The sequence below is a fragment of the Copadichromis virginalis genome, linkage group LG12, assembly GCF_057382275.1.
Source record: "Copadichromis virginalis isolate Kocher_CV1m ecotype Utaka linkage group LG12, C_Virginalis_male_GT1.1, whole genome shotgun sequence".
NCBI classification, from domain to species: Eukaryota; Metazoa; Chordata; class Actinopteri; order Cichliformes; family Cichlidae; genus Copadichromis; species Copadichromis virginalis.
Genome location: NC_140629.1, coordinates 10,947,429 through 11,008,376, shown reverse-complemented (window position 1 = coordinate 11,008,376; position 60,948 = coordinate 10,947,429). Strand labels below are relative to the sequence as shown.

Here is a 60,948-nt window from a genome sequence, read left to right as displayed (position 1 = left end):
AGCTATCTTCACTGCAGAGATGGAGAAAGATGTAAGAAAAGAAAGGAGAAGGCAGGTATAGACTGCTAGGTGAAACTTGATAAACTGCACATTTAAAGATTATATGTGACGTCATTATTTTTAATCACATATTGGATCTGTATATGATGTGTTTTGATCAAATGTGTGTTTTTATTTTGTGAAACATCTTGCAAAACAAACTGAGTGTAGTAGTTTTGTGTTATTCAAGTGTTGCATGACAATTCTCTGTATCTTTTGCAGGATAAGCAGTTTGGCTTGGACACAGTAACATATAAAAATATTTCTGGTGAACACCTTCAAAATATTGTCAAATTACATGAATTGTTAAATATGGTTCTTTTTTTCATTTCTTTGTGTGTGTGTGTGTGTGTGTGTGTGTGTGTGTGTGTGTGTGTGTGTGCGCGCGCGCGCGCGCGCGCGTGCTTTCAGTATTTTTCCTTGGTGTAACGGATCATGTGTGTTGCTCACAGTATACACGTGTGCTACACTACCGTTTCTGAATATGGCCATATGATTCCGAGCTTTTCTAACAAACTGACTTGTTATCGCCCCATGAGGCCACTAGGGGGCAACAAACACTTGCCAATCATAAACTGACTACAAGAAATCAAGGGACCATACCCTTACTTCCTGTGGTGACCTTAAAATAAACGTCTAAACTTTTGCGTAGGCACAACCTAAACATAACGTGACTCCCCAATCCTTACTCCTCACCAGCCCCAAGAAAAGAGCAACAGCACAATACCATTTAAGATGCTAGAATCAGTTTCTTTGCTCTGGAAGTAGGCAATGCCAAAACATAAAAAAAAAAACTTCTGTTGAGCTTCCACAACAGAAATTTTAAAAAAGACAGTTCTCTAATCTAGGCTCCCTATCAATGAACAAGAGGAACCAAAGGTAAACAAAAAAAAACAAACAAAAAACGACTCACTTCTGCTGAAATGTGCTGTGCTGTGGTGAAATATTCACAGTTCACTACTTAACAAAGATTATTTACAAAATCCTCTCAACAAACATTTCAGGAGTAAATATAAATAAATACATATTGGGTGATATCTTTTTCAGCTGTACTATTGTGCAGTTGATGGTAGCTTTTTGAGAAGTAACAGAGTGAATCCTCCTGCAGGAGCACTGCTCCAGCCCACACAGCACTGGCATCCACCTCGAGTTTAAGATGGCACATGAAATCTGGAGCAGCGAGGAGAGGAGCGCTGCAAAGGAGAGCGTTAGTATCATCAACAAATTACTTAACAAGTGTCAAGTGTGGAAAAATTACTTTTGCAAACAGATCTACAGCATATACAGTAATTGAACATTTGAATTCTTCTAATGTCTTGATGCATTCTCAATCATCCAGGTAAGTAAATCTCCAAAAGTTGATTCTGTTCATTTGGACGTAGCGTTTTCAGTGGGAGAAACGTTTCGTCACTCATCCAAGTAACTTCTTCAGTCTCAGCTGACTGCAGGTTTCCTCACTGAAGGAAACCAGTCCATTGTTCCTTCAGTGGGCTGGTTTCAGTCATTATGCAAATGTACTGTTTTTAAGATTGGGGAAACATGTAGTCGGCTGTGACTGAAGAAGTCACTTGGATAAGTGACGAAACGTTTCTCCCACTGAAAACGTTACGTTCAAATGAACAGAATCAACTTTTGGAGAATTCTTCTAACCAGTACCGGGCACTGTGAACAGCTAACAAATATGAGAAAACATCACGAATAAAGGGTTTTCTTAACTTTTTTTATTTTAAAAACTTGCTTGCTATAAAATCAACATGTGACGCATATGTGTAATACTGCAGATATTAACTGTATGTTTGAAGTGGCACGATGTCCATATTTTTAGGGAATATTTGGGTGGTTAAGGCAGTGCATGTTATTACTGATTTAATAATCAATTACTAAATCAATTAGTAATCAATTATGCTGCAGAATTTTTTTCATTCTACTTTTGAAGGCACATTTTTGTTGTTTCCATAGAAAAATTAGGAATGAAAACTGATTGTAAAATGAATAAATTGACTCATAAATAACAATCTATAAAATATAAAGCTTTGCTTTTTTGTAGTGTCACAATAATTCCATTCCTGGTGGAATTCATTTCTATTTTATTTATATAAAATTGAACTAAAGTAGCTGGGTATCCTGCAGAGAGGTTTGCGGGGGCCACCCTCAGCTCAAAGGAAAACGGCACCTCATTTCCTAATGCATTTACCTCCATCCCAGAACTGTGTTTCTTTTTCTTTCTTGTAACTCTCTCTCAGCACAGGAACCATAGGATTCACAGGAGGACACTCTGCACCCTGAGTTTTTCCAGCTTTACTCTTTTATATTTTTAATAAACCAAACATCTTCTAAGTGGTCTGGTCTTTGTTAGTGGAACAAAAATGGAAATGTGTTGCTTGAATATAATTAATTTACATATTTGTTGTTGTTTTATAATAACAAGTGTCCTATAATTCTTACGGGTGAGTATTTTAATGCAACATTAAACCTGTCAGTGTGTTCTAGACAATTTCACCACATGCAAGATAGGTATTGCTGAAAACACGATGAAGAAAAACAGGTATGTAAAGATAATTATTTGTTTTTATAAATTTTTTAAAACAATACAATATTAAAACCGGACTCATTTTGATTATTATGCAATATAAAAACACATTTAAAGGAGCAGCATGCTCTGACTATAGCTCTCCCCACATCACATCTGCTGGATAACAACACTGAAGACCTGACAAACCATCTTCTTGGTAGAAGGCTTGTACAGCTTTCATTGTGGGGTTTTTTTTTTAACCATGACTAGGTGATGGTTACGCTGCGTTTAAATGTTTGATGGACTCACACGTTTTTATTAGCAAAGCCTTAGCACGGTCCCATTCGCTCATAGCCTTGCTGTCCCATTTTGGGTAAATGAGAAAACTAAAAACGGAAAAATGGTATTACTGCTTTAGTTGTTGTACATGTAGTACATTAAGCTTGCCCGCTGTTTAACCCGTGATCTTTTGCAGCCTGCGCTTTCCATGGTCAGCTTCCTGTTTGATGCTTGGCCCAAATATGCCACCATGTCACTGGTGAGGACATGGAATATGGATTATGCGGTTTCACAACCAGGGTTTAGCAAAAACGTGTTCGTTTTCACATACGTCAGGAGAGAAAATACCCATGATCCACTCAAACTTATGCCCAAGTCACCTTTATTTCACACAGAGCTTTTTTATTAAGCTGTAGATTGCGTTTCAGGAAGAGTAGCTCCAGGAAATTTTTTAATGATGCTAGTAAATTTTATGACAGTTAATGCGTGTGGTGTTATTAAGAGCAAGGCAATAATTGGACCTTTAGGCCAGCAATTATTGGAAATTTCCATACCTAAGCGGGCGCATACTGAGGTGTAAAATGGGACAAAAAATAATAAACTTATATTTGCCACATTATTTTTACAAAGTACCCTATCAATACAAAAAATTCATGAATGGAAACCGGTTATAATTTTCGGGGAGGCTGAGACACTTGATAATTTACAACTTATTGTCTGCGGCGTGAAAAAGGGACTATCCAATCAACGAGCGATCGAGTGCCCCGTGGGCATTTTTCCTGGGCTCCCATTGGCTCACTGGTACGTCGATCTGAGGAACGGCTCGCGCTAGGTTGCAGCGCAGGTGAAGTGTTGACGGTGGTTCATAGGGCAACAAACAGCAGTGTACGCCGCCGGGAGACATCAATGCTGGAGTACACGTCCATTCAGGGAACGGTCTGAGGAAGACCATTACTGGGGCTTACATGGAGAGCTGAGGCTGAACATGACGTTAACGTCCTTAATGATGTACATATCTCTGCTTTTACTATTTATTTTGTATGTATATAGTGGGTTTTCTGAAGCTGCGCCCCGCATCAGTACCTACGATGCGTCGTCTATCTCCGGGAAAAGCGGCTCAGCCTCCGATGCCTGGGATACCTTCCGCAACGACATGCTTCGCAGTTTACCAGAGAGCTGGTTCACTCTCTCGCCTTCAGCCGGACTCGCACCGTTGCCGACTATTGTTTCAGCCGATCCTTCCACCACCACCACGGCCATCTCCAAAACGCCAACCACGGACCCGACACCCACCCCCACCAGCACAATTCACGCCCCTGATGTTGGAATAATCCCATACACTAAAGAACAAACAACACCGTTTTCCAGGCTAACCGGCGTGCGCAAGCGGTCCGCCGACGCGCGAACATCCCTCTTCACTCCGGAGAAAATGCTGCAGACCTTGGTGTCCATGGTTTCCCAGCGCACGGCCAACGATGCCTGGGCTGCGGATAATATCGACACATCTGTTACCTCAGTGGAGAGCAGCCAGGGTGAGTCCTGTGAAGCAGGAACCTTTGCAGATTTAACGTTTGTGTTGCGCAGTCACATCAGTAGGCTCGGATGGTGGCTCCGTGGGTTTGCCCATTGTTGCAATCTGGTTAATTCGGTGGATGCGTCAGACGCCTCAGAGTGCATAGTGTGCCCCTTTGAAAATAAGCAAGAGCCTAGATGCTTCCCCTGCACAGCTCCGTTCTAACATAGGGTTTCATTTTTTAATTATTATTATTTTAGGACGAGTGTGACATATATTACGTTGTTGGGGTTGGGTGTGGGGGGCTTGAGGGGGTGTGTAATCCTGTTGTTGTTCACTCAGTTTCTCCAATTCACAGAGAATTCATCCAAGCCTTGATTCTGTATAGTCAGAGCAGCCATGTTTGCAGCTGACAGGGAATACGCTGCTCATATAGCTGCTTCATCTTCTCCATTGTTGTTTGCTTGGCATATTCAGAACAAGGCCATCCAAGCAAAATGGCTAGGCAGGCCAAGCCATGAATGAGCAATGACAGTGGGGGAGTCTGCCCCCTCCTCCTCCTCCTCCTCTCACACCTCACACACATCTCAGCATCCATGGTGTTGTTCTCCAGTCTGCCACAAATACCGCACAAATGTCCAAAATTCACCTTCAGCAGATGGTGTGTCTTCGTGCTTTGGCTTTCTTTTGCCCTTATCCTGTTGTAACCACATAAAAATGGTTTTTATGTGTTCTTGTTCAACACTGTCTATTCCCTTTTTGTCTGTAAAAGCTTCATCCCCTATCTCCCCGGGCCACACTGTGTTCTGCTTGTAGCTTTATAGAGCACTACACACACCAACACGTACACACACAGTTGCACACCTGAACCTAAGTGTAAAATTCAGGCTACTGTATTTGAATGATATTGGCTTCCCCACACCAGGGGGTCCAATCTAGTCACGTTTTTTTTACAGTGACCCCTTTGTTCTCCTCACTGTGTCCTACCTGACTGTCAGCATTAATCCTAGTGATGGTGGCGGATTAAGAAAGCTGGTTGTGGTGTACTGCAGCCATAAATGGCTATTGAGAAATCTCCAGATTTGACTGGTTTGGGAGGAAAGAAGTAAAGCTTGGGTTCTGGTTGAACTCCTGGTAGATGGGCCATTAAAGATGCACAAATGTTCAGTGGAACATTGTTAAAGAACATCTTCCATTTTGACTGTTTCGAGTTTGATTTTGGCTTAACCTTATAACAGAAGTAGCGTTATGCTAAAATATACATAAGAGGCCTAATTTGAGAGGCAACATGTTTTAGTTTCTGAAAGTGGCATATATCTAAAATACAAACTAACTCTGCTGCCAAGTGGATCACCGTTGACCTGGTGGATGCTCAGAGGTTATTTCTTGGTGCTGGATCACAACTGTATTCCAGAAATGAACACAAGCACAATATTCCCCAGCTCTGACCTGTTATGTTATGGAAATGGAATCCCTCAAGGTGTTCATCTGTGTTGTCAGGTACCTGCATGTTAGCAGGGGATCCTGTGGGAGCTTAGAGGCCACATAAACACCCTGGAGTCTTTGTCTTGTTCGTCAAGCCAAGAGGCTGCCACCATCAGGAAGTGCTTTTTCAACAGGGGGTGGAGGCATGGGGGTCTGCTTGGTCTGCAACAGTGTTTACGCGAGTGGCCCTTTACAAAGTAACATCCACATCAGCATTATCCATTTCACATGTAAGTAGTTTTACTGTTATAGTTAGCTGTGAGTATCTATAAGTCTATAACATGGCACATAAACAAGAAAAAATTCTATTGATACTGATTAAACGTTATCAAAAAAACAGTTTTCGAGTTTATTTTTCTTTTCATAATATGTAAGTAATAAATATGTAAGTCTGTTTGGGCCATAAGCATTCTGGTTGGACAAAATAAGCTTTTGAATTGGTTTACCTTATTTTCTGTCATATGCACACTGTCACAATGGTGGATGCTCACATTAAAAAGGAATGATTGTTCAAATAATGAGGTTAATGTACCTACAAGTAATCCCTATCAGCTAAAAGCTCAGGCTACAGCTCTAAACACTGAGTTTCAGGCTGTTTTTTGTGCTCTTGGTTATATAGAGGTAATATCCCTAATATGGTCAGCTCTCGCTATGAGCACAAAAGTGAACAGACAGTCGCTAGTAAAGCAGAATGAAACAAACAGCTTTGTCTCTGTCAAAAGGCGAACTGAGGAGGTGAGCCAGGGCCTAGTATATGTTAACTAAGAATGGTTTTCTTGCTCTAGTAGAGTTCAAGGATTGAAGTATGGAGCTAGAAATAAATGAGTGAGCAACAAAGTTAAAATGTTGAACTTTGGCTGGGATCACAGAAGCCCCACCCACCTGCTGTTCAGACCTTCTGTTCATAATTGACAGCCAATAAGAAAAAAAAGTTAGCCCAAAGAGGAAAAACAGGTTCTGCACGCGAGCAGATAAATAAAGATTTTTGAACTGCGATTCATGCAAATATACTCTACCAGAGTGCAGGAAGTGTTCAGTCAAAATGCAGCATATTTACCAAACTGCTTCCTGGATCCTTTTTCATGTTAGTGAGGCATTTAGTCATTTCTCCTTTTAAGTCATTTGATCCACTTTGTTACGTGAACCGTGAGGTCAAAATGAAACACATGGCCACGTGTCAGGTCATAAATGGAAACTTCAGCTGGCCTTGTTTAGATTTGTAACTTCAAAACCCCCCAAACTCTCTATTCTTGTAGCGTGAAGGCCACTCACACGACATCATCACATCATTCGGGATAACGCCTCGCTCGGCTACCTCAGTAGATTCTCTTCCAGGGCAGAGGCCCCATAGACCAATACCATGTGGTGTTTTTCCACAGCTTTACTTTGCAAAGTCTCCCAGTGCTTCATGGAAGATAATGCGTTTTGACTCTCCAAACAAATCTCAAAGCACAATGATTGTTTTCACCATAGCAAGCTCTAAATTAGGCAGGACGGGAGGCAGTTGTTTTGTTTTTCTTTTTCTTTTTTCATGGCGAGCAGTCTGCCACTGTCTGTTCCTGAATACCAGCAGCCATGCTGTCACAACCCTTTACAGCAAGTTAAATAGGAGAAAGATGAACTCTTGCTTCGGTTCCTCCTCACCTTCTCTTCCTCGCTGCACGCAGTTCCAGTGCAATCTAAATCAAACTTGCTGCCGCGGCCTCACAGAATCATCTCACACCTAGCGGAAGCTGGGTTTTAAGAATGAACTTTGTGCGTGTGTTAGGGGTGATGCATTCACTGGATCGCACACATTTTCAGGCGTGATCAGAACTGACAGTTCCTATGCGGACATTGCTGTAGCAAAGGCCCAGACTGTATATTCAACAAGCTTGCGTAACCACAGGCCTTTATTAGTTACATAAAACTCCAAGCAGCAGTGGCAGACGAGTATAATCTGAGTAGGACGCCTGAGCGGGAATGCATTAAAATTTAGCTGTCCTTTCCTCTCTTAATGTTAGTTGAGATATTGTGTGCACACCACATATAAAAACATGCTGTTCTGCTCTCTTATTTGTCTGTTTTCTTTGTCTCACTGCTGAGCACAGAATGGAGACACACAGTCGAGCCTTCAGTTGCCACACCTAGCCTGAGATCAGATGAATAATAGATTGGCACTCTGTGGATTCATCCACATGTCTGTCATTACATCCTCCATATGCAGCACAGTTGCACACTTATCTCTAGACTGTGTAGAGTCTCCATGAGATGGGAATCTTGTTTTTTGTTTTTTTGAAGCATAAGTGAATTGTGCTTTCAACAAAACAGAAACCAGCCAAAGAAAGACAAGGTTTCATTTGAAAAATCTGGATGAGCAAAGTGTAACTTTGTGCACTTCTTTAGCACAACACAGTGGGCAGCTCCTAGACACAGATGATATTAGTGGACTGTGGTTCGATTGTGCAGCTTAAAGTGAACGATGGTGGAAGCCAGGGCAGCACCTAGTGTCTTCATTTCTGGGCATGCTCACATTTGGTCCATTTTCAAATTAAATTTCTCTTCCACTACCAGTTCCAAAGTTTCCAGATTCAGTAAATGTGTAAGGCAGGTGTCTGTGTAATGTTGGGCTAAACTGGTTTATGACAAATGCTAGCATAAAGACTTCGCTCTTTACAAACACAGTGCATCACGCCGATTCCATTAGCTGTGGAATGCTGCAATGACAGTGACAGCATGATCAGCTATAAAAAGGCTTAAAACATTAGGTCAAATGTTTGAACTGAGATGAGTGAAATTCTGGGTTTTCTGTTCCAGGAAAAACTGAATCAGTCACCATGGTAACAGACTCTGTAAACTTCAAAGTCTCAATTTCTTCCTCACTCTTCCCCTCTTGCTGCACCTGATCCACCTGTGTGATGCCACATTTCCTCATTCATAAAGTTGCTGTAAAAGCATAATTCATTTTACAAACACTTAGATGTTAGTGTGCTTTTTTAATTAACATGAGTGCTATGACATTCACTCAGTTGTCAGTATATAAGGACAGAGTTATTATCTACTCGGAATATTAAATAAATTTTAGTCTCCATCCTGCTAACTCTGACTCTGTAGGCAGTAATGGAGCTATCAGAGTGACAGCCTGTTTTTGTCCACTGCAAACATCTATTGAGCCTTACTGTAGCAATCACTATTTAAAGAAAAGGGTCTTTAGACAGAGAAGACTGATCAATGATGAATAACTTGTCATATAGTAAATGGTAATAGTCATAAAAAATGCCTGTCACAGCTGGGATCTTTGAGATAAGGCTCTATAAAACAACATTTTGAAAGGTACATGGTCTGAAATTCAGTCTGAACATGTCTCAGTGGGTTTTTACAAACACTTGCATGGGTTAGGCCAAGTGCAAGTGGCGTCCTCACATTGACATCCAAAATGGATATGGATCACGGATTCTGACTGAGTCAGGCCCGGATCTTTGGTTCTCATCATTTCTTAGCTCCTCTGATTAGATCCATTCATAATGGCTTACTCCCTGGCACAATCTGTGCTCCTTATTTAAAATGGCTGATCCCCCAAGACTGTATTGAAGTAAAATCATGTTTAGCTTTACTAATAGTACTTTTCCAAGTCTTTATTCAATGCAAGCTCCACGGAAAGTAACGTACAGCATCTCTGTTATGACTGTAAGAGAGCCATCATTTGTAAGGGAAGCTGCTGTTAGATCAGGTTAACAAGGGAACATAAAAGCTGAGTTTTTCTGTAAATCTCATTAAGGGGTTTTTATTCAGTAGTGGGGAAAATAAAAAATAAAAAAAATTGTATTTTTAAAAAAAGTGAGGTTGTTATAGTACTCCAGTAGATTCAATTTTTACTGAATAAATATTGAAAAAACAAAATGATCTTTTGCTATCTGGGTAATTAACAGCAGGTCTATCAGTAAACTGTGATCTGTTTCTTCATATTTTAATCCTCCGTTTCTGACTCCTACAGTTTGAATAATTAGATTCACAAATCAAACCTAAATTAGGGTTCCAGCTTCATCTAATGACACTTCAAGTTGGGTAAAAGATGCCAGCAGACATTTATTTTTTTGTATCTATTTTTTTTTTTTTTTTAATTAAACATTCATACTTATTATGAAGATGACATAGTATCTCAAGATGATTATAATTACTCCTCTTCCTTGCTGTGATTTCAGGTAAATATCATAGTCAGTACTGACATGTGTTCATTTCTCTCAGGCCACCGGATTACAAATGCAGATTGTCCTTTCCACATTCATGCATGTGCAGCTGAATGTGCGCATGAACATGCTCTGAAATGACTGAACTTGCTCTGATCAGCTGGTCTGGAACAGGGAACTCAGTTACAGATTAGAGTTAATCAACTCAGAGTTTACTTTTACACTCAGAGTTTGTTGAAGGTTCTTCGTGGGGTAGGGCTCAAGTCACTGGTGACCTATCTAGGGTCATGGAGAGGGTGTGGTGTAACTTTAGAGACCTCCAAATGCAAAAAGTTTCACTTTAAGTGTTATTTTTAATAAATTGCATGCTCAAACAAATGTTTTGTCTCACTCCCATTTCTCCTTGTTCCATGTTAAAGCTTGGTTCCAAGCTTGTTAGAACCTCGTTAAGATCCAACCGTACAAAATATGATATTTTTTTTGTTGTTGCCATTTTTCAAGCGCTTTAACCTTTTGATCGGGACTGTATAGATCTGCTAGCGGTTGTCACAGTTGTGGGACACATAACTGTGGTATCCAAGGAAATGGCAAAGACACTTGTTGCCGATGGGAGAGGTTTGCTGTCTAAGATATGGTTAACATTGTGAAAGGATGTATTTTAACCCAAACCGCAATGTTTTTTGTTTTTTTTACCTAATCCCAACAAAGTAGTTTGTTGCTAGACCTAAACAAACAGGGAGTGAAAAGGAGAAAGTGTTGAACAAGCAGGGTGAAACCAGGGTAAAAAAAAATAAAATTATAGATGAAAAGTTGAATGGTTTATGACTTTGAAGGAAACATATGCATTTTCATCTTTAAGGGTCACAACAAAAAGGTTTTAAAATCCCTGTTTTGCACATTACACAAGTCACTGCTTGTTGCATTTGAAATGTTTTGTTGTGAAATAATATTTGTGAAATAAACAATGTTCATCATTGTGTAGTGTGGTCAGTACTGACCTGCTTTCACTACTGTTGTCCTTCATGCGTTATTTACATTTTTTTTGTCTTTCCTGTTTTTTTGTCACACCCCAGCCACCACTCACTCAGAGATCCTTTGTAACTGCAGCAGTGACTTTGAGGGGATTTCACATCCCGACGACTGTGACAAGAGCACCGGTCAGTGTTCGTGTGTGAAGGGCTACACTGGTCTGCAGTGTGAGGACTGCGAGGAGGATTACTTCACAAATGGCACCAGTGGCTGCCAGCCCTGTTCCTGCGACTCATACGGTGCAGTGAACCACCTCTGTGACAGGTAAGGCTGCTTTTTCAGTTTCCCCGCGAGGGCAGCCTCTGGCAAAAAAGTCAGTTTGTTTTGTCAACACAACTGAAGAGAGACAACTCATTTCTGTGCTGTGTCTCACTAGTAAATCAGATAAGCTTTGTTTACATATTTACTGCTTTTCTGACTAACTGTGGTATAAAACGCACATGTCAACTATATCTCTGTATAGAATGTAAGGGGGGCTGTATTTTAGCATTTTTTCAGCTTGTTTTGGTTCAGCCTTACTGCTTGCTCCAACAGTGACCAGCAGAAATAGATGTTTACATTGCCCAGAACCACATTGCTAGTATTTATCAGGTAAAGTTGAGTATTTTGTTAACTGGTGAAGGACAAAACAGAGAGAGTCAATTCTGAAGCTGTTTTGGTGTTAAACATGGTTTCTTGACTGTTGTGTGTATAAACAGGCAACAACTCTGGTGGATTTGGCATAAAAATGCAGAGCCAGATAAGCAAGTTAATTATTATTTTTTCCCTGTATACATAATCACAGCCTAGACTTTCAGGTAAGGGCAGAAGCGGCTGTTGATCAGAAGGTACAGTGGTTGGTTGACCTACTGTTAACCCACGGTCAGTGTCTGGATCTTCCAGCGTGTTTCAAAGTGAAGTTGCCCCTATGTGTCCATCAGAGTGCGAGTGTGTCCTTCTTGGATGAAGTGCTTATAAGACATAGAATGAAAGCATTGTATGAATGTGGATGGCAGGAAGATTGTAGTAGAAAGCTCTTTAAGCGCTCAGATTGTATGGGCCAGTCCACTTGATCATTAGCCAATGGCATGACTTTGTATTTTGATAAGTAGGGTGAGCCTTTTTTCTTTTTCTTTGTATTGTCCTGGAAAATTGGGAAAGAAAGTTCTATAGGTGAGCAATAAAGCTGTACCCACCTTTTCAGGCATAGCATCCTGGATTTTATTTAGCTGCCTAAAAGAGACTTGCAGGTATTACAAGGCTGGAAAGTGTCAGGTGTCGCTGTGTGCAGGCAGGAGTAGTGGACCCAAAGTGCAGACTCACGGCAGGCAAAAGTGTATTTCAAAACTCAGCTTTTAATGCTGGATGGCAAAACGTAACAAAAGTCCAAATGAACTTACATAAGCAAGCAGGCAAGCAGCCAGACCACACAGCATATATGAGGGTAGATCACAACACTGACACAGAGAAACACAGGGCTTAAATACACAGAGGGAGCAATCAGGGAATGGGTAACAGGAGGGAAACACAGCTGGGGCAAATCAGGCCTAACGAGACAAGGGGAAGTGAAACCAGATATATTAACATAAGACATGGACCTTCAAAATAAAACAGGAAACATAACACAGACTGAACTAAAGACACAGACTCACAGGCAGGCACTACAACAGAGGGAACAGAGACGTGGGACCAGGGCAGACAGACACTGACTGGACATGGGGATATCACAGACAGGGGAGACAGCAACTAAGGATTACACAGAGACATAAACCATAAGAAAGAACTCTAACAAAGAAACCAAAGACTAGAAAAGATAAATAATATAATAAACTCAAACCTCTGGGTCAACGACCCAGGCATCCTAACACAAATGCTATTTATGGTCTCCTCACAACAATGATAAGTAAAATAAACTGGGCCAATATGGCATGTTTGTTAATACAGGGATACACATGTTAATGTGATCTCTGGTCTCCCACTCAGATACACAGGTCTCCGAGTGTCCAGCATTCAGACAGCTACCTGAGGACAGTCATGTGAGAGAAAATCTGCTCACACAGATATGTAGAGCCAAATACTGTCAATAAGGCCTCTGCAATGTTCTGAAGACAGTTAAACTTGTCAGGTAGTGATGTACAGCAGGTGAAAATGCAAGCTGCATGAACACGCACAGCTATGGATTCCAGCTGCTTCGATGTTGCATTAACTGGCATTAACTCAGCCAGTTAATGCGAGACAAATCCAGCTGCTCATTAAAGATTTCTGGTTTGATCAGAAAATAAAACATTGGTCCATACACCTGAAAGCCCCAAAAACGCAGTGTGAATTCTGTCTCGAGTCTACGGATGTATCCGTGTATTTCCGTGGTGCTGATGCTGCGCTGAGCGGACAGCTCCTGAAGCTTTTGAAGTGTCGGAATATGGAAAGCTAACAACATCCCTCTCACCAGTAGGCTAAGTTATTTTTAGCCAATTACAAGTTGAATCTGGTAGTTGGGGTTGTTGGTTAAGATACCGTCATTAAGAAGCGGCACAACTAATGTGTCTATGCGAGCTATTTTGCGATGTGCACCGCTGGCCTGGCCATTTATTTTTTAATGCGCCTTCTCAGATTAATTCACTGCGTGTCGTGCCCAGGGCTGGACTGGGACAAAAAATTGGCCCGGGCATTTTGACTACAGACCGGCCCACCAGGTATTAAAGCCATAAAGCCTTTGGATGAAAACAAACGCGATTGTGACAGTGATGTACAGTCTTGTTGGTATATGTATGATTTCTATTCATTTTACGTCAGATAAAAACTTTGGTTGTAAGCTTCAGATAATTATTTAATAACAGCCAGACATTTTAAATGAAAATAAGAAAGTATTTCTTTGTGCCCCCCTTTCCCTGTTAATGCCCTACCTGGCCCCCTGGCAACACTTTGCTAGACCCCTGCACAGTTACCAGCTGTCAGCTACTTGGTGTTATTTGTCTCTCAGAAACAGTTCATAACTTCCATTCAACTCATTCATGTCACCTAAAAGGTAAACCTGTTTCTCCATCACCTGTTCAGCTCTGATGATTCAGTAAGGACATCTCCGGGTTTCATCTTCATGTTTCCCTCTCACCAGATAACCAAACCGATATCATGACCAGCAGCTTTTACAGCTGTGGCTCCAGCAAACATCAGCTGATACTAGAAATTAATATTAAATAAATTCTAACAACAGCTGATCAAGCTTAAACGTGCTGCTGTTGTTTAGCGCAACATTCGGCGGTTTCCTCTTTCTGGCGCAAAGTGGGCGATAAACAAAGAAGAGAGAAAAGCCAATCAGCTGATCATTGATCAGTTTCATGATTGAAGTAGCAACAGGAGAGAGAGGGGAGAGAAGAGGCAGCTGTGCAGCGTAACGACAGAATAACTCCAGCTTTGTGTCTTTTTCCATTCTAGCTGAAGTACGGGACAAACTGTTCCTTTTCAGCTCAATACGAAACTCGTAATATTTTTCTCTGAATGCGGGACGAATGCGGGTTGGCGACTCTACTAACTAACCTTATGAATAAAATAAAGTTCGCTACAACAATGCTGATGAAAACTCTGTCATGCTAGCTAGTACGCAGTACGAGTTATTGTAACTGACTATAAAAAGTCAGCACAACGAAAATAAACTACACCTAAACTTGATTTATATCTGACCCAGATAGACTGCAGGTCATAACTTCTTACCTGAAGTTCAGTTCACCTGACACTCGGACCGGTGCTGCCTTGGGTCTCTGCTCCTCCTGCCTCCCTTTTCCCTGTGGAAGCTCCGCCATAGCCACCACCAAACAACTGAGTTATTTTTACACACCGGCCAGTATCTGGCCAATCCACCACCTTTCATTTTTTATACCCTTACAAAAGAAAAAAAAAAATCATCGGCCCACCGAGCATGCCCGAGTATGCCCGATGGCCAGTCCAGCTATGGTCGTGCCATCAGTTAGCCCTTCTTAGGGTGCTTAGTCTAGACTGTTGTAGGCAAGCTGTCTTTTAATCTCTTAGTAGTTAAGTAAAATATTTTTTCTGGGTTCTTGGAGGTCATTCCAGAGCCTGTTTTGGATGTTGGCTTCCTTTTGTTCCATTCTCTGTCAAGATATTCCCACACTACTTCAATAATGGTAAATGGTCTGTATTTGTATAACGCTTTACTTGGTCCTAAGGACCCCAAAGCGCTTTACACTATACACAATCATCCACCTACCCAACTCATTTCTGTGCTGTGTCTCACTAGTAAATCAGATAAGCTTTGTTTACATATTTACTGCTTTTCTGACTAACTGTGGTATAAAACGCACATGTCAACTGTATCTCTGTATAGAATGTAAGGGGGGCTGTATTTTAGCATTTTTTCAGCTTGTTTTGGTTCAGCCTTACTGCTTGCTCCAACAGTGACCAGCAGAAATAGATGTTTACATTGCCCAGAACCACATTGCTAGTATTTATCAGGTAAAGTTGAGTATTTTGTTAACTGGTGAAGGACAAAACAGAGAGAGTCAATTCTGAAGCTGTTTTGGTGTTAAACATGGTTTCTTGACTGTTGTGTGTATAAACAGGCAACAACTCTGGTGGATTTGGCATAAAAATGCAGAGCCAGATAAGCAAGTTAATTATTATTTTTTCCCTGTATACATAATCACAGCCTAGACTTTCAGGTAAGGGCAGAAGCGGCTGTTGATCAGAAGGTACAGTGGTTGGTTGACCTACTGTTAACCCACGGTCAGTGTCTGGATCTTCCAGCGTGTTTCAAAGTGAAGTTGCCCCTATGTGTCCATCAGAGTGCAAGTGTGTCCTTCTTGGATGAAGTGCTTATAAGACATAGAATGAAAGCATTGTATGAATGTGGATGGCAGGAAGATTGTAGTAGAAAGCTCTTTAAGCGCTCAGATTGTATGGGCCAGTCCACTTGATCATTAGCCAATGGCATGACTTTGTATTTTGATAAGTAGGGTGAGCCTTTTTTCTTTTTTGTTGTATTGTCCTGGAAAATTGGGAAATGGGTGCAGTGATCAGTTAAAACGTGCAAACATAAATGGAAATACAGTGTATAAGGTAAAGCGTGAAAGTCTAGACCAGGGGTAGGCAACCTTTCTGATGAGTGCCATCTAAAATTTCCTCAGAAGCCAGTGTGCCATATGATTGCATTAGCAATAAATTTAATAACGCTCTATATTAACAGTTACACACTATATAGAACCACTTTATAGAATTATATTTGTTTGCAGATGCTGGCAGCTATCAGCGAATAGTTATCAGCTATTTTGAAACAAAAAAAAAAAAAGACACTTTTTATCCATAACAGCAAATGAACTGTACAACAGAAAATACAAATTGTCATGAACAGCTGTGTGCAGGCAGGAGTAGTGGACCCAAAGTGCAGACTCACGGTAGGCAAAAGTGTATTTCAAAACTCAGCTTTTAATGCTGGATGGCAAAACGTAACAAAAATCCAAATAAACTTACATAAGCAAGCAGGCAGCCAGACCACACAGCATATATGAGGGTAGATCACAACACTGACACAGAGAAACACAGGGCTTAAATACACAGAGGGAGCAATCAGGGAATGGGTAACAGGAGGGAAACACAGCTGGGGCAGCTCTTCTCTCCACACACACATTCACACACTGGTGATGACAGCCGCCCTGGGGCGCACTGACAGAGGCAAGGCTGCCGGACACTGGCACCACCGGGCCCTCTCACCACCACCAGTAGGCAACGGGTGAAATGTCTTGCCCAAGGACACAACGACCGAGACTGTCGGAGCCAGGGCTCAAACCGGCAACCTTCCGATTACAAGACGAATGCCCAACTCTTGAGCCATGATTGCCCCTACTAATGTTTCTAATGTTTAGATTTAGACTCTGGCGAGGCCAGTCGATGACTGATAGTGTTTCATTGTGTGTTTTTTCTATCCAGGTATCCCTTTACTGCATTGGTGGTGTGTGTGGGATCATTGTCATGATGAAAAATTAATCTGTTACTGTTCAGATTTTTCCTAGATTGTGTTCCATGGTGCATCAAAATCGAATGGGTTTTTCTCCCACTCCCAATGCTACAGCCTGAAATGCAGCCACAAGCCACGGCAGAGCCTCCGCATGTTTTTAAAATGGCTGCAAACACTCACTGCTGTACCTCTGTCCTACTTCAAAAATGTAAAATTTGGATTCATTATTCCAGAAGACCTGTTCCCACTGATGTTCAGTGTTCAAAGAAAAACCTGAGAACAACCTTCAGAAAGACTGGAGAACTATTGCTCAAAAAATGAATTCTGACACCATGGAAGCCAATTTGGGACTAATGCTAATAAATTTTAGGACATGATTACACCTGAAAATGACCTCAAGCTTTTGTTTGAATTCTGGAGGGAAAAAAAAGGTTTCACCCATTTTGGATAAGAGAAATATTACGACTGGTCAGTACTTAACAGTAAAATCAATAAAACGAAGACATCATTCGGGCTTTCCTTTAACACTGGCTCAGTCACTGGCTTAACTTGAATTTGAACATGTTTTGCATAAAGGGCTTAGCGACAGCACTGATTTGCACGTGAGTTAACGACAGAGTGACTGCATTTAACCACCAGTTTGTCGAACACAGGGTGACTGTAGCTCAGGAGGTAGACCAGGATATCTACTAATCAGAAGGTAATCAGAATTGTTGCTGGTTTGATCCCTGCCTGCATACCAAATATCCTTGGCCAAGATATTGCAAATTGCCCTCTGACACATCCATCAGACTGAATGTTGGACAGAAAAAAGTGCTTGTATGAACTGGTGTAAATGGGTGAATAAGACATGTTGTATGAAGCGTTTTGATTGCTGAGGATGAGTAGAGAAGCACTATCTAAGATTCTAATTGTGTCACTGTGATCTAAACTCTGAAACAAATCCTCTTTATGAGGCTACTGAGATTTACTTTGAGCCTCCATGAACCCTTTCAGGTATTTTTATTATGTAGACCAGCTGTACACATTTTGTATAGAGTGGGTTATCAGGACAAAGGCTCTGATTTGTAATGTACCTGCAAATTGGCTACAGCATTTTAAAGGAGTCTTAACTTTAGCTCCAAAACTGCTGTGACACACCAAGCTTGAACAGACTGCCTGCTGTGAATTAGTGTTTGTTATCTCTAAAGATGGGGCCGAGATGTTCAAGGGATCAGCTGTGCTCAGACACGGTGTTCATTCGCAATCATTATTCTGCTCATTGATCCAGGTTGTCTTGCTGCAGGCCTCCTGGAAGATGTCAAAATGTTACCCACCCCGGTTACTTCTCAAATCCAGTCAAAGAACACATAACAGCTCTTGTACACAGCCTTTCTACAGTCACAAGAACAGACTGGGAAAAGAAGCTGCGTGTGTGGGTTAGGAATGCGGTAAAAATAGCGGCTGTACTTTCTGCCTCTAGCCATGAAAAGGAAAGCTGCTGTTTAGAAGCTTGAGTCAGTGTCCGCAGCGTGTGGAGGATTTGTTTTGTCATGCCCCGAGAAACATGTTACTCACCTGAACTAAATCCTACTGGGTGGAGTCCTGTGATGCAACTACAGGATGTGTTTTTCATGCTGATTGAGATTTTGCGTGCACAGCACTTTCAAATGATGGTAAAGGTGGAGGCAAGAAGGTTATTTTGGGGCTCTGGGCTTTCACACAGCGCCTGGCCTCTGATAACCATCCCGGCCTAGCCTAGCCTCATTCAGGAGCTTAGCATTGTAACTTATCCAGATTAACCAGCTTTCAGACCCCCTGGCCTGCTGCTTTAGGTTTCTTTCCCATTAAGTAATGAGCTGAAGTAAAGGCAGTCTGTGCTGTGGTCATGTTCACTGAAATCACAGTGATAACAGCAGAAATTATACCAAGATTTCAAAGAATTAGTTCAGGAATTACTGACCTGGTCAAGAAGCTGGGGAGGAGTAGTTACCTTTAGGCATGGAACATGATGAGTTTCACTCCTGACAGTCATCTCATCACACCTGTAAAGTTCCTCCTACTCTCTGTCATTAACGTTGCATATTCAACCAAAGCAAGAATATAAACTGGAACATTTTAGAGAATTTACTTAATTCTGTCAGAAGATTCACTAAGAGCCCTCTTTCACATAGTCTGACATAAAGCCTGGAAATGGGCTGAAAACAGTTAAACATTTCACATCTTAAGACTGCGGATTATATGACTTTGTTTATATCAAACAAGTGTTTGATATTTTAAGTGTTGCTTAAAATATTGTTGGATGAATTTTCTTACACAAGTAGGACTGTCTGCTTGCTCTTCGGAGTTGAACAGAATGCACAGCCGCATTTCCACAAGAATTAAGCTCTTAGCCCCAGAACTGCTGAAGAAAAAAATAGTATTAGAACATTTTTCTGTGCTAATGAAGCTATTCAACTACAACTCTTAAATGCTTGTGCCTAAAAAAGTTAAAAATACAAATTTCCTGAAACTTTTGGACTGACAGTGGGTTAATTAAGGCCAGGCAGGAATAATTTGCAACTATGACAATGGCAGAAAGCTCACAAGCCAACTCTACTAGAGTGACAGAGCAAGTTACACCCTTAGGAATAAGAGAGTTTGGCTGTTTGGAAAAAAAAATTGGTCAGTATAACCAAACCAAAACCTTTACTGTACTTGTTGAGTTGGAATCTATTTCTTTTTAAATATGAAATGGGAAATGGTGAAACCTTGCTAAGGAAGATGTAAATTGTTAATGTTTCTTCTACATAACTTAACAATGAATAAAATGTATAGATTATGTAGATTATGTATGTCTGTTTCTCTACATAAAGATTTCAAAAACATGGCATGTGATTATGCATCAACATATTGTTCCTGTGTTGTTGGCATAATGTGATATTTAGAAGGTTGGAAACTAACAATGCTGCTTCCTAAAATGTCTGTGTACAGTTTTTAGCTAATAGCTTTTTTGGGAATTGCATTGTTGGTGCAAAACTGTCTGTCAAACTGTTATTTTTGGCATTTTTCATAGATTCAGCTTGTGAAGTGATAACATATTGTGTTTTTGTGACAAGTTGCTAGTAATTAAGTTCCCTTTAATTGGGTCTTTGCTCAGTTATTTTTCAAGTGCAGATACAGCACTGTTTCATCCCCTAGGTTAGCTGCCTTTTTTATGATTGAATGATTTATAGGTCAGTGTTGTGTCTTAACTAACACAAAATATTCCTCTGAAAATATACTGGACCCAAAAACATGTGGAAAAAAAAGAAACTGCAAACGACCTTGAAAGACCCACAGAAATCCTGTAGAACTATTGCTCTAGAGCACTTTTTAAAAGGTCTAGAAAGTCTGGCACGGTTGTCGAGAGCCTGATAGGCTTTAATGGCAGCATTTAGTTATAACACAGTTGTAGTTTCCTAAATCCAAGCGAGCAACTAAGTCTGAGCTTTGCTGTGTGAAGCAGCATTATGTAACTGCCGGACAGCCTGTAGCCCACAGCAAGTGCTCAACGCTGTGCTCTTCTGTGAGCCTCTGTTGGGGCATTTGCCGGGGTGGAAGTAGAAGATTTTTGTTGGTTGTGCTGTCATGCTGCATACACATGCTGAGTGTTTTTAAGAATGTCCCCTGCATTTCTGAGTCACTGTTTTTGTTTGCTGGTGCATTTATCTGTTTGGCTAGCCAAATATAGATGACACGACATCTCAGGCAGATGCTTAAAAGCGCCTATTTTCAGTTCTCTAAAACTTCAATTTAAATGCCAGAATTCCACATTTGTTCCTTAGAATTGAAAAGCAAGACCTTCTTTCTAGAATATCTACTTCATTTCGTTTTTCTGCACAGAGGCAGAAACCACTTTATGGAAGGTCAGTTTTTTCTTGTATAGCCTCTAAGAGAAAATAAAGCATGCCCAAGCCCTGCTCAATGAATATCTGCCACTATCCTCAAACTCAGAGTCACATGTGATCAAACTAATGAATTTATAAATTGACAGCAGTAGCTTATGTCAGGAAGAGGAAGTCGGGTTGGATAAAAAGAGGCCAAAGTGCCTTCCAGTACTTTGCATTTGGACTGTTCTTTACCCTGAGATGACATTAGTTGTTCTCAGTGTGAAATGATCATCTGTGTTCTTTAACTAAGTTGCAGTGGGCACACAAAATGGGGAAACGGAAATCTTTCAGCACAAGCAAACTTTTTAGTGCCTTGGGTTGTAGATTAACTCACCATTCAACAGAACTGCTGATAATGATGTGACCTCTGCTCACAGGAGGAGTGTTAAGTGTGGTGAATGCTCAATATAAAGACATTAAGCCACAGTTTGGGAAAATAAAAGATGACAAATGAATGAAAACTATATAACAAAACTAAGGGCTGGGTAAGATTGTAAAAACAAACAAACAAACAAAGCAAAAAAAAAAAAACAACAACGAAAAAACCCCCAAACTTTGCCTCACTGGAGAACAAAACTATGAAAAGTAGTTTCTGTTACACGTGAATTGTACTTCTACATCAAATCTATGCCGTAAATTATGTCACGAGTTACGCCACTGGACGTGCACCTCCCTAGAAATGCAATTCCACGCCAGGAGGAATGCCAGCCAGTTGAATGGCATTGAAGGTTCTGGTGTAGGGAGTAAAGGAGTTTCTGGTTACTATGTAAGTTAGAAGGTGGATTTCCTGCAGAAGTCTAAACCTTTAGAAATGCCATTTAAAGATTTGCATAATCACACAGGTTTCCAGATGGTTACTCCAATGAGACTCAGTCACAGCCTCAGTACCACATGGACGCTCCTGTCAGGCATCATAGCATAGCAGCTAAAATGAATAGGAACATGGCTCAATACATGAGTGGGTCACAGAAAGGAATAGGCAGGAATACAAGAGGAGCAAAACACCAGCTACTGGTAGACAGAGCAGTCGTCCCACGACTGCAAGAGCAGACTGACCAGTCTGTACTGCTTGGATTGATTACAAGAATGCTTATGACTAGATGCCCCTCACCTGGATCCTGGAATGCCTAGAATTGTACAAGATCAACAGGACCCTTAGAACCTTTATCAGGCACTTAGCAGGGATGTGGCATACCACACTAGAGGCCAATTTCAAGCCCATAGCACAAGTCACCATTAATTGCGGGATCTATCAAGGAGATGCTCTGTCCCCACTGCCCCCCAGGCCTATGCCTGAACCCCCTCAGTGAGATCATCGACAAAACTGGCTACAGATACCAACTACGGAACGGAGCAATTGTCAGACACCTCCTGTACATGGATGACATCAAGTTGTATGCCAAGAGTGAACAAGACATCCGTTCACTGATCCACACCACCAGGATATACAGCTATGACATTGGAATGTCATTTGGATTGGAGAAGTGTAGTCAGATGGCAACAAAGAGAGGGAAGGTAGTCAGAACTGAGGGGATCGAACTACCAGAAAGTAACATTGTAGACCTCAAGGACAGCTACAAATACCTGTTTGATTGGGTAACCAATCAAAGTTTTCTTATTAAAGACAGGATAGCTTGATAGGCAGAGGAGCTAAAATGACAGGAACCTGTTGTCCTGCACTAAGACTAGGGATGGGTACCGATATCCAGCGCCATTATGGCACCGGTTCTGACATAAACGGTGGTAACCAGACCGAAAAGCAGCGCACATTTCGGTGCTTTATTTCGGTGCTTTTCTTTCCCCTGAGATGTCATACACTTTGGATTCTAGCCAATCATTTTAACTTTCCAAGAATAGTAAGCGGGCCCAGGCACGTACGTTCTTTTAGAGCAGAGCTACAGATTAAAAATGCCCAAGGCGAAGCGGTCAAAAGTCTGGCTGTACTTCACAGCAAAAGATGCAAACTCAGCAGCCTGCAACAAGTGCTTTAAGGTGATACTGCGCAAAGTAGGTAACACCTCGAATCTGATGAAACACCTGGCGACGCATAGCGTTTTTTTAAAAGCCGAGAAATGCACCGTATTTGATAGCTTGCTGCAAGATCTCACACCGAGCACATCTACTGCGGGTGTGATGCCTGTTATCGGACCCGGAGTTAGCAACATCCCCCATTAACCCGAAGAGGAGAGTCCTGGCCCTAGCCCTGCCAGTGTAGCACCAGTTCCAACCAAAGGAGGTATATTGTATCAACAGAAAAAGCTAATGATTAACATTCTGTAGAAAAAAGAGACTGCTAAAAATAAAAACATAAGAGGTTTTTGGACAAAGTTTGTTCTCCATTCTTTAAGCACCGGTTCGAGCACCGTTTAAGCACCGGCACCATTTCAAAAGTACCGGTTTGGCACCGGTATCGGATAAAACCTAAACAATACCCATCCCTAACTAAGACCCACTACAAGATGGGATTATTCTATAGTAACATAGGTGGTTGCCTTCAGTAGTTTAGTAGAATAGTGCTTACTTAAGAAAGTATTTCCTTATTTTTATTTTTACTGGAAATCTACAGCTGTGAAGAAGTAATGAGGATGATGTGCATCTTGTTTCAGGGAAGTGTTCTGCTTTTTAAACCTTTGTGACGTTCATGTGAATTGATTTATCACTTCCCTAAATACCATTGCACACTGAATACTCCACCCTCCTGCTCTCTGCTCTCTTATGGCAGTGGCAGTTATTTTGACCCATGAATAAACCAAACCTAAATATGGAGCAGAATAGGTCCTCTTTAGTGTTAATAGGACCATGTTAATTTCAGTTTGAGCCTGACTGATCAGTTAAACAATATTTTCAGCTGATATTATTACCTTATCAGTTATTAGCTAGGTAGTCTAGCAAATACAAATGTGTTTCACAGGTATTTCGGTATGCATTTCACTATTCACCAATAGTGAAATTTTGGACTTATACTAGTTTAAATAATAACTGTTTAGCTAGATTTCCTTCCCCTTTTGAACACAAAGAAATAAAGGAAATAACTGTTTTAAGCACTGTACGGTACTGGATAGCAGTCTGTGCTTTGCTGTGTGAGAATGAGGAACTTGTCAAACCTGTTTATGTTAATATTAACTAAATAACTCACCAGCAGCTGTTGTATGCGGACATATAAATATGTGATCATTACTGACCCTGTCCTAGGACACTAAGCTTCTCTATTACCCACTCTAATAGAATTCTCTCAGGGCTGGCGACTGTTTAAAGCCGAGTGACATTTGTAACTCTGTCCTTGCTCAGTCTTCTTAACAACCTTAATGAGATTCCCCTCTTTTGCTCTCTCATGATCTTGCATTCTGTCTGTCTGCAAATCATGTGATGTAAAGTGGACACACACTGTTACCCAGTTTGTTGGGTTAGGTCAGGCCAGTCTTTGACAAAAGAGCTTTAATATCATCTTGCATCTGTCAGAACACAAGAGTCAGTAGTGTATGTGGGTCAGATCCTGTGGGCAATGTCTATAAGGATTTTTTTTTTTTTTTTTTTAACCATTACTGTGTCAAAAAGCACCACAGTCTGTAATGAAATATTGATTTTGGCTACAGATGTTTCTGTGTCTATGTCAGGTCACTGGAGGCATTTTTGCTGTTCATCTAGCATTACTCTGCACCGATTGTGATATTTCAGTGGCGAACAGTATTATTAGAAATGACGCAGAAAATGCAAAAGTCTTTTTCCGGACTACATTTATTCAGTGTTTTATATCAGGTAGCTTAAAGGCTTAAAGGTAATGCACATTGAAAGTTTTGGTTAAAATGTCTTTAAAGAATCCTTTAGCTAATTTAATTAGGTACACAAATAATGTTTTCCTATAATGGTATTACCATTTGAGAGATGAATTTCATTGCAACCATAGTATTCTTCACATATTGCAGTTTTAAGCTGGCTCAGTCCAATGGGTATTCAATTTTCTTTACACATTTTTAGATTTAAACTTAGCAAAAGTGACTGTAGCTAGTAAATTAAAAATGGTGGCCTTTGAGGCAGCTGCTTTTTCTGTGTTTGAGAGCATGCCTAACTTTACATGGTGACCTTGATAAGTAGCAGGGGAAAAGCCTAGGTTGTCAGCATGAAATTTGAGAGAGTTCAGCAGCAGGCTTTACTGGAGGAGAGAAGAACTCCCTTTGCACTTTGCTGACCTGTTGAATGCACAAAAAGGTGTATAAAATATTTAAGGAAAACCCTGAAAAGCAGAATATTGCGTCTGTAAAGTCAGTAGTTAGGCACAGGATAGTTTCTGAGTGTAATCCCCCCTCATAAGGGCAGCTGCTAGTCCCTGCTACCCGGCAGCTCTACTGCAGGTTGTTTGAGTGCCAATAAGAAAACACATGCAACAGCAGGTTTGCGTGCCTGTGTTGACCTGTCTGTTAGCTAGACAGAAAGCTTAGGAGTGCTGACTTCCAATCGAGACCTCAGGGCACTGCAGAAGATGACTGGGGTGAGAAACCATTAGAGATTCCCAAAAAAGGAACCCTGCAATCATTAAAGCTGTTCTGCTCCCCCTGTGTAGATCCTGCTGATTCAATGATCTTAGCACAGACTAAACTAAATACTGAGTGAGTTTGGGCTTGTAAGGAGAGGAGCTGCTATACAGGCAAGTGATGGGGTGCCCCAAATTTACAAGACAAAACAAGAGCCTGTTAGTGATCTTTGTTTTGTGGTTTTAGTACCTCAGGCATTCCTGCTTCCTCCAAGCGTTTAAAGACATGGTCATCTTAAGTTAATTGGAGAATGTAAATTGGCTTTGGTTTGAGGTAGATAGAGTGCTAAAATTGAATTAAGTGCTAAATAAACGATGGTTAAATATGACTTGTAGTCTAGATGACTTTGCCAAGTGCTAGAAAAATGTGAGCATGTTACATTAAAAAAAGAGAACCTTTTCTTCCCCCTTGTTTTTGTTTTGTTTTCATGATCGTGGGAAGTGAACGTAAAACCAGACGCGCTAAGCCCTGCTATAACATGGAATATTTGGACACGTTCATACAGATGAAAGGCTAAGACGGCAAAGGGAGATCTGGCTCTGCTTTTGGTTAACACACCCTTTGAGCATTTCACTGCTCAACCAGAAAAGCAACTAAACCTGCTTAGTGTACTTCCTTGTTTATTTTTACTGAACCTTGTGGCTAACTGAACTGTCAACGTCCCCGTTACAGAGAGGACATTTGGCCTGATCCAACACAGGAGCAGCCAATGGGGCAGCGCTGGCGTGGCAGCAGCAGCAGAATGGGGTTAAGCTTTGTCGCTTATGTTATACTGACCTACTTAACACACAGATCTGACGCAGAGCAGCTTGGCCAGCACGGGGCCATGAAACTACATCAAAACAATAACAAACCCCCTCCTTCTGGCCACAGAAGACAAAGAGAGGGTCTTCATAATCTCACAAGCAGGACCACTGAGACGCAACGTAAACATTTAAAGCCTAGTTCAAACCTATGAGTTCCTATAGATTAGATGAAGCTACAGTAGACAAACAGACGGGCTGCATCGCTGTGCAATACCACGTCAATGTAAAGTCATTAGTAAAGCTGCATTAAGATAAGATAACTCTTCAGAATAACCACTTCAGAAAGATTGTGATCAAAATATAGACCACAGTGTAGAATTCTGTGTTAACTGTAACCAAAATGTTGACACTTGTTTTATCCTGTTATCCTAACACATTTTCACCATTAATCACCAGACGATTGTTATATGAATTAGAAAGCTCTTGCTAGGAATCATTGGAAACATAGTTGCAACAGTAGGAGTATAGAATGAGCCACAGTAATACAGATCAGATCAAATCTGCTGTCCTCTGTATGTTACACCATGCAAAGTGTTTGAGGTTAAATCAGAATTTATGTGACAGTTCTGACAGTGTAAGGGGCATTGCATAATGGTGGCCTTTATCAGTCAAAAGAGGGAAATACAAGAATAAACTTTGCAAGAAGAAGCTTTCTGATTATAAATCAGTCACTGGTGACATATTTATTTGCCTCTGACAGGATCCAGGATGTTTAACATCAGTCAGGCCAGGACTACCATATTAACTGAGAAGTCCCAGCACTAAAGCAAGGAGGAGGAAGTGTGTTGAAATGAGCTGAATATGTGAAGGTAGCAGGGATATGACATTTATGAACAGCAGCACTGAGAGTCTGCCAAAACACTGGCTGATGGCAAGACTCCCAGTTTGTAGCAGAGGATTATTTTGGTGTGATCATGATCCAAAAGTAATGATTTGAATCCAGCAGAACTCTTTTGGGCAGAGCATTTCCTATATACTAAAATGTGGGCACAATCAAAGTTTTTAGCACCCAAGAGAACCCTCCAGGAATGTATTTAAATTTAATTATTTCTTTTAAATGGGCAGAAATAACAGCAGAACGAATCAACCTCTGGTAGAGCCCATCTAGGGGGAAGGCTGGGTTTTATTTTATCCACATGTTTTATAAACCGATTTTCAGGGACTATAGGCTATTACCTTTCAATTGAAGTATTATATTTTGGCATTACAGTTTGTCTGTTGAAAGCTTTATTTAAATTTCCAGCCAAGTTAAAACTCTTTATAAAGGCCTGGAGGTTTTCAGACCTGTTGTAGTTATTCCACAAAAGATCCCCAAAGGAAAAACGCCGAATTAGAGGTATTTTAAAAGGAGAGACAAAGCAACACAGGGCCTGTTGGATTTGCAGGCTGCACCTAAGACAGCACAGCTCTTAGTAAATGAGTCTTTATTTAGAGCTCCACACAGAGGAAGGATCACTAGAAACTGATGACAGATTGCATTGCATTGCCACAGGTCAGTGTGTGACTGACTGCCAGGCAGCTGGAGCAGAAACATGTCGGTGCTTTAAAGGAAAAATGCATCATGTTAGTTTAGCTGATTTTCCAGCTGATGTCCCTTGTAGTATTTATTACTGTACAGATGGCTATTTATTATAGCATACTTAAAAAATGTTTTAGTGTTCATTTCAGGCAGCTGCATGCTGTATAGTGTTTTTTGTTTGACATCTTTCTTTTATTTTTTCCTCTTAGAGAAATACACATGTATAATTAGCCAAAGGTGAAAGGTTGTATTTTATACAAGGAAAAGTAAGGAATCAAAGCCAGTGGACCATCTGGCCTTACTGGGATGCTGCACATTTGATCAAAAGTCAGCTTTCAAGTACACTCAACCGCAGATCCTGATGCAGAGTGAATGTTAGAGTTGAATGATAGAACATTACAAGTTGTTTTCTTCTCAATAAAATATGGAAGTTTCAGCACATTTAAAAACAAAACTCTAGCTCCTACCCCCCTAACTTTACAAGCAGTTTTCATATTACCTGCTTCTCACAAACAGAAGGTGTAAACACGGGGTATTCTTAAGATGACCATATTAGGCGTATCCTCGCTCTCTGACCACATGCTGATTTTGCCAAAGTAGAATCTCGATTACAAACACACTCATCAGGAAAGTTGCAAGCTAAAAGTTTGACCAAACTAACAGATAAAGACAGACAAATAATATTGCCCCAATAATTTGTGTTTTAGTTTAGTTAGTTTTCCAGGTTCACAAAATTCATGTTGAATCAGTTTTCAAAAGTCTAGTTTCTATAAGCCCCACACACTCGTTTATAATCACTTAAAGAAAAAAAAAAAGAACTTTTTTTTGTTTAGAATGGCAATGAACGTAATCTAATCTAACACAAATAATTTGGCTATTGTAAAAACAAATCCCTTTACATTTTCTGTCATTTTTTGATGAGCAAAGTATCTTTCTGTTTAGTAATAAATGGCAATTTTAAATAAATCTGTTTTTTTGTATCGTGTTTTTATTTTTTCCTTTGGCAGCTGGACATTATATCTTTCACTTGCTTGTATTAGGGTCATGATGTATCACGCTGATACTTTTTGTTAGTGCCTGATGTTTGTGTGTGTGTTGTAGCCAGAGGATCGAGGACTGTTGATCTCCCAGCCTCGTCTTCAACAGTGCCCACGCCTCACTAAGCATCGCTATGGGCCTCTTCATTTGCATTAAGTGCAGTTGTTTTAACAAAGCCTTGTTTGTATGAAGACCCACGCACACATTCATGGAAAGTGCTTCGAGTCACTTGTGATTTGCTTCAATTGTTTTGAAGTCATTGTCCCAAGATTACATTTTTGAGTCCATTGTCTGGGTTTAAGAGCTGATCGGGCTCGATTTAGCATTGTTCTCTTCCAAGGAATTTACCTCCAGTGAGCGGTGGATGAGAGAGAAAAACAAAATCTCTTCTTGACACTCACACTGTATTAATGAGCATTTGCTATTTTTAACACAGCATAATGAGAGCAAAGGTCTGATCTATGAAAGACACATTATCATGTGAAATAACTCAGTTGCGAGTGTGTTATGGCTGAAGAACTCAGATGTAATTGGATTTAAGTTTGCTGGAGGATTCTTGGAGATGTTTTATACAATGAGATTTTCTCAGCTGAAAGCAATCATTCTCAGTTATGTAAAGAAAATGTGGCCAATAAAAGCCTTGATTCTCGATGCTCTGACGTTTCATAACCTGACAGACAAAGATCACAGTATTCTTTAAAACATCTCAAATGTCTGCTGTTAATATTTTTAAACATAAGAGCTGCTTAAGAGTTGCTTGTTTTCAGCATTCAAGAAATAGAACCGTGAACCTTGATTTATGCTACCTTTGTATGTAATAAATATACATTTGCACAATGTGTATTTTTCATCAAAGGTAACCACTCTCAAAAAAGTGCATGCTGGGAGGTCCACTAATAAGCTACCTTTGTTTGTAATCCGGCTTTATATGTTACTCAGCAGCACCACATAGCTTTGTCCAGTATATAATTACTTTACATGATTTCTTACCACATTTGCCACTAATAAATCACCTCATGTAATTAATCAAGGCGTGGAGGGAAACCTTTTGTTAAAACCAAACACACAGACACACACACAGAGTACCTCATTGACATGCTGCCATGGTGTTATGGTCCACTGAAATGCTTTCTGCGACTGTATTTGATCCACTGGGTATTGATTTTTGTCTTCTGTTCTGCCCCCACAGTTCAGGGACATGTGTGTGCAAATCAGGAGTGTATGGACCGAAGTGTGATGACTGCTACCCGGGTTTCTTCGACTTCAGTAGCACTGGCTGTCGGCCTTGCCAGTGTAACAACCACACCAACTACTGCCATCCGCAGTCCGGTGAGTCAGCTGAGGACAAACGCTGCAGTTCAATGATCTCATTTTCATTGTCACTAAAACCTAACCTATTTTGTTTTGTAATTTTTCATTATTCAGGATTGTCTGAGTCAGCTGTGAAGAGCCACAGTAGCTTAGTTAGTGAAAGCATCTGCCTTGTAAACAGAAAATCCGCACAATCTGATTCCAAAATAAGAGCTTTTGTTTAGACAAACTGACTCCAATAAATATTATTTGGAAGCACTTTCCTTTTTGAAGTAATTTGTTATCAGAGACTGATTTTTTTTTTTTTTTTAATCATTTTTCTCAATAAATAAAGTACAAGAAAACAATCAGCTTCATTTTAGAGGACAACTTTTACTCTCTGCTTTTTATCCTACTTCATTTTACATGGAAACTTCACTTAAAATTATAATCATCATAAAAACAAAATTTTTTTTATGATACCAGTACTGACTATTACTAATAATGACAACAGATAACCTGTATTTGTAAATGGAACTGATATTTATGTATATAAATCTTGTGATGGTTTAACCCCAAATTCATGACATCACTCGTTGGTTTTTGGCTGTCAGAGTGGATTTTCAGAGCCAGTAGTAAACTGTGTTGGAGCAATGTTATTGCTAGCAACTACAATTTCACTCAATAAAGGCGCAGACTTCTTTGGCGGTCTGTAGCATACACCAGCTTGTGTTATTTGTCAGATGATTCAATTGAAACGCTCCAAAAGGCAGCGAACAAGTCCAGCTCAGAGACTCCAGGTAATAGAGTTGAAGCTTAAACACTGATCAGCTACACCTACTAGTTGTAGGGTCAAAGTGTCCTTGAGCAAGGCGAAGACAAGCAAATCCCAAAGTTGACTGTCAGTCAATTTCAGTTGGATGCTTTTGCATTGGGCTTTTTCTTGAGAACCCTGACATGGACAACACCAATCTGTTAGAGCTTGGAATGAAAGAAGCAGCGTTTTCAACATGCACTGTTTTGTTCATTGGCATTGCATAAGAAAGGCAGTGCAAATTGTCCAGTCTTTGCTGATTAAATACTCAAAACTCTTTAAATTCAAATGTTGGATTTGTCCAGGTTACAGTAACACCTTGATCGCATACCCAGAGAACAGTCTAATGCCGAGTTTAATTAATCTTTGGCAGCACAAAACTCCCCCACTTTACTTGCTTGAAGTAAATATTTGCTGTAGTCTGTGGTCTCAGCAACCCGAGAAGCAAGTTAAACACTAGGGTGCAATTCCAGTTCGGTTTGTGTTCTTGAGAGTTTGCACCTTCTTCAAATGTAAAGGAGGATTGCTGCTCGCTTCCCAGCAGTCAGGCCTTGAGACTTAGAAATCACTGGCTAGTGACAACCCCGAAAAGGAGGAACTGCACAGGGGGCAGTGTGTGTGGGTGGGGCATGTGTGTAGCAGTTTTAGACGGCATATGTCTTTGCATTATAATGCAGGCGCAGATGGAGCTCTTTAGCCTTCACTTGGGCTCAGTGTTCATAGTGCTATGGATTGCCATAGTTCAGGTTTGACAGCTCCCTTTAAAGAGCGATTGTGGCTTCTCCCTAAGGCTGCTCACACAGGAACTCCTTGCACAAATGCAAATTAGGCAGTATCCCAAACACTGTCTCATAAACACATTATTTTCAACCTTAAAAGTATCTAATGCAGGGATAAGTAAACAAGATGATGTTTCACTAGAATCTCTCTCTCTGAACCTTAAAACATACATTCAAATTTCATAATACTTTAACATATTAAATTCTGCTTATAAATTGGTGTCTCTGAACTGAAAACAAGCTGTCGTTGCATTTAGATATTCACTTTTCTGTCTTCTTCTTTAAACAGTAATTTAACCTCTGTGTGGTGATGGCTGAAATCCTGGTTACACAACGATATGGCATAAGCCTGTAGGCAGACTGAGTCACATCTACATAACCTTTGTCAGAGCTCATAGAGGCAAAACAGTTCAAACAAACATCGAAGCTCAACTCCAAACAGCACAATAGTGGTGATTGCCGTCACAGATATTTACAAGAATAACAATGCCTTTAATCTGGGATTCTTTTTCTTAAATAAAGCACTGAAGCAAAGAGTATGTTTTGAAAATTCTTTAAATTTAAAAAAAAAAAAAAAAGGTGAAAAATATGCAGTTATGCTAAAGTGAGAATTAGCATGGACATCTCCTTGAATGCAACAACCCACATTAAGTATTTCCAACAAGTGTTTTAAAGCCTGCTTTATATGTTTTCAGTAAAATTTAAATGTTATCTGTAGATAAACATTAAATGAAAATAAAGGTACGAAGGAGAGTAAAGTTGAAAGACAGAGCATGTTGTAGTGAAGAGGTAAACAACATGCAAATGAACTGGTATTTATGCAGTCCTTCCCTGGTCTCACTGAACATTCAAAACAACTGCACTTTCTTTATGTAGTCTAAAAACTGTATTAATCCCACATCCACACCTATCAGTCATATCTGTCCTAATCATATCTGTCGACATGACTGATCTATTTATATATAAATAAATAAAACTTGTTTCTTGGTTGGTGTGTTAAAGGTGCAGTTGCACAGCTTTTGTAACATTATTAACATTTTTGCAGAGTGCAAAAATATTTTGTTTTTTTAAATCATCTACTTCTGAAATGCTTCCTATTTGGGAAAGAAAGTTCTATAGGTGAGCAATAAAGCTGTACCCACCTTTTCAGGCATAGCATCCTGGATTTTATTTAGCTGCCTAAAAGAGACTTGCAGGTATTACAAGGCTGGAAAGTGTCAGGTGTCGCTGTGTGCAGGCAGGAGTAGTGGACCCAAAGTGCAGACTCACGGCAGGCAAAAGTGTATTTCAAAACTCAGCTTTTAATGCTGGATGGCAAAACGTAACAAAAATCCAAATGAACTTACATAAGCAGGCAGCCAGAACACACAGCATAAATGAGGGTAGATCACAACACAGACACAGAGAAACACAGGGCTTAAATACACAGAGGGAGCAATCAGGGAATGGGTAACAGGAGGGAAACACAGCTGGGGCAAATCAGGCCTAACGAGACAAGGGGAAGCGAAACCAGATACATTAACATCAGACATGGACCTTCAAAATAAAACAGGAAACATAACACAGACTGAACTAAAGACACAGACTCACACGCAGGCACTACAACAGAGGGAACAGAGACGTGGGACCAGGACAGACACAGACACTGACTGGACATGGGGATATCACAGACAGGGGAGACAGCAACTAAGGATGCACAGAGACATAAACCATAAAAGAGAACTCTAACAAAGAAACCCAAGATTAGAAATGATAAATAATATAATAAATTCAAAACCCTGGGTCAACGACCCAGGCATCCTAAAAGAAAGACTAAAACAAGTTCCCCAGTACCTGTATTTTCTACCGGTGTCCTGTTAACCCTGGCATCTATTAGACTGATTTGGATATATTGCAAGCCTAATAAATATAATGAGATTTAGGGCTGAACGATATATCGCATTTGCGATAATATCGCGACATGATCAAGTGCAATTTTCTAACCGCAAAGGCTGCGATTATACTGCGATTATAAGGCTGTCCAAATTACTACCATATCCCAGAATTCATAGCGCGGCCCAGCCAAACTCCAGTTTCCAGCAATGGCGGCCGCTACTAAGTTTTAAAATTACTCATACTAATCTTTCTGGGTCACAAAATAAACTTTTAACATATTTTCAGGCGAGAAAGTAGTTGTGTAAACATCAAATATCTGCTCGGTTTATCAAGATATCCCATATTTGCAAAAGTGCTTCGACATTTTCAGAGGCGTCTGCTACCCACCAGCTCGACAGCTAGCCGGGAGCTCGAGGATTACTGATGCGGCCGAGAACGGCACAACTCCCGGCACATCATTTTCAGATCACCGCGGAGTTTCGCTGCTCGGGTTAAACGTAATATATAAGTCACTTAGACAACCTAAAAATGTTATTGTTGGGCTTTTTTCAGTGTTTTGTTTGTTCGTGAGTAAATCGGTTTGGCTGAGATTAAAGTTATTAGATTAGATAAAATAAAACTTTATTAATCCCCCGGGTGGGTTCCTCCTTGGTTTTCACACAGCTGACTAAACGTCAAACAGAAAACTTATTAAACAGAAGTATGAGACAGTCGAGAATTTACACCAGTGTCTGGTTATATTTTAGATAGCAAGAAGCAGACGGCCGAGTTTATTAAACTCCACCGAGACAGCGGTGACGCTAATCAGAACTAGTCAGAAGGCTAGACCGTCCAATTTCACGCCTTTAAACTTTAAAGGCGTGTTTGTGTGTGTGTTTATACAATTGCTATTATGTTTGCACTTTATGTGTAATGTTACTGACTGCAGAGATCAGTAAGATGTGTGTATTTTTTATTTATTAGTTTTATTTATTTAATATTATTTTTTAATTGAATGACTGTCTAGTAGTTCACAGATGTCGAAAAACTGAGTGTGGTAAAGCCACTGATTTTTTTTATGTATATTTCTGCAATCTGCACATTGTACTGACTTTCATTTTAATGTTTACACCAGGGTTCCTTGTCAGCACTTTATGCTCAGATGTTTGTAAGCTAAAAATAAACTATTGTGTATGTTCAAATATACTGTTGTGATTGAAGAAGTTAAATAAAAATGTCAGTCATCAATTCATGCATCACCTCATGTCATCATAACAGAGGTCTGTCTTCCAGGAAAGAACAGTTTAAAATTAATGTAATATAGTATTGGCCATACTATATGATGTATTGCTTGTCTTTGTTTAATAATACAGAAGACAAAGACCTTAAAAAATAATCGCATATCGCATCGCAATCGCAATATTGGGGCAAAAAATTGCAATTAGATTATTTTCCATAATCGTTCAGCCCTAATGCGATTACATTAAAGCAATTGGTCAATCCAGGATTGGTATGTTGTAACAGGCCAGGATGTTACCTTGGAGTTCAATATAACCTCGACATACTTCATCCTGAAGTGAGCTGTGGTTTTTATTGAATGATTAATTATATATAGTAACATGAAAGTTAAAAATCCATTCCTGTTAACATGCTCAAAGCATTCTAAAAGTATTTCTCTTTGGCCCACCTGGCTGCCTGCATGTAGTGCAAGGTGATTGCTTTGCAATGTGCCAGATTATCTTAAACCTTAAACCAAATTCACCATTTCGCTATTACATTATATTACTTAAAACTCTAAATGGCAATAGGCTAGCCAGTGAGTTCCAATAGCCAGATCACATCCAAGAGTTTTGATGAATTAGGTCATGGAATCAACTTCAAACAGGGTTTACTGTCTGTTTGGTAGCTCGCAGTTCAGCGATATTAGCATGCTAGTTGGCGTTCAGCAATATTAGCTGCACATTTGGTGAAATTGCAACTGTTACCTTAAGCGGTCTCAGCATAGTTGTTGCTTTGTCCTCACAGCCATTTGATATGTTTTAGAATGTGGTTAAGTATGTCAACCCAAGGAAGCTCTAATAGATTATTTGGCTATTTCCTGATAGACATTAAATGAGGTTCCTGTAAGAGCGAATAATGGTTTGATGGTATGTTTAAAAAAATAGGAATCATGACTCTTACTCCTCACCCTGATGGTAAACAGTGAAAACTATTAAAAAATATGTATTTTTTTGTCTGACCACCAGTCCAGAATCCAAAGACATTTTACTGCTATGTATTAACAAAAACATCAAATACACTCTGCTTCAAGACTTTTTGCGTTGTTTTGCACTAGTAGTTGCTTGTTTATGAAAACCCAAATATAATAAAAGATTTTAGTATGGTTCTGTGTTAATTTTTTGTAATTAACATTTATTGAGATTAAAGAACTCTTTTTAAGGGATACCTGGCCAAGATGCCACCAGCAACTATCTCACAATTACAAAAATTATACAATAAAACACACGCCATAACAACACACACAAACAAATTAATTAATTAATTTAATATTCAATTAAAATTGAAACCATTTCATGTTTTGGAATTGGTCTGAAGGATTCTTAGTTTTGCTTTAAAGCACTTGATGAAATGAATTCTGTCATTTTCCAGTCATTCTGCACAAAAGCTCTTTTTGCCAAGTTCAGTTCATGCAAGTACAACAGAAAGCAACAAGTAACCTTGTGGACGGAGAAATTACCAGCATGTTGCATTGCAAACAGGGAACATATATAGGAAGTAGGGCTGAACGATTATGGAAAATAATCTAATTGCGATTTTTTGCCCCAATATTGCGATTGCGATGCGATATGCGATTATTTTTTAAGGTCTTTGTCTTCTGTATTATTAAACAAAGACAAGCAATACATCATATAGTATGGCCAATACTATATTACATTAATTTTAAACTGTTCTTTCCTGGAAGACAGACCTCTGTTATGATGACATGAGGTGATGCATGAATTGATGACTGACATTTTTATTTAACTTCTTCAATCACAACAGTATATTTGAACATACACAATAGTTTATTTTTAGCTTACAAACATCTGAGCATAAAGTGCTGACAAGGAACCCTGGTGTAAACATTAAAATGAAAGTCAGTACAATGTGCAGATTGCAGAAATATACATAAAAAAAAATCAGTGGCTTTACCACACTCAGTTTTTCGACATCTGTGAACTACTAGACAGTCATTCAATTAAAAAATAATATTAAATAAATAAAACTAATAAATAAAAAATACACACATCTTACTGATCTCTGCAGTCAGTAACATTACACATAAAGTGCAAACATAATAGCAATTGTATAAACACACACACAAACACGCCTTTAAAGTTTAAAGGCGTGAAATTGGACGGTCTAGCCTTCTGATTAGCTAATCAGAAGGCTAGTTCTGATTAGCGTCACCGCTGTCTCGGTGGAGTTTAATAAACTCGGCCGTCTGCTTCTTGCTATCTAAAATATAACCAGACACTGGTGTAAATTCTCGACTGTCTCATACTTCTGTTTAATAAGTTTTCTGTTTGACGTTTAGTCAGCTGTGTGAAAACCAAGGAGGAACCCACCCGGGGGATTAATAAAGTTTTATTTTATCTAATCTAATAACTTTAATCTCAGCCAAACCGATTTACTCACGAACAAACAAAACACTGAAAAAAGCCCAACAATAACATTTTTAGGTTGTCTAAGTGACTTATATATTACGTTTAACCCGAGCAGCGAAACTCCGCGGTGATCTGAAAATGATGTGCCGGGAGTTGTGCCGTTCTCGGCCGCATCAGTAATCCTCGAGCTCCCGGCTAGCTGTCGAGCTGGTGGGTAGCAGACGCCTCTGAAAACGTCGAAGCACTTTTGCAAATATGGGATATCTTGATAAACCGAGCAGATATTTGATGTTTACACAACTACTTTCTCGCCTGAAAATATGTTAAAAGTTTATTTTGTGACCCAGAAAGATTAGTATGAGTAATTTTAAAACTTAGTAGCGGCCGCCATTGCTGGAAACTGGAGTTTGGCTGGGCCGCGCTATGAATTCTGGGATATGGTAGTAATTTGGACAGCCTTATAATCGCAGTATAATCGCAGCCTTTGCGGTTAGAAAATTGCACTTGATCATGTCGCGATATTATCGCAAATGCGATATATCGTTCAGCCCTAATAGGAAGGCACCAATCTGAGTATTGCTTTATATTTAAAACTGTATAAATGAGAGTTCCTCCGACTGAGAGTGTAACTCACATTTGTTGAGTGTCTTAAAAAGGTCTTAAAAAACTTTGCTTTAGATTTTTAAAATGTCGTCAGATTACATTGTTATATAACCAACTACTTTCGTTTTCTGTCATAAGCAGATCAAGAAAGAATAACAGCTAATCTTGTGACCTTTGTTCTACCTTTCAGGAGTGTGTCTGAACTGCGAGGGCAACACCCACGGATTGAACTGTGAGAACTGCAAGCCTGGTTTTTACCGCAGTCCTGGAGCTGCCCTGACCGAAGCCTGTGTGCCATGCCCCTGCTCTAACTCCACCTCCAATGGCACCTGTCACACTGGTGAGCACTTGTTCACATGTCAGGCATTTAGCGCTCATCCAATGGCTTGTTGCAGTGATTAAGCAGATCTGGCCTCCTGGCTTTATACTCCATTAATCCTGGGATTTATGACATAAAAACCTGACAGTGATGATGTCTTGGAAAGCATTTTCCACCTTCAAGCTGTTATTGCTGAAAATAACTCGGAATGACATCATGGTGTCTACTGTTGGCTGGTTATACAAACTAAAAAGAGAAATGCAGTCAAAGGGAGATGTAATGAAAAGGAAAGAAGGTGACATCAGAGAAATTATGTAGATAAGCAACCAGCAGCCAAATGTTAGATAACCTAAAAAGCAAACTACATATAATACCACATATACTGCATACATACCTTGTGTTTGTTGGCAGATTTTGAATGGAGTGAAATTAAAATGAGCCTTTCAAGGTCTGGTCCTGTTCCTGGATCTGCCTATTCACAACACCGCATAAAATGTAAAGTATAAAGAGAATCCAGTGATTTGCAATCCACTGTACATTTGAAAGAAAACTATTATTTCAAAGGCAACATATTGAAACTGAGAAAGTTTATTCCAGATATAAACTCATTTTGAATATGATAACAGCAGCATGTTTCTCACTGTGCAGCCACTGCTTTGCACCCTGTGACTGTACCATTAAATACAGTGCTGCTTCACTGCTCAAAGATGAGTCACTCACATTGTCATTTTAGGATTCTTTCAGTCCTTTAAGATATTACATTAGCATGGCTTATTTTTCTGAAATTATAATGATTTCAAAAATTGCTGAACAGTTTGGAAACATACCATCTATGAAAAGTGATAATTCTCTCCCTATTGTTATCTGCTGCTTTTTTCTATATCCAGTCGTGTAATTAACTGATCTTATTATTTGTGTATATTTCACCAAGTGTATTGCAACATTTCTTGAATTTTACTGATATGTGTGTTAAAATGCAGTATTTTTTTAAATGCCAACATGGTTGCAAGTCACAACATTAGATATGTTCTTTTTGTATTATTTTTATTTATATGTGGGATTTAACTGACTTGCAAAAACAACTTTTTTGGAAATTGAGTATCAATTATTTCCTTTGCGCTTTTCTGATAACTTTTCAACTGTAAACCACAGTCTTTTCGACGTTTCCAGACAAAGATCAGCACTCTAGTTCCCACTTCTTTCACCTCAGGCTGCTGCTGCCCTACTTCCACAACCTCCTGGAGGTCTCTGTGGAGCTGACATCTGAGTTGAACTACAGTCTCTATAACATTCTCAGACTACCTCAATTCTTCCTTTAATTTCATCGCAAGGAAGTAGTTAAAAAAAAAAAAATGAAGATCAGCATCTGGTCAACAACAATGTTTGAAATGATAAAATGGTGTATCACATGTCCCATATCAATGTGCAATCACCTTCAATTTTCTTGAGTAAAAAAAATCAAAATTTAACATTTGGTGAGTGAGAAACACATAACATAAATAACATATATATGTAATAGAGAAAAAATCATGGACCAAAGATGAGCTTGGCATCAATATGTCAGTAAAGAAAGCCTTTCAATTGCTATTGTTTTGAAGTTTAAAAAACACACCTTTTCAAATTGTTGTAAATAGGTTTAATTGCGTGGGTTCTCTCCGGGTACTCTGGCTTCCTTCCACAGTCCAAAGACATGCAGTTAGTGGGAATAGGTTAACTGGAAACTCTAAATTGCCCATAGGTGCGAATGTGAGGGCAAAGTGTTGTTGGTGTCTATGTGTTAGCCCTGCAACTGGCGACCTGTACAGGGTGTAGCCTGCCTCTCGCCCTAAGACAGCTGGGATAGGCTCCATCCTATGAAAGAACATGCATAGATATACTTCCTTAGATATACTTAAGTTAAGAATCAGCTGAAACTAAAGCAAATGCAAGGCAGACCAGTTTGCATGTGATGAACCTGCAGAATACTGCAGTTTTGAAATGCAGTTATTTAATTTCAAATAAGATACTGTGCTGTCCACCAAACAAGGGAATTTGGCAGTTACCTTCAAATTGCCTGAACTTCATTCCAGGCGTTAAATAAAATATGACCAGGAACCTTGCTACATGTGCTGTGCAAGTGATGAGTCTCTCATGGTGTGAGTTTGTGTGCTTCAGATATCACAGCTCATCCTTGTTGAACTGCACCATAACCCTTTCTGCAAACTGCCTTTGGAGGTTTGCGTTCAGCATTGCATCACTGGCCTCGCTTTCTACTGCTTATTGTCTTCTATCACCTTGCCCTTCCCCCTTTTGGGGCACACAGCTTTGCTACATCTTGATATGCCCTCCACCACTATTGGTGGTGGCCTGCATGGCAACAGCCATGTATAGATGCACTTAGACTGGCGGATCAGGGTTGCCACTGCCAGGGGCCATAGCAGAGGTTACAAAATGTGGGAGGGAGGGGATGGGACATGAACCAGGCAGAGCGTAGCTGGGACGGCATGTTCACAGCTGGGCCATTTCAGCGCCACCCAGGCAGCAGCAGACTGGAGCAGGGGGATGGGCATCATCGTGTCCTCTATTTAGACAGCTTGAAATATGCTTGGGATGGTTCACAGGGTGAGGTGCTCTCATGTTAGTGGTGCACAGCTGTCGAGGATCTCACAGACTCAAGACTAGAACTGGAAAGAGATCAGCCTCCCTGTATAGGTTGCCCCGGCAACAGTGACAAGTGAGAAGATGCCACAATGCAGTATCATGGCTCCACTGTGAGGGGCAGATGCTTCCTAAATGTGCTGATGTGGCCTGTTGCAGTAAATGAATATCCTCTGTACTGACACTCGGAGAGGTGAAATGGAGCATTGCACCAGTTCAGAATGTGGGTCACACATATTAAATCATCCATGTATGATTGTGTCTTTACCCAGTGGTATAGAACAGTCAGGGTATTTCAGTTTATTCTAAGCTTCATCAGATATTTTGACTCATTTGTTTAAATCGTCTTGTGTTATATAATTGTGTATGTGGGACCTGCCTGCCTAACAGTACCACTCAAATGTGTGTATGTGTGTGCTGTTGGAAAGAGGAGTGCTTTGCACTTTTCGCTTGCAAAGCAGCTCCTGTTTCCTTTTGGTTGTATAACCCAGCAGGTGACTGCCTTTAAACCCCCAGCAGAGGTTAAATCAACCTTATCAGATGTGCCTTCCTTAGTTTTGCTGGAAATCAACACAGCCGTGTAACTACAGTAGATGGAGACCAACATCTAGGCCACTGGAAGGCAGCTATCTGTGCTTAAATCATTCAATGCCAACAGCTCTCCTGTGCTGACGACTGGAGAGGGAATGGTCTACTATGCTGCAGTGTCACACACATTATTTATATGAGTTCTCAACTTCTCATAGCCAAATTGTGTGCCTTCACCCCCTGCTCAATGACCCAGTTTTTGCTGTTCAGTTTTACACATCAAATCAAAGCTCGAACAGTAAGGTTTAGTAGCTCAGGTATCAGTGAGATTTATCCCACTGCAGAATCAGATTGCGTCAAAGAAATAAAAAGAACATTTAAGAACCAAACTGATGGTTCTTTTCTTTACTTATTTTCCACCACCAACATGTTGACACACACACTTTTCAACAAGTTTCAGAGCAGAACTTTGAGCAGTGCAGAACTAAGTTCTGTCAGAAGAAAATCAGTGGCTCCTAGTTTTGGAGCACACATTCTGTGGTTCTGTGCCAGAAACCAGTCTTTGTTATAAGAAAGTTGGAACCTGTTATTCTTTGGACAGCAACAGTGTTTTGATGAGAAGAGCAATCTGGGAACCAGTAAAATGGAACTGCAGGCTTGTCAGCTTGTGTTGAAAAGGGGAAAACAATGGGACCGTTTGCCATATTGTTCATGTTGCAAAAACTTTTTACCTATATTGGTGGAATATTCACTACTAACCTGTCTAACCCCTTTAGATTGAAGTAAATGTTTGCTATATGATGTGTTAAAAACTCCCCTCTACCAGGTAAATAACACAATCCTCCAATCCCCACCATCTTGATGTTGTGTTTTGTCTGTTGCACACGCATGTGTGTAAAAGTAATTTTGCAGGCTTGGTCAGTTACATCAGATACACAAAGAGAAGTTGAAAATGGGCCAAAAAAGACTCCAAGGTAATCACCTCAATGTTCTACTGTAGAAACATGTAGAAATAGAAATAGAAACACTACTATTCTGGAAGACTGCACATCCCTGTTGTCTGTTGAAGTTCAGGGCTGGGGTCAGCGTGCACTGGGCTTGAGCATCAGTCTCCGTTCTTGGCTAGCTTTACATTAGCACACATTAGCCTGTGCATATGCTCTCAAAGAGACAAAGCTTTGTTAGCAGCATAATGTATTGTGATACAATTCAGTCACTTAAATTAGTTTAATTATAACTTAGACCAGAGTTGTTCCAGAGTTGGACAAGCAGTGGCTGAGAAGGAGCAACGCTGCTCCTTAGTTTTTAATGGCGCCAATTAAGATGCCTCAGGATGACCACTGGTCTTACTATGAATTCTTCAGTGATAGTTACCTATGTTGTTCTCATATTCTCTTGGACTGACTGAAATAACTCTCTGACAGATTGTTGAAAGTTTGCAAATACTTGCTGTTTAATTTATAAATGCAAACAGATTGCCAACATGTTGTCATCAGTCTGTATGAGTCTCTCAATAAGCACAACTCGAGGGGATTCAAGTTCAATTTCAGACTGATTGCAGACTTGACTGATTTTTGTCTTATGGCAATTATGGCGGTTTTTACTGGCAGCGTTGTATTATGGGCAGAAATCTGTGCCATCAGAAACTGAATTTGAATTAGTCTAATTTGAAATTGAATTTATGGTTTGAAAATGTCACAGATTTCTGCCCATATTATATGCTTGATGTCATTTTGCAGCCAAAAAGATAACTGACATGAGATAACTTTTATTAATTAAAAAAGATACTGGAAAGGTTTGACTTTGACAATTTGTAGTTGACAAAAGGTAATAAATTGCAATACTAAGCATATCACTAAATGTTCAAAATCACAATACCACATTTTGAATGAATTATTGTGATAATTTTGTGTCATGGGGATGATTCCCACCTCTAAGTCATATGGCAAAAATCCTCCTACTGCAGACAGATTAACCCTTTAAAAGCAAAGGCTGGTTAGCCAAACACTGGAGCCCTTTGGGCAGTGTAACACATACTTAGCTTAAAATAATATTACTTGTAATTAAAATCTAAAACTGAATACTTATTACAAAATAAGAATTCTAATCATTTGGCAGATAAGAAATTTATCCAATTCAGACTTGATTTACTTGTTCAAATAAGGCGTTGATCATTTGGTTTGATTAATCATCAAGGCTGCCACCATGTTTACTTCAGAATCAGAATCGTGTTTATTGGCCATGTATATGTGCAGACACAATCAAGGAATTTGGTTCCGGTAGATGGTGACTCTCAAGCACAGCAATGTAAATCACACACACACACACACACACACACACACACACACACACACACACACACACACACACACGTGTCGATATATATACATTATACATGCATACACATACATACACAAAGCTGTGTAAACCAACTATAAATAACCAATCTAAACTTATATACATAGTATACAGGATGACAGAAATTAAATGAGGTGGAATGAATACTACAGAATGCACATAAAGTGCAGTTGCAGTCTGGCAGTGGGAGCAGTGCGACAGGTCAACCGTTTAGAAGGGAGATGGCAAGGGGAAAGAAACTGCTCCTATGTCAGATGGTCCTGGTCTGCAGGCTTCTGTGCCGTCTGCCAGAGGGCAGCAGGTCAAAAAGTATGTGTCCAGGGTGTGAGGGGTCTGTGATGATTTTCCCTGACCATTTTCTGGTTCTTGAGAGGTACAGGTCCTGGATGGAGGGCAGGGAGACGCCGATGATCCTTTCTGCTGCCCGTACAGTCCGCTGCAGTCTGCTCCTGTCCTGTTTAGTGGCTGCACCATACCAGACTGTGACTGCAGTGTAGAACTGGATTAGCAGCTCCTATGGAAGACTGTACTTCCCCAGTTGTCTCAGGAAGTACATCCTCTGCTGGGTCTTTTTGAGGATGGAGTTGATGTTGGTCTCCCACTTCATGTCCTGGGAGATGGTGGTACCCAGGAACTTGAAGATCTTCACTGTCGACACAGGGCTGTCTGATATGGTGAGGGGGAGCAGAGTTGAGGGATGTCTCCTGAAGTCCACTGTCATCTCTACAGTCTTAAGAGCGTTCAGCTCCAGGTTGTGCTGACTGCACCAGAGTACCTCAACTTCCTGCCGGTATGCAGACTCATCACCATCCTGAATGAGGCCAATGACGGTGGTGTCTTGGTGACACAACGCTGTTGAAGGGAGTGCACTTCAGTACTGCAGTCTCTGTTTGACGTGCCAGAAGATGTCATGTGACCAGTGGCTCAAGGCTAGGAGAAAGCTGACATTTGACATGCACTTGTTGCAGATGAACAGTGTTCATGTAAATTCTGGTTGAATACAAGCTATTACTGAGCTTTAAACAAATCACTGTTGTTGTTTTTTAACCCAGAATTAAAAAAAAAAAAAAACACTAAAAAAATGTAAAACCTTTTCAGAGTACTTCATAGTGGGCCTGGCTGAGGCATAAGCACTCTGTGTTTTCACTGAGTTGCACAGGACAAACAGGGAAAATCACACCCTCCTCTGGAGATATGACACAACATGGTTCTCTCACATCCATATACTGTCAGCTTGAGCCACCTAGTGGCCCGACAATAGCTGTTTCATTTCGGGCTGTATAATATAACACAAGATCATACATGTTCAGAGGGTTCTTCAGAAAACACAACATAATATTGCTAGTCATCATTACAGCTAGATTTTAGAACCTCTGCTTGTAATATATGTGACAGACTGATGGCAGGGTGCAAACTGCTTCTCACCCTGTGGCAGCTGGGATAAACTCCTGGTAAAGCAGAAGAAATAAGATGGATGTATGTTAATGATATAGCGATCAAAGTTGAGACTAAAGAATGTGTTTTGATGTGGGTTTTTTTTTTTTATATGTGTTTAACATTCTTTTTGTCCCTGCAGTAAGTGTAATCTAGCAAATGCTCATATTTAACATGAGTAAACTTAAATCTCAAACAAAGCTCAGATCATGCTTGTGTACTTGAAAGTCATAAATAGCAGTGATCAGCAGCTGATGTGCAACTTCCTCTGTTCCTGTACAGATCAAAGTGGCTCTCCAGTATGTGACCAGTGCCTTCCCCAGTACAGCAAACCACACTGTGTTGAGTGCAGTGCTGGTTTCTACAAATCAGCTAGGATTTGTGTTCCATGTGACTGCAATGGAAATGCAGACCCTCTGGGCCCGCCCCAGCTCTGTCACCCTGACACTGGCCACTGCCTCCGCTGCATCAACGGCACTACTGGGACGCAGTGCCAGCTTTGTGCTCCCGGCTTCATAGGGGACAACCGCAAACTTAACTGCACCCATCCGAGTAAGTCCAAAACACACTGCTGGGTTGAAGATGATTACAAACGAGCATTATATAGAACTACAAACCATGCAAAGCTACTTAAGTGAAGGAATAAAAATAATGGGTTAAAATTTGGAAGAAAAGGTCTGCTGTAGTCTCAAATGTTTAAAAATAAAATCTGAAATGATTAAATACTTGAAATGCTTTTTCTCCTCAGCTCCCCGAATTATTCCCACACCAGAAGCTACAGCAAAGCACCCCACATCCTCCTCCACCACAATAACCACCAGCACTACTTTGATGTCTCCCAGAGCAAGAGGGATCCCAGCCTTCACATCAAGCAGCAACACCAGTACCACACTAAGCACCTCCTCCACCACCCAGGCTCTGCTGACCAGTCTAAGCAGCCCCACTGACAACACCACAGCTGCCCTGACAGAGGTCACCTGGACTCAGTTCAACGTCATCGTTCTGGCTGTCATCATCCTGGTGGTGCTGCTACTGCTGGGCTTTGTCGGAGGCGTGTACACCTACAGGGAGTACCAGAACCGCAAGCTCAACGCCCCCTTCTGGACCATTGAACTGAAAGAGGACAACATCAGCTTCAGCAGCTACCACGACAGCATCCCCAACGCTGACGTGTCAGGCCTGCTGGAGGATGAGGCTAATGAAGTAGCGCCCAATGGCCAGCTGGCACTCACCACGCAGGGAAACTGCTACAAAGCTTAGCTCTCCATCCATTTCCAAAGCAGTCACCTAGATTTACAGATGACATAAAGCTGCTGGAAAACACCAAATCCAAAGCTCCTTCATGTTTGACAGTTTGTCATTATACTGCTCATCTGCAGCATTTACAGCACCTGGCAACCTGATAGAGAGTTCAAAGTAAAGAGTTTCCACTTTTTCGTGCGATTTCGGGTGGAATGGGTGATCAGTGAAACGGGGTCCAAAGAAACCAGTTTAAGTCTTGCCTGCAGAGGGCACTGCTGGGGAGATTAATGAGGGCCGGTGAGAGGCTGGTGAAAGTATGCACCTGTTGGCTGAAACAATGGTTCTGGAACCAGTCAGAGGACTTCCAGGAGCTTAACATTTCAGATATTTTTAAAATGAATTTGTGACTGTTTAAGTTATAACTGAATCACTTGGTATGGTGATTTCAATCTGAGACGATGATTGTTATTTAATGAATTTGTATTCTGTTCTTATTTATTGGTTGGGAGAAATGCTGCACATGTATGCTGTGTTTATTCATGGTGTTTTATCTTATGTGCTGTCAAATGGTACTTTGAACTGGCTGATATGTTTTCATGTATAGTTGGTGTGTTTTGGAGAGAGAGGGAGAGAGAGTTGTAGAAGGAAACAAAGTCTGTTAGCACACGCGTCTTAGTGACCTCATCTTTTGTTCATAGCTTTCTCACTTTTGTTAAAGTGTGCCAGCTCACCTAAAACATCTAAGAGGAGTGTTTTGTTTAAAGAAACTGCAACTGGTATTTACAGACTGCTTTCTTCTGGCAGTATGGTGAGACAGTGACACATACTCGGATTGTGTAAAAGGCCATAATCTTATAATCTAATCTGCTCTTTGCTGCCTTCCTCAGCAAAAGTTGAACAAACCATTTCAATAAGTGCTTCTCATTCTTAGATAGGGTGAGTACTGTGACTCAGATGATAGAGAGTTTAAAAACATAAACAGTATTGTCTTGTTGATACTGTTGTGTAGTGAAACCAACCTGCAGATGTTTAAAAAAACCCACACACATCCTGTTCTCACCTACAATCAAATTGCATCATCTCAAGCAGTGAGTTGCTGTAATATTGATGCAATTTCCACCTGATCCCAGACAGGACCCCACGTTTTCTGTGTGAATATAGCTACCATTGGGTGGGTGTGCTTCTTTTTACCATGGTGAATGAGTAAAGCTAATTATGAAACCAACTCCTCAGGTACTGGCTCTTTCCCTAATGTGATCTCTGTAAATATTATTATTGTACAGATGAATGTGAATAGTAGCACTATTATTGTACAGGTAGAATACCATGTGGACACTGTCACTCAACAAGCTCCCAACCTTTCACTTCCCAGAGCGTGATGTGGCGGTCGACCTGCGGCTTTTTGTATTTTGATTTCTTATTCTCAGTTGACTTTGCCATACACGCAGCTACAGAACTCAAATGCACCCACAACTCATAACAAAGAATTTAAAAAAAAGAGCAGTGTAAATAATACCTCACAGTCAGAGCCCAACTCTCAAATAAAAACGGGTTTAACTGTTGTTTATGTCTGTTGCACATCTCTTTATCACATTTTAACAATTCCCTCCTGAGACATAAAAAAGACTTGTCTCAATTCATTTAAAAAGTACAGAAATATACTCACATGTTAGCTGTTTAAAATTTACACTGCAAGCAGGGTTTTTTAAGCCTTTTATTTTCCACTGTGCAAATTAAAAAAATTAAAACATTCAGTTTACATCCTGTACGCAACACACAAAAGTTTATATATGATAAAAGGGAATTGTTATCAAAAGGTATCCGGTGACATTCTGAAAAATGTAACATTATTCCTTTCCCTTGATTAAAAAAAAGTCAGTTTCTGTTCAGTTAATTTCAGTTATTTAAACTGCTACATTGCATAAACCAAAGTACGTGGGAAATTCCAAGAAAATATTCCAAGTTCTACTGGACAGCTGAGATTTCATATTGGCTCTGATGATGCAAAATCCTGTTTGTTAAGTTGAAGGTGATTGCAAGGAATCATTCCTTTCGAAGAATGCAAAACATTTACTGTTCACCGAAACAATCAAAGGAAGTCACAATTACAAAGATGAGTGAAGAGGAACTTGATTTACTCACAGATTGTTTCTAGGTAACTAATGCCCTAATTACTGCAGGCTGACTGCTGCTAACCAGTTGACATACTCTCTTAAATTCTTTTTCAAAGTCTTTTTCAACTGCAGGCTACTTAAAATTGCTTAACATTGCCAACTTACTCAGATCAGTAATCTACAACACTTCATTGATTGATATATTATCAGCTTCTGTTTTCATAGCACTCTGAATTTTTTGTCTATGTAAGCAACTAATGCTGCAGCAGCATTTATTTTATATAACATTATGAGAAATTTGTCGTAATGTCATGTGACATTGAATAATGTCACATGACATAGGGCACATGAATAATGGAGGACAGATTAAATGCCAGTATGACTACAAACTGCAAATAAATGAGAACGATAGGAGGTGCAGTGTAATAGACTGTGTGTCACTTGGGTGCTCTTAGAATCTCATCTCCGCTTTTCACAGATGATGTTGCAGGAATGGGAATCAGCACCAAGTCTTAGGCCGTGGTCCCTACCCTCAACTATGGTCACAAGCTTTCGGTAGTGACCGAAAGAACGAGATCGCAGATACAAGCAAAATACAAGAAATTATCTTTCTCCCAGGAGTGGCTGGTGTCTCCCTTATAGATAGGGTACAGAGCTCAGCCATTCATAAAGGGCTCAGGGTAGAGCCTTAACTCCTCCACATCAAAAGGAGAGAGTTGAGGTGTTTCGGGCATCTGACAAGGATGCCTCCTGGGCAAGGTGTTACTAGCATGTCCCAATAGGAGCAGGTCCTAAGGCAGACTCAGGACATGCTGGAAAGATTATATCTCTCAGCTGGCCTGGGCATGCCTTGGTGTTCCCCTGCACAAGCTGGAGGAGATGGCCAAGGAGAAGAGGGTCTAGGCTTCTCTGCTGAGGCAGCTGCCCCCATGAACCAGCCCTGCATAAGTGGGAAAAAATTAATGTCGCTTGCAAAGCAGCTCCCGTTTCCTTTTGGTTGTATAACCCAGCAGGCGACTGCCTTTAAACCCCCAGCAGAGGTTAAATCAACCTTATCAGATGTGACCTACTGATCGGAAGGTTGGTGGTTCGATCCCTGGCTCCTCCAGTCTGCATGCCAAGTATCTTTGGGCAAGATACTAACCCCAAGTTGCTCTCTGATGCATCCATCGGAGTGTGGATGTTGTTAGAAAAGCACTCAGTTTAGTGTCAGTGCTTGTGAGTTTGGGAGAATGTGGCATGTTGTATACAGCGCTTTGAGTACTCCGGGAGAGTAGAAAAGTGCTATATAAGAATCAGTCCATTTATCTGTAGTTATCGTTCAGCTTGTTTTACTGTAAAGGTTTTTTTCTTTTCTTTTTTTGCAGAAACTGATTCAATGCATTCATAACTATGTGTTTTATACTAGATGTTGTTTTTCCGCTCACAAGCTACACCATCCTCTAGTTCTTTGGAAAATGTGTAAACCTACTACAGCATACCACTAATTATTTATTTATTATGTCTAGACTACACGGACGTGATTACAGCTAGTCTGCAAATTACATCTGGACAAAGGGGCAGATAACAGCTAGCAGAGTGCTGACGTTCATTCGAAAACACTGTCAGTGTCCTCACAAGCAGCTGAAAAACAAAGTCTAGCCAATGGTCATTAATGGGACTGTCATTCACAGCGTGTTCAACAGGAGGTGAGTTTTTATGGTCGTGGTTTTATATTATAATCAATCCCTCTCCTAGCATTCGTGCTTTGGTTCCACTAAAAACCAAACTAGCCAACGTATTTCACGGTGTTAGAGAAAAGCCAGCCCCAAAAAAGAGGAAGTTCGTGCTTGATACTCGATACCCGGTGAAACTCATTTAAAGCGAGACTTGCAACAACGTGGGCGACACCACGCTAATAAATGGAGATGGAGTATGGGAGCCAGCGGCTAATCCGGGAATAGCAAAGCAGAGGCATGGAGGAAGACAAATGGGGTTTTGAAGTAGGGGAGGAGGCAGTACTTCAAAGCCCGAACACCTCTCTTCAGTTACTGTCGCCGAACGAGACACGAAACAGGCGAATGGCTAAGCTTTTAGCCTTGGTGCTGGTTCTGGTGCTTGCAGGAGTTCTGCCTTTACTAATCACGATTTTACTCCGAAGTCAAAGGCATGCACCGCCGGGCAGCCAGGTAACATATACCCGACACACTCTTAAGATTTTCCGTTTAGAGCTGCTGCTGCTGAAATATTATTTTAACACTGCTTTAAAAAAATCAAAAAGAGAGGAGAATAGTTTAGCGCATATTAAACAATGTAATCTATTATAAACGCAGCTAACTCATACGCCTTTAAATCCTCGGCTGATGCGTTCAAGATATGTTCTACTCTTTATGTTTCCAAGCCAGCCGGGTCAAAGTTTATTCCCTCATGCAATGTTTTGATAAACTTGGCTACAGCATTAGCCAAAGCGCGTTGGCGGCGTACTTTCCACGAAATTATTCGCACTTGTGAGTCGTGGGCACACTGAATCCAAGCACGCGCGGTAGCTCGACACACACGCACACGGCCAGCAAAACAGAGCGCACGTGCCCAAATGTTGTTACCGCGCAGCTGTAGTTTGGAGTGCTTAGTTACAGAAACGCAGTGTTGCCAACTTAACGACTTTGTCGCTATATTTAGCGAGTTTTCAGACCCCTTAGCGACTGTTGGGAAGTTCGCTAAAAAAAAAAAAGACGTGAAAGCGCGTATCGCTTTTACTCTCAACAAGCAGCGGGTGCTGTAACGCAGTCAGTTCTTCTTTTACTCTTCTGCTGTTTTGTGGATCACAAGGTTTAAAGCTACTTATAAACACACACACAAAGTAACTCCACCAGAGTGCCTATTTCGGGTCACTTTCACCGGTCCAAGCCCGGGTAAAGGAGTAGGGTTGGAATTGTGACATTTAAAAAAAAAAACAAAAAAAAAACAATAATTGCTAAAAGAAATTTAATTTGTAGTTCTAAATAAACTCTAAATGCATTTAGGACGTTTTTACTCACTTTATGTCTCTTCCACGATGTTATTTCTCTCTCCAACAACATAGGTTACAATTGGATTAGCATGACCAATTATGCAAAATTAGGCGATGGCGTCATTTAGCGACTTCTAGGACAGCCAATAGCGATTTTCCTTACTGAGGAGTTGGCAACACTGCAGAAACGTACTTGCTTAAAAATGCTGAAACCTTAAAAACGGCCTCTGTAAAAGACACCGAGGAAGAACCCAACCTATCATCTGTGTTAGTTTCGTTGCCTAGGAAAAGGTCCCACAGGACACTGCACTAACCGCTTTTTAGGCTACGTTCAAACTGCAGGCGAAAGCGCATCAAATCCGACTTTTTTGACTATGCGACCCATATCCGATCATGGTATGACAGTGTGAACAGCACAAATCCGATATTTTCAAATCCGACCTGGGTCGCTTTCGTATGTGGTACTGAATCCGACACACATCTGATGTTTTAGAAAGCGACTGCTGTTTGAATGGTTATGTCGCATTAAACCAGCTTTTTACGTCACTGACACAAGACAGACACCAATTATCAGCGTCGGAGAAGCGCCCGAGAAAACATGGTGAACGCTTCCTGGCCATCCAGTGAAACTGTTGGGAAGACAACGTTGGAGAAACGTGAACATTTTATTTGTACTGTATAATCTGCAGATTCTGACAGAAATCTGCAACTATCCTTTGAAGCGCCGCTCCTCTCTAAAACGGCAACAAGGATAATTATTAGGCCATATGAAAATAACAAAATAACTTTATAACTTAAAGCAAAATTGGGAAACGTAAAGTCAGAAACAAATCTTTATATCAAGGCCATCAGTCAAACACTACTGGGTCTAAACAGAGCGCGTTGTGTGTGACGACTTCTTTTGCGCATGCGTGGCGCTTTGAGGGTTCACACTAGAGCGCGTTTGCTGTCACATTTTATTTGTAGTGTGAACAAGCAGACAAAAAAAATCTGATTTGATAAAAAAATCGGAATTGAGCTTTAAGACCTGCAGTGTGAACGTAGCCTTAGAGGGATGAACTCCAAAATAAGGGATCTGTGATTCAGGAAATTATGGCCGGCGAGTTCATTTTATGACCACAGTGACCGGTGTTATGCCACAAAGTGATTTCCGGTATTTGCTATAAAAAAAACTGATTGTGGGTATTTAAACTGTTATAAGTGACCTATTGGTATATACTCTGTCTAAAGAGCTTGGAAAGAAAAACGTCTGGACCTTCACAGACATATATACTCTGTCAAAAACATGTCAAACGCATTTCTCGTGAATTATATCAAGTCCTTTTCAGCCAGAAAGAACATTCTTATCACAAAGTGGAAGCCACAATCAGTTTTTGGCAAAGAGGATTTTGCATATCTTTTATTTATTTAAAATGAACAAAAAAGTAATTTCAAGAGAGATCTGGCCAAGAGGCGAACAGAACTTGAAACAAATATAACATCACAGTTCTAAAAGAATATTTTATGTGACTGAAAAGGACTAGATTGTTTACAGGTACAATAATGCAGCATCATAAAGATGCTGATAAAGATACTTGGTCATTTTTTACATAAAGCCTTCCTGGATTGTTTTCACTGCTGTCTTTTTACCAATAAAGTGCTTGGTAAGTAAAGATATTATTTATTATTTAGAAAAATAATTGCTGAAATAGAACACAGAAACATCGGAAATCACTTTTTGTCAGATGATCGCTTTTTGGCACAATACTAAAAACTGTGTGGTCCTCAAACAAACGAGGTCATAATATTTCAGTAACTCTGAACCACAGAGTCAGTGAAGCGTCCAAAAACATTTAAAGACATTCATGTCAATGCTGTTTTTGAAACATGCTTCCTGCAGTAAAACAGTTGTATAATGTATATTAAAAACAAACCCTCAGATTTGGAGAGTGTCTCTCTATCTTTTAGTCCCAAACCATTATTTAACCAGGAAGCGAAACTTTTGAAATTGATTGAATATTCCCTAAATGTTCTAACATAGCTCATTTACCAGGCACCTATAGTTTGAGTGTTCCTGTGGTTATTGTTTCTAATATACATAAACAGTGTTCTGCTATCACACTTTGGTGAAAATAGTGTAGGGTAGATTCATTGGCATCGAGTTACATCATATTTTTGGTCATTCTAATAAAGTATGCTAAGACTTTGTCTGTTTCCTTACAGCCAACCACGCCACCCGACCTGTCAGGTAAATGTTAATACTGTGTTAGCATGAAGTTAAAACAGAAACGCCATCACCACATTTCAAACAATCTCTTTTTTCAATCTGTGTTGTAGTCAACAAACTAGAAACTTCAAGACATCAAAACTTGGTTAATCCAGCTGCCATGCTAACAGGTAAAGTTAAAAATGATGTGTGTGTGTGTCTTTATCTTATGCTTATTTAAGTTTTTTTTTCATTAACCACACTTTGTATGGAGCTTATCATAAAAAAAAAAAGGTTCTGTGCCTAAATTATTTACACATGACTCTGCAAGAAGTCATTCACTTTTACTTAAGTTTGAAGCTAGCTATAAATTATAGACAAGTAGAAACATGAGTAACCTTAGTTTTTATTTTTTTTTTTTCTTCTTTAGCTCCTGTAGGGAATAACACGAATGGGCAGTACCTTCAATGGGCACATGACATCGGAAATGCTTACTGTCACGGCGGCTTCAGCTACTCCAATGGGGATCTTGTGGTGCCCAGAGATGGCTTGTACAGTGTCTACCTGCAGATCACTTATAGTGGTTTAGTGTGTCCTGTCCATAAAAAACTGATGAACAAGGTGTTGCATAGTTCAGAAGAATACAGAAATGATATGACTCTCCTCTCATCGATCCACACAATGAGCTGCAGCGAAGATGTCTGGAGTAAATCCCTCTATACAGCTGGCTTCTTTTTCCTGAAAGCAAAAGACAAACTACGTGTGATGTCATCACATCCAGATTATATTACCAAGGCAGAATACGAAGTGTTCTTTGGCGCTGTGCTTTTTCCTCACTAATATCTATATCACATATATCAAGATTGTTCGAATCCGATCTTGAGGATGGTTTTTAGCCTCTTCTCCAGGAAAATCAGTGTATTTTATGGTTTCCCCTTTACTCTTTTTGCTCATGAAACATATGCAGCTACCGATTGATTAACAGCAGTGAGAAGCTATTGAACAAGCTATGACAGTGGGTTAATTTCACCCTATGCAAGTTATAAGCTGCATTGTTTTTTACTCATTAACGACAGCTCACTTTACATACTGCCTCCTAAACTGGTTTCCTGGTATAAAATATATATGTCCTTGACAGCACATGACTCGTATAACTGCAAAACTCATCAATTATAGCCTTCTTCTTATTTTATATGTGTGGAATTAAAATATATGGGCGATTATGGCTCAAGAGTTGGGAGTTCGCCTTGTAATCGGAAGGTTGCCGGTTCGAGCCCTGGCTTGGACAGTCTCTGTCGTTGTGTCCTTGGGCAAGACACCCGTTGCCTACTGGTGGTGGTCAGAGGGCCCGGAGGCGCCAGTGTCCGGCAGCCTCGCCTCTGTCAGTGCGCCCCAGGGTGGCTCTGGCTACAATGTAGCTTGCCATCACCAGTGTGTGAATGTGTGTGTGAATGGGTAGATGACTGGTTGTGTAAAGCGCTTTGGGGTCCTTAGGGACTAGTAAAGCGCTATACATATACAGGCCATTTACCATTTTTATATATTTTGCCATTGTGATAATTGTTGGTGATGGTCCCTTTTTAAAGTGTCTTGAAATATTTTCTCAAGTTCGGTTTAAATTTCTCAAAGTCGAGCAGTCTCAAGGTCTATAAAAGCAAAAGAGCCAAAGACATGACAAAGTGTGAACTTTATGTTGAAATAGAGACACTGCTCAGAAGTTTTCGGAAGACGGTGAATCATTAGCCCATAATTTCCAGCCACACATATACTGTTACCATCATGACTGTATTTATTTACGGTCACAACTAAGGACTTAAAAGTGAGTCAGTTCTCATAGATCTCTAGTTCAAAGTCCTACACTCTACAGCATTTAAACATTATGTTTACAGCATTTTACTGAAATAGTTTTGGTCTCTGTAGCTAATTCCTCTCTTAATTTTTCTATAACGCTCTCATTTAAATTGTATCGAGATTTAAAAGTTACACTGAAGGCCACTTTGCCTAAATTGGAGGCTGATACTTTAAGCTGTAAGGCTCCATCTCAGCTAACTAAAAACGAGATTATATTGGCTCAAAGGACACCAGTGGAAAGTTAATTGGCCACGTGGTGAATGATGCAGGAAACAAAAAAAGAGTGGAAGCATTAGCTGAAATATGAATTTTTTGTACAGTTGTAGATACAGTTGTGCTGTGGTATTCTGATTAAATGCAGCACTGGTTGCTTAGTGTCCAGTCCTGTAGTCATTGTAACATGTTTGTAGTAGTCTAAACCTGTGATGCTCTCATCAGGTAATAAAGCTTTAAAGGGGTGATAAAAGCATCTCAGTGCCAGACAACTTTTATTGTGTTTTGATATGATTGTTTAAAAGATTTAGCACAGCAGTTTGTCGGTATGAACACTGTGCATCGTTGGTGCCAGTGTTTTAACGCTGACGGTGAGAGAATTTCTCAGACTCATATACTCACAGTTTATTGACGTGTAATAGGAAGCATGTGCAATTTTGGGAGGAACGCTTAAATCACTGCACTACCTGCAGGTGTGACTCGAAATGTTTGAGGGATGCTGGAAGACTCAGTTGTAGAGTTAGTGATGGATTACGTTGTATACCATAGTATTTATATGTGGTAGAATGTAACTATTGTTTGTTGTTTTTTCCACGGGATTCATTGTAAACTGATGAAAACATATATGTGGAACTTTTCACTTTATACTTTTAACCTACGAGTTGCTGCTGTGTGCTCATATACACTTATTTAACAAGCCTAGAAATGTGTGTTTGTATTTAATTATTTAATTCATTGCTTGCAGGGAATTCTATACTTGGTGGTATATAAATCAGCATTTGCTACAATGAAAGAAATTACGTAATTTGTAAACTTGTATTTTTGTGCGAGTTGTGGGAATAGTTTCTAAAATCAAAGTTTATGCCAAGACACGATTTCCCGTTTTTTGGTGATCATTACAGATTTGTTTCACTTTCTGACCTTATATGTAAGACATTTTCTCATATTTCAAATGTTTCATGTCCAAAATCAGAGGCTCAGTTTGTGGGAACCATTTGTCTCCACAAATAACGGTTCTGTGCCTGCATCTGTCAATGGGTGGAAAGTTTTAGTTTTCACTTTATCCTTTCTCCTGATGGATGGTTTCTTTGGTAAAAGGGAGTGTTTTTGTTGCATCCTCACATCTCTGTAAGATGACCTAATGTTATGTTATTAAAGCAGTTGTCCATAGTGTTTGCTTTCCCAGTTACAAGCAGAATATTTTTGTAAGACTGCTCCCTTGAGGCACTGTTCCTGGGGATTCCTGGCAAGACATATCCACTTAGTCATTGCAGTGAATCACAAGTGGAAACTTTTTCTGTTTTTGTGCTCCACTGAAGACAAAGCTTTCCTTCAACCAGGAACGTTTTCTAAAGATATTCAGGAATATCTTTACACACAGACAGTTTGGCAAGTGATTTACATCAGCACTCAATATTAAGGAAATGTTTGCATGAAAGGGGCTACATAGTCTGGAACAATGCTTGGTAGGTGGTACGTGGCAGAATCCACATGGATGATGTAAAAGAAAATGTTATTCAGGCCAGGTCACCTTCTTCCATTGCTCTGAGGTCCTGTTATGTTACTCACATGCCCACTATACCCTTTCAGTGAGGGACCGGGCTCAGCACAGGCACCCTGACTGGTCCTTGAATTAAAGCTCAAGGACCAGTGTTTTATAAAACATCTTGGTAGAAGCAAAGCAAAAGTAAAAAAAGATAAATTCTAATTTTGTTCTCATCTGTGGGGAGAGAGAGGCAGGGCTGTGCAGAGAGGTTTAAAGGGGCGGGTGCTCAAAGTTAAAAAGGGGCACATTGAACCAGGCTGAATAACAACAACACACATTCACCAAGAATCTAATATGGGCAACAAGGCAAAGCAAACATAGCCGATGTTCTACCTGATGGGTACAATGTTGCTGTTGAGGGGTTGCTGTGGATAGTGCTGGAGGGCAGGGCTGTGTTGATCTGAGACTGTAAACATTAAAAAGTCCACAGGAGAGATGGTAGCTGATTAAACAAGTGTCATGAGATAATAACAAAATGCAAAGATTGGTGACAGCGCTTGGAACCATAAGGCAACAAAAACTGTGAGAAATAATTTTTTTTATTATTATTAATCCTTTATTTATCCAGGTAAAAAATCTCATTGAGATTAAAAATCTCATTTCCAAGAGAGACCTGGCATCATAGCAACAAAAGTCACATACCACATAGGTATATAACATTTAAAACAAATACAATATCCCATACAAACATTTGTACAATTTAGGCTCTGCCTGTGAATCACTCTTTGCTTCTCTTCTTCCTTCCATCCCATCATTTCATATATCACTCTCCACTTGCTGTCTATCTGAGAACAAGGCACAACTTGCTATTGCAATAAACTATAATCTAATTATCCACACCTAACAACTCTTGCACTTAATCTATAATAAAATGATGACAGAAAAATGTTATAGCACTGCCTTTAGTAGCCTCACACAGCTCCTGCTGTCATGGTCTCCGTGCCTGCCCGGTCGGCCCCACAAGGCTACAATTGCTGTTGCTGTTTTCTCCCTCTCTGCCTGGGCGGAGCTCACTGTGGGCTCCCGCCCTTGGCCCACACACACACCTGACAACACTCACCCATCATCACCGGGAGCACTATTTGAGGCTGGAACACAGATCCTCTTGTCGCTGGATGATTGTACCCCTAACGTTAGTGTTCTCACAGCTCTTGTGCTTCATATCCGTGACTTGTGATTTGTTGGTGACCTGCCTTCTCGTCTGCTTCAGATCTCTCTCCCCCCCCCCCCCCCCCCCCCCCCCGGACCTGCGACCTCCCTGCTACGGGAAAGTGTGTGAGTGTGAGCGGAGAAGACGTGAGCGAGTTACCCTGTGATTCCCCCCGGAGTTTTTGGATCCCTTCACTGTACATATATTGCACTGCACTGTAAATAAACCACACCTTGGAGATACCTTACCGCTCTGCGTTGAATCCCTGTACCAGATCGTGACAGAATCATCCAGCCACGGAAATGGATTCAGCAGACCCAGCGGTCTCGACTCCCACCCTCGCCACTTTGGCCGCGATGCTGGCACGCCACGAGCAGATGCTCATTCACCTTCGAGCAGAGCTCGCGAACCTCACACAGGCCGTGGCTCAGCTAACACCGCTACCGGCCGCTCCTCTGGTCGCCGCTCCTCCGTTGGAGGCGCCAGTTCCAGCTGTAAGTGTCGCGCCACCTGTTCCCTCACCTGTTCACGTTGACAGATTCCTCCCTACTCCCAGGGCTTTCACGGGAGAGATTGATAAATGTGCTGGTTTTCTCACTCAGTGTACCCTTCAGTTTCGCCAGCAACCGCAAGCCTTTTCTACTGATGGTGCTAAAATCGCTTATATCGTCCAGTTACTCCAGGACCGTGCTCTAACCTGGGCTCAAGCTGCGCTTCAGGCGGAGCCGGACATCACCTTTTCTGACTTTCTGACTAAGTTTAAAGGTGTGTTTGACAGGAAAGCCACAACTGCCACCGCCGGCCAGCGCTTGCTTGCGCTTAAACAAGGTAAACGCAGCATGGCTGATTTTTCTATTGACTTTTCTACCTTGGCTGAACAGGCGAAATGGGGGGAAGAGGCCCTTAAAAGTGCATTGCTCACTAATATTAATGAGGAAATAAGGAATGAACTTATGCTCCGAGAACTACCTTCCTCCCTGGATGCGCTTTTGGTTTTGTGTATGCGGGTGGACGATCAGGTGCGCGCACATCGGAGCGCACGCGCGCGTTCGGGGCATGCCCCGCTGGACTTTTGTGGGACCCCTACTGCGGCCCATGGGTTGTGTGACGCCGGGGATGGGGAAGAGCCCATGCAGCTTGGGCGCTCGCGGCTGTCGCCCGCGGAGCGCCAGCGGAGCGCCAGCGGAGCGCCAGCGCCGCCTTGCCTCCGGTGAGTGCGTTTACTGCAGCCGTAAAGGCCACTCTGTCTCCTCCTGCCCAACGCTGGCAAAAGGGCGCGCTCACCAGTGATCGTGAGGGTGCTGGTGGGCGATCTGTCGAGTGAAAGCCCTCTCCCCAGACTTCTTTTACCGGCTACTCTGCGTGTTCGGACTGTTTCTCATTCTCTCTCCGTTCTCATTGACTCTGGGGCTGAGCAGAACTTTATTGACACCTCACTCGCCGCCAAACTGAACATCGCCTTGGAGCCTCTGTCACGCCCCCTCCGCGTTCACGCACTGTCGGGCCAGCGCCTGCCTGACATCACTCATGTTTCTGAATTCCTTTCATTATCTCTCTCTGGCAATCACACAGAAAGGATTTGTTTTTTTTCGTTTAAGGCTCCTCTCACTCCGCTGGTTCTGGGTCACCCCTGGCTTGTCCTCCACAACCCGCATATCGACTGGGAGAAGGGTGCCGTACTAGGTTGGAGTGTGGCCTGCCATATGAACTGCCTCCGGGCTGCGGCTTCCCCCGTTTCGCTCCCACCCACGGCCTCGCCGTTGGACGCCCCGGACCTCTCGATGGTTCCGCGGGTTTATCATGATCTGCGGGATGTTTTTTGTAAGGATCGGGCGCGGTCCCTTCCCCCGCACCGCCCGTACGATTGTGCCGTCGATCTTCTTCCTGGAGCTCCGCTGCCGTCTAGCCGCCTGTACAGCCTCTCCCGGCCTGAGAGGGATGCTATGGAGCGCTACATCTCGGAGTCGCTGGCGGCGGGGTTGATTCGCCCCTCCTCTTCCCCTGTCGCGGCTGGGGTTTTTTTTGTGGATAAGAAGGATGGTTCGCTGCGGCCGTGTATTGACTTTCGGGGCCTTAATCAGATCACTGTTAAGAACAAATACCCTTTGCCGTTGCTTTTCTCCGCCTTTGAACTGCTTCAGGGCATGACCGTCTTTACCAAGCTGGATCTGCGCAACGCTTACCACCTGGTGCGCATCAGGGAGGGGGATGAGTGGAAGACCGCGTTCAATACGCATCGGGGCCACTTTGAGTATCTCGTGATGCCGTTTGGGCTGACTAACGCCCCCGCGGTGTTTCAGGCGATGGTTAATGATGTCCTTCGTGATTTTGTTAACCGTTGTGTGTTTGTGTACTTAGATGACATCTTGGTCTTTTCTAAGACGCTCGAGGAGCACAAGGTCCATGTCCGGCAGGTCCTGCTACGCCTTCTGGAGAACCGGCTCTTTGTGAAGGGGGAGAAGTGCGACTTCCACATGTCGTCTGTGAGTTTTCTGGGCCACATTATCGAGAAGGGGGACTTGCGGACAGATCCGGAGAAAGTGCGAGCTGTGGTGGAATGGCCTACTCCTCCTGATCGCCGCCAAGTGCAACGTTTTTTGGGATTCGCCAACTTTTACAGACGGTTCATTCGTGATTTCAGCAGAA

The 60,948-nt window shown here is 40.9% G+C and overlaps 2 protein-coding genes across 2 annotated transcripts; both read left to right on the top strand.

Moving 5' to 3' along the window:
* The first annotated feature begins 3,553 nt into the window (after positions 1-3,553).
* Positions 3,554-47,816, top strand: LOC146696559 (multiple epidermal growth factor-like domains protein 9). The gene is made up of 6 exons (XM_085474707.1): positions 3,554-4,362; positions 11,068-11,287; positions 29,939-30,078; positions 37,927-38,076; positions 45,295-45,564; positions 45,761-47,816. Exons 1-6 carry the CDS (start codon positions 3,816-3,818, stop codon positions 46,270-46,272), a joined length of 1,839 nt encoding a protein of 612 aa, XP_085330833.1. The 5' UTR covers positions 3,554-3,815; the 3' UTR covers positions 46,273-47,816.
* A 2,305-nt stretch (positions 47,817-50,121) lies between these two features.
* Positions 50,122-56,776, top strand: LOC146696558 (lymphotoxin-alpha-like). Its single transcript, XM_085474706.1, has 4 exons — positions 50,122-50,536; positions 53,560-53,584; positions 53,674-53,733; positions 53,973-56,776. The coding sequence occupies exons 1-4, from the start codon at positions 50,324-50,326 to the stop codon at positions 54,380-54,382; spliced, it is 708 nt and encodes a 235-aa protein (XP_085330832.1). The 5' UTR covers positions 50,122-50,323; the 3' UTR covers positions 54,383-56,776.
* Positions 56,777-60,948: the final 4,172 nt, after the last annotated feature.

What these genes read in the sequence shown, in the direction of transcription:
- LOC146696558 (XM_085474706.1), top strand. Translation starts at nt 50,324, where the DNA reads ATGGAGGAAGACAAATGGGGTTTTGAAGTAGGGGAGGAGGCAGTACTT. An exon ending in ATGCACCGCCGGGCAGCCAG is followed by an intron (nt 50,537 to 53,559) that starts GTAACATATACC and finishes GTTTCCTTACAG; the next exon opens with CCAACCACGCCACCCGACCT. An exon ending in CACGCCACCCGACCTGTCAG is followed by an intron (nt 53,585 to 53,673) that starts GTAAATGTTAAT and finishes TCTGTGTTGTAG; the next exon opens with TCAACAAACTAGAAACTTCA.
- LOC146696559 (XM_085474707.1), top strand. Translation starts at nt 3,816, where the DNA reads ATGACGTTAACGTCCTTAATGATGTACATATCTCTGCTTTTACTATTT. An exon ending in CTCAGTGGAGAGCAGCCAGG is followed by an intron (nt 4,363 to 11,067) that starts GTGAGTCCTGTG and finishes GTCACACCCCAG; the next exon opens with CCACCACTCACTCAGAGATC. An exon ending in ACTTAACTGCACCCATCCGA is followed by an intron (nt 45,565 to 45,760) that starts GTAAGTCCAAAA and finishes TTTTCTCCTCAG; the next exon opens with CTCCCCGAATTATTCCCACA.